Source organism: Pelodiscus sinensis, chromosome 10, assembly GCF_049634645.1.
Source record: "Pelodiscus sinensis isolate JC-2024 chromosome 10, ASM4963464v1, whole genome shotgun sequence".
Taxonomy (NCBI): Eukaryota; Metazoa; Chordata; order Testudines; family Trionychidae; genus Pelodiscus; species Pelodiscus sinensis.
This window is the reverse complement of record NC_134720.1, coordinates 1,861,517-1,933,036: the sequence shown is the minus strand read 5'-3', so window position 1 is coordinate 1,933,036 and position 71,520 is coordinate 1,861,517. Positions and strand designations below refer to the sequence as shown.

Genomic DNA, 71,520 nt, shown 5'->3' with positions numbered 1-71,520 from the left:
ATACGCGAAATTGACCGCTGATCACGTCCCCATCGATTCTGGTACTCCACCGGGTCATGAGGTGTAAGGGAAGTCAACAGGAGAATTTCTCCCACCGATGCTGTGGGAAGATACGTCAACTCCAGCTATGCTATTCACATGGTTGCAGTTCCGTATCTTTGTTCGACTTTCTCTCGTAGATTTGGCCTTGGTGATGAATTGAATTCTCCGGTCCTCTCTTTCTTCCCTCTCTCAGTCAGGTGATTCTAATAACCCCAGAAAGAGCTGGCTGCATTAAAAAAAACACCAAAAACAGTTTGCCTTTTGCCGAAGTCAAAACGTTTGTCAGGAATGTGTTGATTTCAATGAAATTTCCCTTGGGAAAAAAATCCCTTTATATAACTAAAGTCACAATGAAATCTATTGCCATCCCAACAAGACCTTTTTACTTTATGGAAATGAGACATTTCAACCCTTTCGAAATGCAATGTTTTGACGGTAGGGAAGCTAAAGGTTTCGATGGTCCCAAATCGATATGTTTGCAATTCTTATCTCCTGAGATATCTCCAGATTGCAGCGTTTTGTTCCGATCTGACTTGCGGACCCGCCAAATTTCAGAATTTTCGGCAGCCTCAGTCCTAGAAGGAGGGTGAGAAATACGCTCCGTGGGAGAGGGTATGCGCCAGGTACCGGGTTAGTAAGCTGTATTCCGGTGTCATTCCATGCCACGGCCAAGATCTCAACCACTCTGCTGTCTCAGAACATAGAGGTTTCAAAGCGGCTCTGCTCCAGCTGCATCGTGCTGCTGTGGGTCGTGGCTTTGTTTAGATGCCACCTCGCCATGAGGATGCTCACCGCCGACCAGACTTGCCTGTGAATGACTCGTGTGCTGTGCACCGGGCGGCTCCGTGGCCCAGGGCTTGGGGGGTTGTGCGCCAACGGTGCCATGCTGCGCCGGGGCGCAAGAAGAGGTAAAATGGGGCGGCTGTGGGTGGAAGGAGGGAAGAGACAAGGGGGAGGGGAGCGTGGGCAGCAGGTGTCAGAGGCAAGAGAGGGCAATGCCTTCCCAAGCTGCCCTGCCCACAGCCCGGCCCCTACTCTCTTCCCCCTTCAACGTGGCTCCCGAGTCCCTGCCCGGCCAGTCTCCCAGGGCTGCCCAGGCTAACGCCACTCCCGGATGGAGGCACTGGGCCCTCCCTTTGCTCTGGGGTCAGGGAGGCGGGGCTTGCATACTGCCTGCTCAGGAGTGGGTGGGAGGGCCTGGGGTCCTGCCCCTACCTTTGGGCCATAGTTGGAAAGAGCGGGGCTTTGTGTGGAACATAAGAACGGCCAGTCTGGGTCAGACCAATGACCCCTCCAACCAGTGTCCTGTCTTCTGACGGTGGCCAATGCCAGACGCCCCAGAGGGAGTGAACGGCACAGGGAATCATCCAGTGATCCCTCTTCATATTTTGGCCTTGGAAAGGGTTCAGAAAAGGGCAACTAAAATGATGAGGGGTTTGGAACAGGTCCCATATGAGGAGAGGCTAAAGAGACTGGGACTTTTCAGTTTAGAAAAGAGGAGATTGAGGGGGGATATGATAGAGGTCTATAAAATCATGAGTGGTGTGAGAGGGCCGATAAAGAAAAGTTCTTCCTTAGTTCCCATCATATAAGGACTAGAGGACACCAAATGAAATGAATGGGGAGCAGGTTTAAAACTAATAAAAGAAAGTTCTTCTTCACACAGCGTGTTGTCAACCTGTGGAACTCCTTGCCAGAGGAGGCGGTGAAGGCTAGGACTATAATAGAGTTTAAAGAGAAGCTAGATAAATTCATGGAGGTTAGGTCCATAAAAGGCTATTAGCCAGGGGATAAAATGGTGTCCCTGGCCTCTGTTTGTCAGAGGCTGGAGAGGGATGGCAGGAGACAAATCGCTTGATCATTGTCTTCGGTCCACCCCCTCTGGGGCACCAGGTGCTGGCCACTGTCGGCAGACAGGACTCTGGGCTAGATGGACCTTTGGTCTGACCCAGTACGGCCGTTCTTATGTTCTGTCATCCATTTCCAGCCCCTGAGAAACAGAGGCCAGGACACCATTCCTACCCATTCTAGTTAATAAGCATCCATGGATTGAATGTATCTAGCTCTTTTCTGAACCCTGTTAAAATCCTGGCCTTCACCACATCCTCCGGCAAGGAGTTCCACAGGTTGACTGTGCACTGCGTGAAGAAAAACTTCCTTTGGTTTGTTTGAAACCCGCTCCCTATTCATCTCATTTGGCGGCTCCTAATTCTTATGTTCTGGGAACAAGTAAATCACTTTTCCTTATTCACTTTCTCCACACCTGTCATGATTTTATAGACCTCTGTCCTATCCCCCCTTAGTCTCCTCTTTTCTAAGCTGAAATGTCCCCGTCTTTTCAATCTCTTCATGTGGCACCGGTTCCAAACCCCTCAGCATTTTTGTTGCCCTTTTCTGAACCTTTTCCAATGGAAGGGGTGGGATTGGGGGCTTGCCAATCAACACCCATGGGGAGGAGGTCTGGTACCTTCACAGCCCTTTGCTCCCACATTGCCTGGATATCTGCCGGTATTATACAGGTTAACCCGGACACCAGAGGACATGCAAGTTACCTGCCGCGCAAGACAAGATACCCTGTTCAGTGGAGATGAGGTCTAATCAGGAGGCCAGTTCCTTAGATGGTGGAAAAGGTGCAACACCATTGGATGGAGCCATGGTGACTTACACCCATTCGGAACCGGGCGCACTCGGAGTGCCGGTGGGTTTCTCCTCGATCTCTGTCTCTCTGCTGTAAATCTCACGCAATTCTGTTTTGACACACGAAGCGCGTGAGGGGGGCTGAACAAGACAGAGCAGGGATCGCAAATCTCCCTTTTCAGCAGTGTATCCGGCATTTCCAAAGGCTTCAGAGAACAGAAGGCAGCTCGTTCCGTTAGTCACTTGGACTCGGAGCTGTTAGACATGGATCTTAATGGGGAGTATTGATTGAAAGAAACAAAGCGGTTTTTACCAAGGGATTTCTAGGCATAAATTAAAATATAAGGGACATTGGCTGGCTCACTCTCTGGACAGAAAAATACTGCACTACAAGATGCCCAGAGAGGCCTGGGGGTATCACACCAGAGAACGGGAGCGGTACTGAGTAGTAATAGCATGACAAGTGAACGGAGAATGGAATTAAGAGGAATTACCCCTCCTGGCACTATCTTGGAAAGGGAACTTAGACATACTGGCATCTGTTTGTCAGTGCTAACAGGGTCATCTGCAAATCACTTCGGCTACGTCTACACTGGCATGAATTTCCAAAAATGCTTTTAATGGAAAAGTTTTCCGTTAAAAGCATTTTCGGAAAAGCACGTCTAGATTGGCAGGACGCTTTTCCGAAAAAGCACTTTTTGCGGAAAAGCGTCCGTGGCCAATCTAGACGCGGTTTTCCGCAAAAAAGCCCCGATCGCCATTTTCGGGATCGGGGCTTTTTTGCGGAAAACAGTATTATGCTGTCAACACTGGCCCGTTTGGGCAAAAGTCTTTCGGAAAACGACTTTTGCCCGAACGGGAGCAGCATAGTTTTTCCGGAAAAGCACTGATGATTTTACAGGAGATCGTCAGTGCTTTTCCGGAAATTCAAGTGGCCAGTGTAGACAGCTGGCAAGTTTTTCCGGAAAAGCAGATGATTTTCCGGAAAAACGTGCCCGTCTAGACACAGCCTTCCAGTGAGAAACGGGGGCGGTCGGCCAGCTGCATGAATTCGGTTGTGAAGTGGCCAGAGGGAAGGCTGCTCATGGGATCGAAAAAGCTGAAGACACTAGGGCCAGTAGGCACCGTGCGTATGCTGTAGAGGCTTGCGATTTCATCCTGGCACGTTCCAATGAGGGAAGACTGAAAGAACTGGGCTTGTTCCGTTTGGAAAGGAGAAGACTGAGAGGGGATATGATGGCAGCTTTCAAGTTCCTAAAAAGTCATGACAAGGAGGAGGGAGAAAAATTATTTTCGTGAACCTCTGAGGCTAGGACAAGGAGCAATGGGCTTAAATTGCAGAGAGGGAGGTTCCCGTTGAACTTTAGGAAAAACTTCCTGTCAGGGTGGTTAAACACTGGAATAAGTTGCCTAGGGGGGTTGTGGAATCTCCATCTCTGGAGATATTTAAGAGTAGGTTAGACAGACACCTGTCAGGGATGGTCTGGATGGTGCTTGGTCCTGCCGTGAGGGACTCGATGACCTCTGGAGGTCCCTTTCAGTTTTCGGATTCTATGGTTCTGTGTTATCCCGGTAAGTGGAGACAATTCCTGAGTTTCAACTGCTTGTTCTGGGATTTGTCTCCAAGCTGCCCTGTTTTCCTGTATTAAATCAGTATAAAGATTCAAAAAACGCGACGTCTCTTCCCAGCCCCTCTGTACTGGTCCACAGCCCCCTCCAGAGCGTCGAACCACGGACGGCTGAGGCTGACTTTGTTGGTCTGCTTCCTTCTCCCTGCTTGGGGGGAAGGAAGCAACCTCCCGGGAGCCCCTGCTCTTCTGTGAAAGCCCACGCAGCCTTTGTTACAGGAGACAGAGTGTCACAAAGCCGCAGTCGGTCAGAGCTGGGAAACCGGGGTACCCGTATCCCGGCCTGAGCCCCAATGCGCTAGGCGCTGTACAAACACAGAACAACAGGTCCCTGCCCCAAGGAGCCTAGCACAGAACACAGGAGACGTCTTTCGCAACGGTGCTGAGACAAGAAATGAAGCCAGTCCAGACGATGTCCAAATTAGCAGCAAACAAGATTTTGTTTCCCATTCGGTAGCTGTGCTATATTCCGCAACTCGGGGGTGGGTCCAACGCTAACCTCATTCCGGAATTATTACTGGCTGCCATTATTGCTTATTAATTATTGACATCTCTTGGCCAGGAGCAACGTGCTTAGCTCTGTCGCACGGGGGGGAAGGACGCAGAACAACGAACAGGCACATATTACAGCGCGGTATCAGCGCGGCTGTGGATAAGGCCGCATCGCGCCGTCTGTTTAAAGCGTGATCTTCCTCGGTTCCCTAAAATTGACACGCTTGGGTGGATTCCTTTGAAATGTGGAGCCCCTCAGGAGAGCGTAGGGCGGAATGAACCACCCAAATTTGGAGTCTTGTGAGCTAGGGGTGCCAGAGATATAAGTACCCTCAAAATAGCCATAAAAAAAACCCCTTTTGTTGTTGTTTTGCTCAGACTTTGAGATCTAATGAGCCCAACGGTCTCAGCTGGTCATGTTTTCCCAAAGGGAGTACACGACACCCATCAGATCTTTGGGGGAATCCATTCTAAACATGGTAGTTAAGAAAATGTCTATTTTTTATACTGCGTATGCAGCAGCACATAACAAAGCAACGGTCAGGGTATCCTTTCTCGCCGTTTGATACGCTTTAAGACTCGATAGGGTAAAATCCAAGTGGTTGATTGCATGGCTCTGAGGTTGGGTGGGTCTTGTGGGGACATGGGTGTGACGGCGTGTTGGGGGTTCCCCGTCTCCTGCACCCCGAGATGGCACAAACAGACTGCACCAGCCAGTGGAATAGAGGAAGTTTATTGCCTCTCCAGGATACAGCATAGCACAGATGTAGTCTGGTCACAGAACTGGGCTAGGATGCCTCAGGCCCCCTTGAGTTGGGGGGAGACTGGGCCCCTAAACTCCAGCTCCTCTCCCTAGGCTGTCTCCTCCATGCTCTCCCACAGTAACAACTAAATTCCCTTGCAGCCCTGCCCCCCAGTCCAGGGCAGCATTCACCTTCCTTTGTTCCTCTCCATGGGGGGTGTCTGGCCACTGGTTCGACAAGTTTGGCCTTATCTCTGCCTAGCGAGATTTTCCCTGCTGGGTCTTGCTCCAGACAGCAGGGGTCACCACAGCCCAGCAAGTACCCCCACTACGTCACAATGGGGCTGCACCCCTGTTCCAAATTTGGGGCCATTTGATGAAGGGGTCTCTGAGTTATGGCTCCCCCCCCCCCCAAGGAATCAGTTTCTTGCCACTGCCCGGCCCTGTGAAATGAAGAGTTCCTAATGACTGGATGAATCGCAGAGCTCTTGCTTGCTGTGTGCTCACCCTTCAGTGAGCGGCCTCGGGATAAATGAATCACAACCCCCCAAGTGAGCAACGCAGAAGGAGTTGGGAACAGAGTGGCTGGAAGGTTACATCGATGTGTATGACTCACGGGTGTAATCACAGCTTAGGGGGTGGGGAATTAACCACTGAAAGCTGCCTGGGAGCGGAGGGGTTATGGGGTTTTTAGGGGAGCAGAGAGAAGTTGCAGGATCACGCGAGGAAGGCACTGCGTCCCAACCCCCACGCTCTACTGGAGCACCCCGGTTTTCCTGCAGCCCTCAGCTCCGATACTGCATCCCCATCCTCCACCATACAGGGAGATCTGAGCCCTGGTAGGGGGACACCTTGCCTGTCATGTGTATGCCAGGATCTGGGGGTAGGAGGGCTGCTGCCCATCTCCAGGGATTGGACCCCCACTTCCTATTGCTCTTGCGTGAGCTGGGTTCGGGGGAAGGGGCTGTTGTCCTTTTCGGAGATCCATTCCCCTCTGTGAGCTGGTGTGACCTGCCCTTGTGGGTGGAGAGGAAAGGCCTGAGAGAAAAGACGTGAGGACCACGGGCCCCTCCGAGCGCCAGGCCCCGGGCCAGGGGCGTGGAGACTGCTTTGGACCCTTGGCTGCCCCAGGAGGGGTGGGGCACGAGGCGGACCGCGCCGGGGGGCTGTCACATGCAGCCAGGAGGGAGCGCGCCAGCGGGGAGTCCACCCTCCCGCAGCACCTCGGGGAGCAGCAGGCCACTGTCTGGAGCATCTCTCTAGAGACACAGCTGTCCTGTGGGACCGCAGGGTGATGCCAGCATGTCGCTCCGCGTCCACGGGAGCAAGCCCCACCCGCCCCCAGCCTGACCCGCCCCATGTGGAGGGCTGGGGCTGCCTATGGCCGGGCCCTTCCTGCCCCCCAGCCGCCAGGAGGGGGGAGCCGAGCCCGGCACGCTTGGGGCTGGCCCCTCCCGGCGGCTGGGGGGAAAGCTGGACCCGGTGCAGTTTGGGCCCCTCCCCTCCCCTCCCGGCAGCCTTGGGTGAGGAGCAGCCAGGCCCGGCGTGGCGTGGGCCCGGACCCTCCCGGCGGCTAGGGGTGTGGGAATGCCTGGCCCAGTGTGGTGTGGACCCGGACCCTCCCGGCGGCTGGGGGTGTGGGAATGCCTGGCCCGGCGTGGTGTGGACCCGGACCCTCCCGGCGGCTGGGGGTGTGGGAATGCCTGGCCCGGCGTGGTGTGGACCCGGACCCTCCCGGCGGCCGGGGGTGTGGGAATGCCTGGCCCGGTGCATCTTGGGCCCATCCCCACCCCCTACCGCTGGGGGGAGAGTGGGGCAGCACCTCACCCCGACCCCCTCTCCAGCGGCCAGCCGGGGGGAATGCAAAAAGCCAGCGTCGGGAGGGGCAAGAGGCCAGGGCAGCCTCGGGACTGGGCCCACCCCGGTGGCCAGAGGCAGCGGGGGAGAGCTACGGCCGGGACGGGAGGGAGGGCCGGGGCTGTGTGGCCTTGGCCCCGGGCTCCCCAGCTGAGGGGGGGGCTGGCAAGTGTAGCAAGTAGGGGGGCAGCCCCCTTTGGACTCTTCCAAGGTATAAAGCCGTGGCGAGGGTTTGCTTAACGGCACTCCGCTGTTTCCCTCTACCCCGTAGCTGGGCGCCAGACATGGAAAACAGAACCGTCGAGTAAGCTCGTGGATGGATCCGTTTTCCCTTTGATGCACCGTTCGCCGCTTTCTCTAACACGGAAAGTGGCCTCACCTCCTGACAGGGCTCGGCTGTATATTCTCAGCACTTAAGGCTCGGCCTTCCCATTTGCCATCCTGGAGAACTTTCGACGGCTGTAACGAGACCTGCCTGTTCTCCCTGAACGCGAGCTGCGTTTGGTATTGATTCCAAGCCGCGCCGCAAAGCGCCAGCCTGGTCAATACTGTATTAGTCCAGCCATCGATCTCTCCTGGGCGAAGCGCGCCCACGTGGTCGAGATTAAAAACTTTACCGGGACTTCATGCTGTATTGATAGGAGTCAAATCAGAAGGCATCAGCGGGGGTGGGGGTGGATCCTGAACTGTTATCCATCACTACTAGCAATGAAACGAGCTGTCCTGTCTATATACAACCCTTGTGTGTGTGTGTATGTGTGTATAATATCTATCTATCTATCTATCTATCTATCTATCTATCTATCTATCTATCTATCCCCACCTACCCCCTCTATCTATCTATCTATCTATCTATCTATCTATCTATCTATCTATCTATCTATCTATCTATCTATCTATCTATCTATCTATCTATCACACACACACACACACACAGGCTGTGTCTAGACTGGCAAATTTTTCCACAAAATCATCTGCTTTTGCGGAAAAAGTTGCCAGCTGTCTACACTGGCCGCTTGAATTTCCACAAGAACACTGACAATCTCATGTAAGATCATCAGTGCTTCTTGCAGAAATACTATGCTGCTCCCATTCGGGCAAATGCCCTCTTGCGCAAATCATTTGCGCAAAAGGGCCAGTGTAGACAGCTCAGATTTGTTTTGCACAAAAAAGCCCTGATGGCGAAAATGGCAATTGGGGCTTTTTTGTGCAAAAGCGCGTCTAGATTGGCACGGATGCTTTTCCGCAAAAAATGAATTTTTCGGAAAAGCATCCTGCCAATCTAGATGCTTTTTTTCCAAAAATGCTTTTAACGGAAAACTTTTCCGTTAAAAGTATTTCCGTAAAATCATGCCAGTGTAGACATAGCCAGAGGTTGAACCTCTCTAGTCCAGAACTCTCTGGTCCATAAATGTCCATCGTCCAGCATGGACCACTAGAACTGGAAGGGACTTCGAGAAGTCATCAGGTCCTGTCCCCTGCCCTCACGGCAGCACCAAGCACCCTCTAGATCATCCCTGATAGATGTCTACCTGACCTGCTCTTGAAGCCGGATTTCCACTTTTCATGGCCCTGGCCAAGTTTCCCCTGGTCCCATAAGTTTGTTTACAGCCCCCAGCCCTGGCTCTCAAGATTCTGGGCTGTTCTTTAGCTCTAATTTACCCCTAAAAGTCCTCTAACAGCCCAGCAAGCAGTGGCTAATGCTGCTAGACAATATTGACCTCCGACGGTCTGGAAAATTCTCTCGTTCGGAACCAGTCACGTCCCCAGGGTGCCAGACTAGAGAGGTTCAACCTGTAATATCATGAGTTTTTGTGGGCAAAACCATTTCCTCCGATGAGCAGAGAGAAGGGGGGGGGGGCTCTGACTTTATAGTAGAAAAAGAAGGGAGAGGGGGAGAAAAAATGGACGGTGCTACTGGCGTGCAGGTGAACTAAAATGCTGCTTGGATCCACCTCAGCTTTTTTCTTGTGCGGCTCTCTCTGCGGTCCCTGTTTGTTTGATTAACTAACCAAATGTAGATGTGGCACTTGGAGGCATTGAAAACTCTCAGTCTATTCAAAACCTACGTAGGCATGAGCCCGAAGTTCTGACCTGTGGGCATTCGACCTCAGGAACCGGGACGAGTGTCTGGATTTGCAGCCTCCGGGTTCAGTTGCGTGCTGTGCTTGTGCTGGGTCCTATGGCCTGGAACCTCACTTCCTTGTGGAGTGAGGTGATCTCCCCTACAGTAGTAGGTTCTTATCTTTGAGGCAAACAAGCCACAAAGGTGCATGGAGGAGGGGGATGGGAATGGGCCCGCGGATGACACATCCCGCACGCCTGAGGGCTACATGCATCAAATCTCTCTCAGGCTGCTGTTTTGAAGGACACTTTTCCCCTTTCCCATCAAGCTTTGCTGTCAGCCTAGTCCCATGAAAAGTCACCCGTTGGAAACTACAGTTCCCAGAGTCCTGGCCTTAAAGGGGCCCGAAGTGCGCTGGGCAAGACCTGCCTTTAAATGCCGACTGTCTCTGACTCAAATTATTTGCCACTTGCCCAAAAGTACATTACGAGTTCAGTTTTGTGGGGGATGCTCCTCTATGAGAACACAAGAACGGCCATTCCTACCCATCCTGGCTAATAAGCAGGGCTCGACAAACCGCTGAATCTACTCGCCCGGGGTGAGTAGATTTCAGCTGGTCGCTCCGAGCGCCACATTCACCGGCGCTTTGCGCATGCGCAGTGCCGGTCTGGCGCATGCACGGTGCGGGGCTGGCGAGTGGCTTTTGCCGGGGTTTGTCAAGCCCTGTCAATAAGTATGGATGGCCCTATCCTCCATGAATGTATCTAGTTCTTTTTCGAAGCCTGTTAAAGCCCTGGTCTTCACAACATCCTCTGGCAAGGAGTTCCACAGGTTGACTGTGTGTAGCATGAAGCAAAAATTCCTTTTGTTTGTTTTAAACCCACCACCTATTCATTTCATTTGGTGACCCCTTAGTCCTTATGTAATGAAAACAATAAATAACTTTTCCTTCTTCACTTTCTCCACACCGGTCATGATTTTCTAGACCTCTATTACATCCCCACTTAGTTTCCTCTTTTCTAAGCTGAAAAGTCCCCATCTTTTTAACCTCTCTTCCTATGGCAGCTGTTCCAAACCCCTCATCTATGAAAATTCCCTTCTGGCTCTCTCTCTCAAGGCTGCCCAGGTAAGAGTTAAAAAGACCCCGGTACTTGGGAAAGGGAATTTACTAGGTTTGTGCAATGTTCCAACCTACAGGCAACCAACAGCACCAGCAAATGAAACTTTTGCGAGTGTCTTTTCTCCCGGTGCTTACCCCTTTCCCAGCTGTAATCAGAACACCGTACGGTTTGTGTCCTTACTGAACAAAAAAGTGACCATTTGACTTTTTTTATTAAAGGGTTCTTCTCTCCCTTCAAAGCACTAAAAGCCTATCCAATTATGGTCTGACAAGGCAGCTTTTTGAGAGCGAAGCCCCAGTGTGCATCTTGGACGTCTGTGCGGTCGCGCTCGAAGAGGCTTCCGTTGGACATAAAGTCACAGCGGTGCAGGGTCGAAATGGAAAGCTCATTGAGGCCTAAATTGTTAGAGAACTCTGCCTGCGCCAGTTTCAATACTAATGAGCAGTAAGCCCCAGAGTCGCGTGATAAGTCATCCCCCGCCATGCGTACGGTGGGCCACTGGTCCCCAGCGCACTGCCAGCTCCTAAATGTCATTACCCTTCCATAGGAGAGATGAACATGGATGACACGGAGAATCTGTCCCAAGGTTAGATGCCTTTTCAGAAGAGACTAGAGTCAGGCAGCTGTTGAATAACAGGATCACCATCACCCTGCCGTTCGTTTCTTGCCATCGCTCCTCCTGCCATAGCTGTCTGCTCTCCCACTTCCCTTCCTCCTCCTTCCTCCTAAGAAACAGCAGATACAGGACCACTCAACCCTGCCTTCCTCCCGTCCAACACCGCCCCCCACTGGAGCCCACGGTCTCATCAGGAGTGATGCTCCAGTCCCAGTTCAGCCGGCCTTGTGGTCCAAATCAGATCCAGGCTGATCCTGAAGTGACTTCGAGGGATCACCTCACTGTTCCTCTGCCACGGCTTGCAACTAGCCAAGGCATAGAGGTCGTGAGCGCCTCAGCTGTTCTAGGCCACGTGAATGTAATGTATAGTCCTATTGTTTAGGGGTCTTTACTGTCTACTCATCGTCAGGGATAAGGAGGATTATAGAGTTATTATTACATGCTGTTCTATATCTTAAATTTATAATATATGGTTTGGCCCTACACTGAGACTCGGAGTTTTATTTGGTAAACCACGCGCCGGTGATAGATACGGCCTCAGGCGATCCCTTCTTCTGGGACTTGGGATATTTACCATCTTCACTACAAGTCAAGGCACGTCCAATCAGGGTTTTAAATTAATCGTTACTGCGTCCCAGGGTAACACTCCTAAAACCACATTTATGACATGTAAAAATATATATACTTTTCCATCACCGCACAAACTGTACTCTGATCCATGGACTGCCGGGTTTTTAAATGCATTTTCATCTTGATTTTTCGTTTTTTCATATTTTCTTTTAAGTGACAATTTGAAATAAGAATGATCAAGCACTATCCCGATCAAATGACAGTAGAGATTTTTGGATCAGTTTGCATAGAACTGGCATTTCTTGCACACGTAGTTTACTGAGAAAAGTATAAAGCATTGTTGATTTATGGTAAGACTACACCTATAATGAAAAACGAGTCTTTAATTCATACAGGCATCATTTGTATGTTTCTCTTTTAACAGGATATGCATATGAAGTGACTGTTGACAGAATACCGTGTATTTTGAGGCAGGGCTAAGGTTGCTGTGTTTTGATTAAATATGCATTAATATGCAAATTAATTGGAGGTGTGTTCGGGTGCTATTAAACTGTTACATGACCTGCGCATGTTTCACAGGACTCGGGTGTTGTAGCTGACGTGACAGGTAAAGCTGCTAGGTCGCAAATTACCTTGTCTTGCATTGATTTTTGTTGTGGTCTAACACTGGAAAGAGTGGATCAAATTTGTTCTGCAAATGAATTCTAATGATGGGCTACGGGCCAGGATTTCCAATGTAAAATTCCTCCACAGAATTCCCCTTGATCTTGACATGAGAGGCTTTGTCTTTACCAGGCACCTGCAGGAGCAGGTAGTTGTAGCTTGTATGTGTCTGCTTCCCTTTTGTCTCAGTATCTCCCCGTAGGAAAACCTGCTCCCTTCCCGAACATCACTCCCCCTGCCCTTTGCTTCTGTTCTGTTCCAGCAAAACACTTCCCAGCTGGAAAGGTAAGCGGGAAAGTCAGTCCAACTCTGTCCTGCCTGCAGCGGACTCACGGCTAATTCTTAACATTGGCATTCCAAGCCAAGTCATGTTTTCCCTGGGTGGGTTTTCCTGTCACGTCTTCAGAATGTTACCTGGGTGCGTAGGGTCCTGCTTTGAATGTTATAACTCCCTCTGGCCATGAATGGCACTCACAATCAGTAGGCTCAGTTTCTCATCCCCAGTCTGAGCAAAGAGGAAGAGAGACACCTGAAAAGCCGCTTGATTTTGTTTGGAATTTGAAGGGTGATGATGAGCAGTCTAGCTGCTCCATCGCTGATTAGATCCCTGCTCCGTCTGCTCTACAATGTGCCAACCATCTCCCGGTGACCGTAAGTGCTGCCAGCTTTTGGATGTCAAACGCGAGGACCCTGGAAGGCTGATTGCAGGGACACTTCAGACTTAACATCTCCCCGAACGAGCGAGGGAGGCATCGTGAAAGAAGTTCTCAGTATGCATCTGAAGCCAAGACAAAGAGAAAATGCGGCACTATATACACCCGGCTCTACACTAGCGAGAGTCCGGTCTCCCTAGGGCAGGATGTTTTGTATGGTCTGTCTAAAGGACAACTTTCCTAAATGCACGCCGTGACTCAACTCCTGTCCGATGAATAATTCATACGATTTCAGATGGATAAGACAAGGACAGTGATCTAACATGAAGGTTGGGAAACGCAGGCGAGACGCCGGGAAGCAATTGTTGGTAGATGGAACAATGGAATATAGGAAACGCGACTGTCAAAGAGCCGGCCTTGAAGTTAGTCAGGAGTGGGTGTGTTTGGGGAGAGGGATGTATTTTTCCTCTACATCGGGGCAGGCAATAATTTTCACACAATGAATTTTGGTACATGGTCACCAGCCAGGCTCCGCCCCCCAGGAGGGGCGGGACCGGAAGTGGAAGGGGCGGGGTTGGGGACTAGCCTCTTCCCCCCAGAGTTGTCTGGAGCTGGAGGCTTTGAATTAAAAACACTGCGAAGAGCTCGTGGCGCTGCCGCTATCCGGTGACCTGACAGCCTCTCAGGGTTGCTGCGGCTATTTAAAGGACTCACACCTCTGGCCCCTGATGGGTAATGCCGTGACTAGGAGCCGAGAGCCATTTAAATTGGATCCGGCTCCCTGAGCCACCGCCTGGAAATTCGGTGGCCCAGGGAGCAGGATATAAATAGGAAGGGGCCAGATGTCGTGCATGGGCTGGATCCGTTCCCCAGGCTGCATCTTGCCCAGCCCCGCTCTACGTTCTACCAGGAATGGGGAGCTCTTAAAGGACTCCCTTTCCCACTATGCTGCCGGCATGTTCTCTGGGGTCAAATGCTGGTGCAGCTTCATGGAAGTCAATAAAGCTAGTTGACAACAGGAACGAATTCGGCCCTGCTGTGCTTTGAAGAGGTAGGTAGAATGAAGGAGAGGCTGAGGGAGTTGGGTCTGTTTAGTCTGCGGAAGAGAAGAGTGAGGGGGGATTTGAGAGCAGCCTTCAACTTCCTGAAGGGAGGTTCCAAAGAGGATGGAGAGAGGCTGTTCACAGGAGTGGCGGATGGCAGAACAAGGAGCAATGGGCTCAAGTTACAGTGGAGGAGGTCTAGGTTGGATATTAGGAAAAACTATTTCCCTAGGAGGGTGCAGAAGCGCGGGGATGGGTTCCCTAGGGAGGGGGTGGAATTTCCATCCCAAGAGGTTTTTAAGTCTCGGCTTGACAAAGCCCTGGCTGGGTTGATTTAGTTGGGACTGGTCCTGCCTTGGAAAGGGGTCTGGACTTGATGACTCCTGAGGTCTCTTCCAGCTCTATGATTCTAAGGTGTGGGGGGCGACAGCTGGAAAGGTGAAAAACGACTTTCCTGTATTTCCACGGCTACTTCAGTTTAAAAAAAGCCCAACACCTGACTTTCTAAGCAAGCCATGTGCACCAGACCCTAAAATACACCCTTGCTGTCTGTCTGAAGAGGTCGTTGGAAGTGAATGGAGCACTGATCACAATTAGCACAGAGCAATTTAAAATTATGTGAAGAGCTCTCGGGAGGTGAAGTGTTCCAGCAATTTGTAATTACTCCGTGTTTCACCTGCTCCGCATCCCATTTCCTTCCCAAATCAGGCCCTCGAAGGGAGCTGAAGTGGCACATTTCAAAGAGATCAGGACTATCGGGGGGGTAGTTGCTAATTCTAGAAGCACTTCTGGAGCGTCTGCATAGCAAACGGCTTCTCTGACTGCCGGGCCCCCAGGGTCTCTTGAGGATGATCTTCCAGCAGCAGACCGGGAAGGCAGAGACGACGGAGGGTGGCTAAAAATGTGAGAAGTATCAATAGCCCATTACGCAGCCTCCGTGGACTCAAGAGCCCGGTTAGGGCCACCCGGGGAAACCCAAGGAGGTTGTAGGATATCCATCACTGGAGATATGTAAGAGCAGGCTGGACAGACACCTGTCAGGGATGGTCTAGACGGTGCTTGGTCCTGCCGAGGAGCAGACTTGATGACCTGTCGAAGTCCCTTCCTTTCGTAGGGTTCTAAGCTGCTATTACAGCCCCCGGGAGAGTCGACTATTATGTGTCACAGGCAGAGAACAGGAGGGACTGAAAACCTAGAGCTTGGGAATCTACACTCATCGGTTGCCCCAGTTTAGGAGCTGTCACGCCCTAGGTCCCAACCTTGGGATCTCACATCTAGGCTGTTTTAATTGGGCCTGAACCCAATCACCTTCCTCCCAGACTTCCTAGCGCCCTGCCAAAATGCACAGGTGCTAGCCCTTTGGTTTGGGTGCAGAGTGGAGGAACTTGACTGCCTAAAGAAAGTTGGCCCGAGGGATTACGGCATGTTTTGGAGGGACTCCCAGAGCACAAAGCCAGGGGGCAGGCCTATCCTGCAAAGCAAAAGGCATGAAAGCCTAGGTCCCGTCTTGGCTCAGACCTTCCACTCCTGTGGTATCGTGGTTCTAAGCTGTGGGTTAGCACAAGTCCTGTGTTGCGGGGTTAGGCTCAGGCCTGCGTTCAGTGCCGGGGCTTGCCGTGCAAACCAAACCTCAGAGGCTCAGAATAGAATCGCACTCTGGCACATCTTGCTGGTTTTCCCCCTAAGGGTTGGCCCTTTCAGGCGACATTTTCCCCTGCATAGAGGACAAGCGCAAAAGATGAATTCCTCAGGCACCTAGGATGCGTGCTGGCCTAGGTCCCAGACACAAGTGAATAAGACTAGTCTAAGGAAGAAGGGAACACGGATGGTTTCAGGCCTAGTTCACTGAACTGAGGTATTGGAACGTTTCCAGTTGTAGAGAGGGAACAATTACCTCAAGGGACCCCAGAGGCCTTCACTAAATTTGGTTTAGAAATGGGAAGACCTAGCCATTTGCGCTGGCCCCAAAACCCCCGCTCCTGGATGCGGGTGTGACGAAATGGAAATACGAGATTGTCGTCGACTGAAGCACAGCAGAAACCCTGCTAGGAAGCCGGTCTCCGAACCGCCCGGCTCTCAGCAGCTCGGATCCACCAGGCAGCAGGCTGGCTTCCCAAACCCAACATTCCCCCCTTGCAGAGGCAGATTTGATCTGGCGCAAATAAATATAAATCGCCGCCCGCATGTGCGAATTACCTCATTTCATTTCCAAATCAAACAGGAAAGATTTAATGAATGTGACAAGAGAGGGCAAATATTTACACTGACGAGCTCAAGTGGGCAAATAAACCCGACATTTAACAAATTAGCCAAACATTCTGCACAATCTCTAATTGAAATGGAAGACTTTACCCAGAGTCCAGGACTCCAGCATATTCCAAGCAAACTCCCTCACACTATGTTCTTGGCCAAAGAGCCTCAGATTGAAGGGCATTTAATGAAGTCTGTATAAATCCTGCGATATAAGCAACCCCAGAGCGGGATGGAAGAGGAGATGGGTTCTCATTGGGCATCCAGTCCCATTAGATTCATTCTTGCCTCTTTCGCAAGTTAAAACGGTCTGTTTCTGTCTCGTGTCTCAAAAGTTGTGCATTTCACCAGTAGCCTTACACCCCGTAGTCCCTGTAAGCTGGGTGCTTGTGTGGACACTCAGGAATGAGTCTGATGCCACCCAGCTGTTTAGCAGAATCACAGCTAGATTTTTTTGTTTCTACTGGTGGTGCATGTTCACACATGCCTCAGTGTATATAAAATTATTCCACCCATGGATGTAAAAGATTAGAGGGAGCTTTGCTTATGCCCCCTAGCAAATAAAATCTAGTTCATTAACCAGCCCTTTATCACAGTGACTTCTTGAAAACACTTTCCCGTAATAACTCCAGCAAAGCTTAAAGTCCTGAAAGGTCTGCTTTTTCGGTAGAATTCCCAGGACCAGACGTTCAGACTGAGGACACAGGGAGAAGCAGTCTCTGAACTTCTCAACTAGCTCAAAAAGCTCACTTCGGAGCCGATGACCACTGCCAAGAGACACAATCTGTTTGTGCTGTCAGCCAACAGATCCAGGAACTGTTATCGAGCTGTCGGTGTTCCCAGGAAAAGCTCTGGTGATTAAAGAAAGCCTTCAAAAGGTGGTTCCAGCTCTCAGTGGAATAAAACACCTTCCCCCTTTCCACCAAAATGAACAACGCTCTGCAGGAATTGGAGAAACAAACACCATTAGAAGATTCTCCTCCACCTTATAACCCGGGATACACTCTCATGCCAAGCTATGGGTAGAACAATGAAACCGTGGTCTGTGAGCACTTCAACCTTTGCTGATCCTCTAGTAGTTAGGAACAAAGGACTTGATCCTGCAAACCCTTAGATAAGTACAGCTCACAGCTAGGAGTCACCCACGGCATTACACTTAGGCTGTGTCCAGACTCAGGGTTTTTTTCAAAAAAATTTCCCCTGCGTCCAGACTCAAGCCGCGTTCTTTCGAAATTAATTCGAAAGAACGCGGCTTTTCTTTCGATGGCGGTAAACCTCAATTTACGAGGAAGAACGCCTTCTTTCGAAAGTTCCTCTTTCGAAAGAAGGCGTTCTTCAATGTAAATAGGTCTTCTTCGAAAGAGAGCATCCAGACTCACTGGATGCTTTCTTTCGAAAAAGCAAGCCGCTTTTTCGAAATTTCTCCGTGCAGTCTAGACGCTCTCTTTCGAAAGAGGCTCTTTCGAAAGATGCTTTCGAAAGAGCATCTTTCGAAAGAGGCTTGCAGTCTAGACATAGCCCTAGTCTGCTATCTATTTTAGAAACTTTTTCCATCTGTCTGTGAGTCCGTTTGTTCCAGAATTCCTCCTACACGGTAAGAGCTAGGACCGCTAAGTTTGACGTGCAGCTTCCTCTTATCATAACTTAAAGCAAAGTCAGGATTGGACGCTGCCAGGACAATGGAATGTGCTTGGAATTCAATTGTTTCTCATGAAATGGAAAAGGAGAGGTCTGCTAGCAAGGACAGTTATACTGTCGAATGACCACAGGGGGGCAGCAAAGGGCCAAGGATGGGGACTGAGACCGCTATAACTGCACTGGGCCAGGGTGGGGAAAAGGATAGCTATCTGCTATATATTTCAGAGAGTTTGTCCGTCCGTGTGTCTGTCAGGGCAGCCTGCAGATTGAATCCCTGCTCCCCATCCCAGAGCAACGATTTAAATGAAGAAAACTACAACTTATTTGAGTTAAGGACGCGAGCAATGCCAAGTGCATTTTCTAGTGATAAATAGTTGTAACCCTGCAATCCTTCTCCCTGTACAGCTGCTCTCATGTGGCAGGCATTTTCCCTCTTCCCAAAACCCAATGTTCATCACCTTCACTGCCCCCCACCCTGCCCCGACTATTGGACTTTCACCTCTTCCCACGTGCTCTTCAGCTACCCCAGTGTCTCCTCTCATCTCCCCCATACTCCTGTACCCCTCTTCCCCTCCAGTCATGATATCTGCCCCACAGCCGCAGCTCTCCCTGCTCCCTGCAGCATTGCACTCCGCAGCCTAGCGATGAAAACTATTGATCAGAGAGCATTGCAAGCGCATTAAACAGATGGGCTCTTAGGAGGGAATTATAGGAAGCATAGAAGGAGAAAAGCATGAAAAATGAATATGATTCCCCCAGCTAATCACAGCAATAATGCATGTGGACTGACAAGGCTTTCTTCAAGCAAAGAACAACCCCCCATTTATCCAATTTATCCATTTATCTGGAAAGCAGATATCACAGTAAACAAGGACTTGCCGGCAAGTCGAGGGCAATAAATCAGCATTTGTCTGCACGGTAAACAGAACGACAGGCCTCAATGTAACAGCTTTGTCCCTAAAATAGAAATTGCTCCATGATGAAGTGTAAGAGAGCTCTGCCAGAACTTATTCCGGGCTGGCATTGAATTACAGCGAGGGAGCTTTTCCTCCACCTCAGGCCCGGCCCCCACTCGGAGGTAAAATAATATGTTTTGCTTTGTATTAATTTCAGGGCTTAATTGAATTGAGAATCCTGTTGCATCAGCTCCCTCCTCATTCTTTTCTCCCGGCTAAACAATCAGTTTCGCTTGCAGGGCGGGATGGTCGACGAATACTTTTTTTAAAAGGCTAAAGGTGGCAGAAATGTCTTGCACATGTGATAGTATATGAAAAAATACGCACACTTTTTCAGGAAGGGATTTCAGTATTTTTGAGTAGCTCTAAGCCCTAATAGAGGAAAACACTTCAGACCATAATTTGAGTGCTCTCCTGAATCAGGCCCCTGGTAACAACACAGCCTCTGCCTTGAAGATTTCCGTAATATACACCTGTTGCATGTGGCTCTTTATCTCCCTCTAGTGGCTGGTTTGCATAGCGGGCTAAAAGTCTACTGCTGCGCCTGATAATGGAGTTACTCCTTTAGCTCAAAAGGATCTGATGTGGGGAATATACATTCCAAGGTCAAAATCTGCTCTTGGCCCATATTTTAGAACATGAGATGCGAAGTTGAGTGGCAGCCGATGGGGAAGGAGGAGAACTAAGACGGGTTACTCTGATCAAGTCATATTTACTCAGTAAGGGCATGTCTACACTACAGCACTAATTCGAACTAACTTAATTCGAATTAGTTAATTCGAACTAAGCTAATTCGAACTAGTGCATCTAGACCTAAAAACTAGTTCGAATTAGCATTTTGCTAATTCGAACTAGCATGTCCACATTGAGTGGACCCTGAACCGAAGTTAAGGCTGGCTGGAAGCAGTGCCGGCAGGGCATCAGATTAGGACTTAGAGCGTGGAGCTGCTGTCTCAGGCTAGCCAAGGGCTGTGCTTAAAGGGACCCGACCCCCACCCCGGACAGACAGTTCTCAGGGGGTTCCTGCTTGCAAAGCAGTCCTGGCTTGGAGTGCCCGGACTACCCACACTGGGCACATCACAGCACTCGGCCATCAGACCGGCTGCTCTTGCCGCAGGCTGCCATCCGGGGGGGGGGTGTCAATCGGGAGGCTGCAGGAGAGCTTTTACCCCGAGGAGCCCGCAGAGCCAGCCCAGTCCTCCCCATCGGGGGCTCGTACCCCATTCCTCCCTCGCCTCCTTCCACTTACCCCTCCCTAGCCCCTCTTCCTGATATACAAAATAAAGGACACGTATGGTCAAAAATAGAAACTCTCTTCATTGAACAAAACTCGGGGAGACTGGGAAAAGGAGGTGGGAGAGGGGAAGAGAGATGGTGGGATAGGGGAGGGCAACTAAAATGATCAGGGGTTTGGAACAGGTCCCATATGAAGAGAGGCTAAAGAGACTGGACTTTTCAGCTTAGAAAAGAGGAGACTGAGGGGGGATATGATAGAGGTCTATAAAAGCACGAGTGGTGTGGAGAAGGTGCATAAAGAAAAGTTCTTCATTAGTTCCCATAATAGAAGGACTAGAGGACACCAAATGAAATGAATGGGTAGCAGGCTTCAAACTAATAACGGAAAGTTCTTCTTCACAAAGCAAATAGTCAAGCTGTGGAACTCCTTGCTGCAGGAGGCTGTGAAGGCTAGAACTAGAACAGAGTTTAAAGAGAAGTTAGATAAATTCATGGAGGTTGGGTCCATGGAGCGGTATTAGCCAGGGGATAGAAATGGTGTCCCTGGCCTCTGTTTGTGGAAGGCTGGAGAGGGATGGCACGAGACAAATGGCTTGGTCACTGTCTTCGGTCCATCATCTCCAGGGTACCTAGTGTTAGCCACTGTCAGCAGACAGGCTACTAGGCTAGATGGACCTTTGGTCTGACCCAGTATGGCCGTTCTAAGCTCAGGGCTCACAGTCGGAGGTCTCAGTGGACCCCCTTGATTTTCATGCACACCTGCTCCTGGGTGGCCAGGCTGGCAGCTCTCCTGCCCTAGACGGCCACTTTCCTGTGCCTAGTGCAGAGATCGTGGATGAGGTCCACGATGTCCGCACTAGACCAGGCGGGCGCCCGCCTCTTACGGTCCTAGGCTGGCTCCTGGGAGCCGCCAGCCTGGTCCCGGGAAGAGGCGGAGGGCTGAGTGGCAGCGGGTGGCTGGCTCATCTTGTGCCAGGTGCAGGGTCTGCTGGCTGGGTGCTGGCAGGCTTGCACCTGGCATGGGCACCGTAGCCAGACCGTGCCCCTTTAAGGGCTCCGGGGCCGGGAGGGGGGCAGAAGAGTTTCCCTGGTGGTGGCCAGAGTGGCCACCAGGGAAAGCTGGGGAGGGTTAGCCTCCCACTAGTTCAAATTAAGTGGCTACACAGCCCTTAATTCAAACTATTTAATTCGAACTAGGCGTTAGTCCTCGTGGAATGCGGTTTCCCTAGTTCGAATTAAGCGCTCCGCTAGTTCGAATTAAGTTCGAACTAGCAGTTTGCATGTGTAGCGCCTATCAAAGTTAATTCGAACTAACATCTGTTAGTTCGACTTAACTTTGTAGTGTAGACATACCCTAACACAATAACCATCTGGATGCTTCCATTCCCAATTAAAACAAATATAGCTTTCCTAAGCACTGTAATTTTTAGGCAACATTTGAACACGGGTGAATCCATTCAGATGCTGTTGGCTGGTAAATGTGGTTAACGATTAACTTCCCTTTCCCGGTCTGATTTGCCAGTATCCAGGTGTGAAAACTGATATGTTGATGCTCTGGGCTCCAGTCAGTTTATTCAAGACGTTTATTAAATGCAAGCACCTTGCTCTTGCTTGATTGCCTTGTTCCAGTCTCTTGCAGGTAAGCTCTTTAGGCCTCAGCTGGAGTTGTGTGTCAGTTCCAGGCACCACATTTCAGGAAAGATGTGGAGAAACTGGAGAAGGTCCAGAGAAGAGCAACAAGGTCTAGAGAACATGAGCTAGGAGGGAAGGCTGAAGGAACTGGGCTTGTTTAGTTTGGAAAAGAGAAGACCAAAGCTATGGCTACACGGCCGTTTTTTTTGTGGAAGAGGGTATGCAAATCGCACTGGCATTTGCATATCTTCTTCTGATTCTTTTTGCAGAAGAGGTTTTTCCGATAAAAAGCCCGGCGTGGACGGGGACATTTGTCAGAAAAAAAAAAAAACCCTTTCGCAAGACTCCTTATTCCTCATAAATCGAGATTTACAGGGTCTTGCGAAAGGGTTTTTTTCCGACAAATGGCCCCATCTACACCGGGTTTTTTATCGGAAAAATCTCGTCCGCAAAAAGAATCGGAAGAAGATATGCAAATGCGAGTGCGATTTGCATATCCTTTTCCGCAAAAAAAGGCAGTGTAGCCGTAGCCTGAGAGGGGACAGGATAGTAATTTCCAGGAACCTAAAAGGGTGTCACAGAGAGGAGGGGGGGAATTTGTTCTCCTTGGCCACTGAGGATAGGACAAGAAGCAATGGGCTTAAATTACAGCAAGGGAGGTTTAGGTTGGACATTAGGAAAAACTTCCTGCCTGTCAGGGTGGTTAAACACCGGAATAAATTGCCTAAGGGGGTTGTGGATTCTCCATCACTGGAGATATTGAAGAGCAGGTTGGACAGACACGTGTCAGGGATGGTCTAGATGGTGCTTGGTCTTGCCACGAGGGCAGGGGACTGAACTCGATGAGCTCTCGAGGTCCCTGCCAATTCTACGATTCTGTGATGATTTACTTTTCCCCCTTGCCCTTAAAACGTCTGACCTCAGTCTCTTTAGCCAGTCGAGTGCGACCGGGCTTTCTCATGGAGGCGTGCGTGCTGAGATCCACAGCAAGAGCCGGTCTTCCTCGTCTTCCCCAGGAACTGCCTCGTCCACTCAATCCAGCTGTGTCACTTTCTGTCGGGTCCTCGGTCTGATGGACATTTCCCCTCGGTCCCTAAGCTCCGTGTGGGACCAAGTTCTGGAGGTGCTTCGGAGTGCCGCTCCCTGGCTCCGGCACTGACAGGAAGGCGGCTCCAGGCACCTTTCACGTTCCAGGGCTTGCTCTCTAACCAAGCAGTTTCCAGAGGGTGGGAGGAGAACTCTTGGCAGGCTCTGGTGAGGACAGGAGATGGGCTGGACTCAGCAGTGGCTTGCAGGAGGGGACGTTAATAGAACAGTTGTAGACAGCCTGGCCAGTAGGCCGAGGAGTGGAGGGGGACACTCTTTTTCACATGCTTTGCCTAGTTCCATCGGCTATAGTATGTGTTACATGTGTGAAGCCAACTCAGGTCGGCAGGAGGAGGGATTGAACCTGCGACCTTAGGGGCTAACCCCACACGCCTCTGCGGCGTGAGCTGACAATGGTCAGACGTGTCCGCTGGTGAAAAGTGCCGAATTTGAAACACCCCAGGCCTGACCGTTCGGAGTCCCTTGTATTTTTATGGCGCTCGTGATGGTCAAAGCACAGCTCCGGTTGACCCGAGTTACCACAGCGTGTACTCTGCACAGCAGGCCCGGGGGCTGTCTTCGTGGGCGCCCGTAAAATGAGGGACACGCAATGGGTGAGCACCCGTGAAGAGTTTGGTTGACATGACCCGCCTGGTGTCACACGGGAACGCTGTGTCAGAGCCCTGGGTACTATCCAGTTCCCTAGGGAGGATTCAACTACAGGATCCGCGGAACCTCCCTCCTCGTTACACTACTGACCATCCAACTTTCAGGCAGCAGAGGGCATCTCCGGATGCCCCTGGCATGTGCTACTAGCCACAGACCTCCTGGGCTGCAGTGTGGCTACATCTACACTATGAGTTTTCTTGGCAAAAAATATGCAAATGAGGGACTCATTTGGGATCTCATTTGCATATTTTGTGCCGATCTGTTTTTGCGCTGAGGTTTTTTGCGCCAAAACAATCAGTGTGGATGGTTTCTCTTTGCGCAAAAAACCCTTTTCCCCGCAAGAGTGGGGTACATCCCTTTTGGGAGCATAAGGAGCTTGCAGAAAAAGGGGGTTTTGCGCAGCAAGAAAACGTCTACGCTGCTTGGTTTTTGTGCAAAATCCCCAGCACGAGAAAGGATCGGCAGAAAATATGCAAATGAGATCGTGACTCATGCAAATGAGGCCCTCATTTGCATATTTTTTTGCTGAGAAAACTTGTCATGTAGACGTAGCTTCAGAGGGGTTGGGTGGATGCTGAAGACCCTCTGGTGTGTTCTCCAGGACAACCTTGCCTCCTGGATCTCCTGCTTTCCTCGAGCAGGTGGTGCAGGGAGGTGCCCACCCCATGCTTTCTGGAATTCCTCATCAGGCCCCCACCCTGAGAGCTTCCGCATCCGTCCTGGAGACACCACCTGAGCCAGCCTCATGGCATCCAGCTGGTCCACCTCTCTGCCACACCCAGAGAACATCTGCACTTCTTGGGCCTGCTGTCCTGCTCCGACAGCAAATGGCAGGACCTGTTGCTACCTACGGAGGACAAGGAAATCCGGTGGGCCAGTCTACATTCCATGAGATGGTCCAGATTGAGTCAGGACGTTTCTCACCTGGCCCCAAGCTGCTGCGGTGAGAGAGGACTGGGGTTGTCCTCTCTCCCCAAGGCAGCCTGCACCCTGAGCCCCACCTCCCCAGCCCCGCCCCCGAGCAACGATTCAAATGAAGCCTGGACGCTTTCAGTTTAATTTCCAAAAAAACAGGACCCGAGCAACACTGGGTAAATCTTCCAGTAATTAATAACGTGTCTCAGGTTTAGTTCGGTATATGAGCGATGAGAGCCTTCCTCGGTGGAAATACCCATTTTTTATCATTTGTTATGGAGATAAATCCAGAAACAAAGCGCTCTGCATGTACTGTTTTACGGTGAGGAAGACACAGAGCCCCCGGCCTGACTAGACTTCTGAATCAATGAGAGTCGGCGTGTTTGTGATGTCTAAGTGGTACTAAAGAAACTGTTTGTGTGTGGGGGGGAGGGAAGGTTGGAATTGAATTATACGTCAGTTTATTCAGCACAGCAAAGAGGAGCAAGTCTGCATGCTCCCGATAACATTTTAATAATTTAGAAACTCAAATTCCAACCAGGGAAGGACTGTCGTGCACAGGGAGAGAAATTTGAAGCCACAAACACAGACGTAAGCAAGGAGAAAACACACAGTCATTTTCAGAACTCCGGCAATTCGGCCGTATTTGTGAGGGCCAGACGCCACTTCGGGTCAACTGATTTTCTCTCCACCCTCGGGACTTCTTTGACCTCCGTCTGAACACCTCACAACCCGTAAGGTTGCTTGACCTCCGAATAGCCCTGCGCTCTTCCCACTGTGTAGCTGGAGAACTGAGGACATGGATTAAATGACATGCCCAAGGTCACATGGGAAGTCTGTAGGACAGCAGGGAATCCAAACCTGGTCTTTCCACTGCCAGGCTAATGCCCGACTTAAAGCTCCCCCATGGTTCAGAAAGTCTAACAGTCATGCTTTGGGTGAGTTTGGCAGTGTGTTGTGTTCACCTCCGCTGATGCAATGTCTTATGGGAGTTGTAGTCCAGATCCCTCGCTTCCCCCACCATTCTCTTTTAAAGGCCAGGCAGTCCAGAGGGACCTCATCTCCCATGATGCACCTGGGACTCATGGTGCTTCAAAGGGAGACATGCTGCATCATGGGAGTGGAAGGCTGAGCAGCCGCAGGAGGTTTCCATTTGAGTCTCTGAGAGTCCCGGTGGGGCACGAGGTGCCTGGCCCTCAGACCCACTGTGAGCCCGCTCCTGCCGGCTCAGCTCAGTCTCTCTGGGGAATCCAGGGGCAAGATGCCACCGAAAGAGCCGAGTCCCCGTTCTCCACTCTAAGGGGACAACCCACGTGCAAAGGGTCTCCCTCCCCCACACTGCGTGGAGGAGTTGTCACGGTGGTGTAGGAACGGTGGGGGCAGCAGCAGAGACCAGACCGGCATCCTGCCATTGCCACGAGGGGTACAAATAACATGGCTGGGAAATACACTCTCCAATAGGAACAACGCGCCCGCCATGGGCATATTTAACGATGCTAGTGGACAACAGCTGCATCACTTCTGCTCCTCCCGCCCCAAAATCGCACGGTGTTGGTTTTCCTGTGGTTTGTAACTCTCCCCTCCGCCACTCACGGCCGCGTTCACCGCCACGGACAGGAAGCCTTCGTGTTCGGTGGCTATCGGTAATTCCTCCCACGACACACGGGAAGAAACGAGGTGGCTGGCCAGACTTACGACCCTAGAAACAGGGCAATCCCTGCAAGTCATTGTCGAAAACTGGTGGGGGAAGAAGAGGATTCACACTGTCTTTGGATGGCTTCTGCTTCCACCATGTAGGTGCCGGTGGGCGTTCCCAGACGACGGGACGTGCATGGCACGTAGACTTAACCCTCCATCTTCACAAGTTTTGTCTCAAAAAGGTGGAAGGTTCCTTGTAAACTGAGCGCTGGGGCAGCCACCCAACTGATTAACCGCGCGCCCACAGCCGGCACTGTGTGTTCCTAGTGGTGGTGCACGTGCGCCGGTGCACACAACAAATTTTATTCCACATATGGATGGACAATATTGGGGAATACTGGTGGGAACAGGTATGAAATATAAAGGAAGAAGGCACCAGCTAGGGGTGTGTCTAGACAGTAGCGCTATTTTGGGACACTTCCGGGATAATCCCCTTTCAACTATCTCCCCCCCACACACACTGAAAAGATTGTGACATTAACACCCAGCTTGCGGCTGTCCATTAGGGTTGCCAGGTGTCCAGTTTTGAACCTTCTGTCCAGGAAACAAATGGAGAAAATACCGGACGTAGAAATGTTGGTATTTTCTAGTGAGGTTTTTATTGTTATCATGAGTATCAGTACGCAGCTATGCAGGAGAGAGGAGGGGGGCGGGACAGGACGGGACGGGACGGAATCCCCGGGGCCGGACTCGCCCGTGTGCCCCGCCGGGACTGGGTGCGGGACGAGCAGCACCCTGGTATCTGAGTGCACCTGGGCCAGCCCCACTCCCCGCCGGCCGGTTCCCCCCCCCGCCCCACTCCCCGTCTGGCCAGCCCCGTTTCCCCCGATCCCCTCCCAGCCAGCCCTGCTTCCTGCTGGCCGATTCTCCCCCCAACCCTCACTCCGCCCCAATCTCCTCCAGCCAGCCCCACTCCCCCTGCTCCCCCCCCCCAATTTTAGATTAAGTGTGTCCAGTATTTTTTTTAACCCATCTGGTAACCCTACTGTCCATTGACTCTGCTTTTACCGCTTCCCCCGCCCGCTATATCTGTGCTGGCCTGCAGCATGCACAGTACGGGCACTGCATATGGAGGGTTATGGGCAGTCAAAGGCTCCGGCCTGGGGCAGGCAGTGGGGAAAGGTTCTGGCTTCAGGACACTCCCACAAGCCACTGGGCTTTTGGCACCACTGGTGCAAATGGGGGGAGGGGCTGTTACCCCTCTTGGCCACTAGGTGGCAGTGTTGCTCTAGTCAAATTTCCATTAGGGACGGAAAGTAGGGAGAGGGCCCAGGCATGTCTTGCTAAGCGCCCAACTGGAGGAGGAAGAAGAGGGGGAGACGCAAGGAAAGGGGGACGATGGGCTTGTGGCTCCTCGAAAGGAACATTTCCCAGCATGCCATTAGTGAATGGCCTTTGGATTGGTACAGGAGACGTTTCGGGTGACACCGGCACACGGTACAGACGGCCCCGAAAGGTCCAAAGTCATGGGTCCCCCCCCATGGGCGATACAGACTGTATTCCTTATATTGGCCTGTTTGGTTTCTGAATTTTAGGGGGCTCCTGCATTGTATTTTCGAGCTCTTTCCCACGTCCAGAACAACTCGAAACTTGTCATCGATTGGACGTAAATATTCGTATGTCATTGCATGAGCCCAGGCACTGGGAATAAAGGAAAATCTAGAGGATTTGAGACAGTATCGTGCGAGTTGTTACTCCTGGTTAAGATGCCATCGGAACCAGTAATGGGTGGCGTTCACTGCTATAATCCAGCTGCCCGAGGGCTGAGTGATCGAAACCTGGGAACCTGGGTCGAAGCCTGCTTTGCATTGCTGGCTTGGCACAAAACAGTCAGAGCATATTGGTTTACCAAGGTGACAAGTTACATCAGCTCTAAGTGGAGAGAGGCATCGGTGATGTCAGCCTACAGAGTTTATTATTGCAAAGACAGACAGCTGCGGCCAGGTTTCCACAAGAGCGCAGCCTGCTGAGTTGATCTGATCCAAAGATGCCAGTCATTTTGTGGGGGGGGACAGTTATTTTCTTCAATATCCCTAATCCCTTCTAAATCAGCTTAGAACCAATTCCCCATGTTGATTTGTTTTTTGAAAAGCATGTTTAGTTTTTTAAAAAACACACTTTTTTGGTAAATCGCAAATCTGGAAAATTTACTGGAAACCAAAATATTTTTCATTGAAAATATGGACAATTTTGATTAAATGTAATATGTTCTGAAAAAAAAAACAACAACCCACCAAAACAAAGCAACATTGGTTTGTTTTTTGAAAAGCATGTTTAGTTTTTTTACAAATACTCAGTTTTTGGTAAATCCCAAATCTGGAAAATTTACTGGAAACCAAAATATTTTTCATTGAAAATATGGAAGATTTTGATTAAATGTAATATGTTCTGAAAAAAACCCAACCCACCAAAACAAAGCAACATTCGTTTCTCTTTTGAAAAGCATGTTTAGTTTTTTTACAAATACACAGGTTTTGGTAAATCCCAAATCTGGAAAATTTACTGGAAACCAAAATATTTTTCATTGAAAATATGGAACATTTTGATTACATGTAATATTTTCCAGAAAAAACCTCCACAAGAAAACAAAGCAACATGTCTCCCCTCCCCCAGGAAAAAACAACATTTGTTGCAGTTGAAAAATAGTTTCAAGGCTAAAATTTCAACCACCGCTACCACCAGGTGCATGGTCAGGAGAAGAGGGGTCTACAGATGCAGGTCTACACGCCAGCATGTCTGCTTCTGAGTGGCAGTTCTAACATGACATTTTAAGTTGTTATAAAGGCAGAGCAATGAGTGTGCGCCAATGGCTCCGTTAGAGATGGGTAAATGATGACTGTCTAGGAGGGAGCATGGCGGAAAGGGATTTAGGGGTCATAGTGGACCACAAGTTGAATATGAGTCAACAGTGTGATGCTGTTGCAAAAAAAGCAAATATGGTTCTAGGTCATATCAACAGGTGTGTTGTAAGCAAAACTCGTGAAGTCATTCAGCCGCTCTACTCTGCACTAGTTAGGCCTCAGCTGGAATACTGTGTCCAGTTCTGGGCGCCACATTTCAAGAAAGATGTGGAGAAATTGGAAAGGGTACAGAGAAGAGCGACAAGAATGATGCAAGGTCTAGAGAACATGGCCTATGAAGCCAGGCTTCATGAACTGGGCTTGTTTAGTTTGGAAAAAAGAAGATTAAGAGGGGACATGATAGCGGTTTTCAAATATCTAAAAGGGTGTCACAAGGAGGAAGGAGAAAATTTGTTCCTCTTGGTTTCTGAGGACAGGACAAGGAGTAATGGGCTTAAAGTGCAGCAAGGGAGGTTTACATTGGACATTAGGAAAAAATTCCTAACTGTCAGGGTGGTCAAATATTGGAATAAATTGCCAAGGGAGGTGGTGGAATCTCCCTCTCTGGAGATATTTAAGAACAGGTTAGATAGACATCTGTCAGGGATGGTGTAGATGGAGCTTAATCCTGCCTTGAGGGCGGGGGGCTGGACTCGATGACCTCTCGAGGTCCCTTCCAGTCCTATGATTCTATGATTCTATGAAATGAAGGCGATGTAGCCTGTTATGTGCTTCTTTTCTGAGGAAAATGTGATCTGTAGGGCTCTGTATGAGCCCTGAGGTCCATTTGCCCTAGTACCTCCTTTCAGGCAGGCTCCAGAGGAAGGAATACTGTGCCATCGGGGCTGCTGACGGGATGAGGGAGGAAGTAAAGGGGCACCTGCCCCAGGGCCTGTTGATTTAAAATGGCGTAGAGCTCCGGGCAACAGCTGCTGTTACCCTGGGCTCGTTAAATCACCGCCAGAGCATTCAGGTGGCTGAGGGAAGCTAGCTCTAACCCCGCCCCCTTCTGCCAGAGGCCCCGCCTCTTCCTGAGGGCATGGAGCCAGCTGCCCCCAGCGCCCGGCAAAGTCTCCCACCAGCCCTGCGTACACTAGGCCGTGATGGGCCAATCTGTCCCCCCACATTACGTCTCATCTCGGTCTCGAATAGTCAGAGGTTGGCTTCGACCTTGAAGCCGGAGCTTTAATATCCCTTCCAAATTTATTTTAAAGTATTAGCTATTATAACTCTGTAGATTCTGATTAAATGCCCAACGCCTTTGTGAATCTCACTTTGTTCTTTGCCTGAATTACTTCCCATGGCAATGAGTTACGCAGGCTAATTGCACATTGCATGAAAAATGTATTTCCTTGTATTGGTTCTGAATGTTTCAGGTGTATAGAAAGCCTAGAGGGGTGGGGTGGGGGGGGTGAGGGGAAACCCTGTAGCTCTGAGGTCTTCTCCATCTATCATGTTTTATTACTCGAGGAATCAACAATTAAAGTCAGTATTGAGTTACATCAGTACTTAGCATATCTATCATGACTATTTCATAGTTTTCATTATAGAAGATGCCCCTCAGCATATGAATGGACTATGTAATATAAAGGAACACTGATGAAAGCGTGCTATTAGCTTCATTAGCGTTGAGCACAGGGAACGTACATAAGGTTACCGCTTGAAAATATTCAGTATAAAATCTGTTTCATTAGCTGGATGGCTTGCAGTGAACGAGGCAAGGGCTTGCTGAACAGGGAGGTACAAATATATATTGAACAGCTACCTCATTCATTGTTCCTTGTGAAAAAGATCAAGTGAACAAAGGAAAATCTCATGCTGCCGTAGAATTATAGACCTTGTTATGTGTTACCGTAGTACCTAGCAGAGAACAAGGCCCTATTGTAATAGACGTGATATAACACGGAGATTCCTTGCCCCAAAGAGCTCCCAATCTAGTTGTGATACATGCATGCAAAGGGGCAAAGTTAAGGTTGCAAGGGCATTTCCTGTCTTTGGAATGCCTCGCTTTTCGTGTTGATGGAATGATTTTTTTAAATGGCATTTTATATAAAGGAAGGGCTATTCCCGGCGGTGTGAGTTGAACAGGACTGTTGATAATAAAAAAGGGGTTTTCAGAGGCAGCTCTCTGTATAATCCACTCTTCTTGCGGGAGAGACAGGAATGAAAATGGGATACTGGACATCTCTTTGTGCATTCAGGTGAATTTCCCCATTCGTGCAGGGTTTTTTTTACCAATGTCAGTTGCCACAACATTCCTATGAGTTATGACTGTCCCCATTTTAGAGATTGGGAAATTGAGGCAAGAAGGCTAAGTCTAAAATGCATCTGCAGTGAGACTCAGTCTCCGATCCAGCACCAGAATACAGGTGTCACTAGCTCTCAGTCACACACTTAGCCCACCCCAGACTTCCTGTCTCAGAGAAGCAGTCCAGCCTCCCAATTGTTTGCAGTGTTGCTGTAATTGTTCTGGTCCCAGGATATTAGAAACTCTGGGTGTGTAAGTGAGTGAGGTAATAGCTTTTACCAGACCAGTGTTTGGTGGTGCAAAAGATACACTTTCATGCTCAGAAATATTTCTTCTTCCAGTCTTGCAGCTTGAAAGCATGTCTCTTTCACCTGCAGAAGTTGGTCCTATAAAAGAACTTCAAACCCCAATTCCAAATTCAACATGATCAGTTTAGGATCGAAAGAGGATCTCAACTAGTTAACGCACTACAAAGGCAATTTCCCCCTCTCTTGATATTCACATCTCCACACCGAACACTGCGGATAACCCACTTGATTAGCTTCATTAACACAAGTAACTTCCTTCCTTGTATATACCCCTGCTTCTGTCACTTCCACTCCAATACTTCTGATAAAGTGGGTTTTCCCCACGAACACTTAGACCTGATAAATCTGTGAGTCCCTAACGTGCCACAGGACTCCTCAATATTTTTGCAGATACAGACTCACTTGGTGACCCCTCTGAGATTTCTCAGCCACCTTGTCTTTCCAGTACCCTGAGTATTGTCCACAGCCTACGTACACTCCTTCAGAGGGTCCAGCATACGAGCAGGTTACCAGCTGAGAGGTAGCCCAGTAGTAGAATTTGTAAAAGACCTTCATCTCCCAGTAGCAGAGTGATCTAGGAACCTCTCTGCTGACCGAGGGAATTGCGGGCATTGGTTTTGTGGAAATTTGGGCATCTCTGTAGCTAGTTCCATGAAGCCCTCTGCTCGGCGTGCAGATGGAGTCAAAAAGCCAGAACAATGTTAGGATGCGTAAGGAACAGCACGGAGAGTAATATGGAAGCTACATTTGGTGGGCTGTGCTCAGTTCCATTCATCTCATTTTTAAAATCTATTGCAAAATTGGAAGGACCTAGAGAAGGATGGGGAAAGGGATTCTGGAGCCTGGAAAATCTCTCCCATGGAAACGTGTTGTTAGGAGACAAATAAGAGAGGCCAGGACGAATTCTATAGAGTTAGCAATTTAAAAAAAAGTGTGAAAAGAACATGATTAAGGTTGCATAGTCCAGTACTCAAAACTAGACAAAGCCAGAATTAAGGTTGTCTATGCAAAAAATTGCATGTGACCATGTAATTAAGGCTGTCTCATCATTAGCGCTGTGCAAATAACTGATTTTTGTTTTTAGTTTGCTGTCTGAATTGAGAAACAAATTGTTTTCAATTGACCCCAAATGTTTCTTTTTTCTATTTTTTTCTGGCATAACAAAAAAGAAATCCTGATTCTCCAAGAAAAAAAAAACCCAAGCCCAAAAAGCAAAGTAAAACAAAAGTCATTTTGGGTAGAATTTGTAGCAGTTTGAAGGGGGTTTACCTTTTCAAAAATACTGGTTGAACCTCTCTAGTCTGGTGCCCTTGGGCCACACTCATGCTAGACTAGTGCCGGGCTAGGGAGTTTCAACCTGTAGAAGTAAAATTTGAAATGAGAAATCATTTTGGAAAAAAATATCCAACCTTTTTATGTCAAAACGTTAGCCTGGAACTTTTTTTGTCTAAAAAAAAAATTGATGATTCCCACATGAATTTATGCACTGTGTTGTTGAACCCAAATTTTTCAGCAAAGAATAAAAAGTTTGGTCAAAAAGTTTACTCTGCTCTAAAGCATAAAACATACATGAAAGGGATGAATTAAGGTTGTTCAGGCATCCTTTAATCTGCCAATTCCAAACTTCTGAGTGGTTGAAATGTTCTTTTAAGATATTCCCATGATGATTAATCTGGCGGCATTAATTTTGTTTGTGAATTTCCCTTTGTTTCCTACCCTGGCCAAACACACTTTGCTCTTATGTGTGAATGGGGAAGTTGGCGACAAAGGATGATGTGGCAGGACACTCGTATTTAAGGATTGTAGAGTGAACAAAAGTGAGCGTGGCCTTCAAGGGAGGGGGAAAGAGCAGTGACGAGGCCCGGCAACTTGATCAGGACAGGGGAGTTGAGATGTCATGCCCCAGGACTGCCATGGGTTAGCATTGGCAGGCCGACAGTCGGGTGACAACAATGCTAAGCCCCACACATCAGTCCCACCAGCCAGCGGGGAATTCTCTTGCATTGTAGAAACCAAACAACGAGCTGTGGTGTTTCCACTCCCTGGGAATGCCAGCCACGGGCCTTCTCTCCTGTCCAATGGCAGCATTTTGCTGACCACCCATCGTGTCTCACATGAAAACAGGGGTCCTGCAGCCAATTCTTTCTCCTGTTGAGTTGGGGCCCAATGTCTCCACCCAACGATTCCCAGTCAGGACTGAATAACACGCTCTACCGCAGGACGGCTGACGTGTGTGTCTTTCAGGGCACCTCTCATGAGATTTACATGGGTCTGGGAGCAGAAGGGTTTACACCAGGAGGGCCAATCAGCGCCACTTGTGTACTCTATGGCTACGTCCAGACTAGATGCCTTTTTCGAAAGAGGCTTTTTCGAAAGATATTTTCGAAAAAGCCTCTTTCGAAAAAGAGCGTCTAGTCTACAATCAGTACTTTTGAAAAAGCAAGCCGCTGTTTTGAAAGAGAGCACCCAGGCAGTCTGGATGCTCTCTTTCGAAAAAGCATAGTTTGCATTCCATAGCGCCATTTTTCGAAAGAGCTCTTTCGAAAAAAGGCATTCTTCCTTGTAAAATGAGGTTTTCCATGGTGAAAAAACGGCCACGTTCTTTCAATTTACTTTCAAAAGAACGCGGCAGCAGTCTAGATTCAGGTAAAGATTTTTCGAAAAAAGGCCACTTGTTTTGAAAAATCCCTGTAGTCTTGACACACCCTATGAGACAGAAGGCAATTGGTGGTGATAGCTACTGATGTGTGTCTTGCAGTGCTGAGTGGCTGTCCTTAAGGGGCTGGGCCACTAGCCTGCAAATCAGCATTCGATCTTACCTGCGTGGACTTGGTAAATTACTTCATTTCTCAGGCCAGGTCTACACGCTAGGCCTAAGATACCCAGCTCCTCACTGCGGCAGGTCGACGGGAGAAATTCTCCTGTCAATTTCCCTTACTCCTTACGACCGTGTGCAGTAGTGGGGTCGATGGGGGGTTCCATCAGTGGTTGATTTAGTGGGTCCTTACTAGACCCACTAAATCAAACCCTGGGAGATTGATCATCTCAGCGCTGATCTCCCAGTAAGAGAAGACAAGCCCTCAGTGAAACAGGTATACAAGCACTTTTGCCTTCTCTGCTTTGGCTGTACAGTCTTTGGGAGGCAAACACAGTGTCTTACTGTGTGTCTATAACACTTAGTACCTTGGCAGAGGCCACTGGGTCTGTGCCTAATATTAATAATAAGAGGGGCAGATGTTGGCACAGACGAGGCTGTAGAATTCAACCAGACTGCGGCATGGGTGATGATCCATGGACAACTACCCGCTGGGGATGGGATCAGACCATCAAGCTCAAGCCACATGTGCCCTAACATTGAATGCCGGGGTGACCCATTAGGACCCCCAGCTGCTGTGCTAATGACTGCAGTGGTCCCTCTGTTACCGGTTTTCGAAAAGTCATTGGGGAGAAAAAACAGTCCCCTTCTTGCATGCGACACGTTCCCGGCGACGTAATTCCCCTCTGTCCAGCCGCCAGCCCCCTCGGTGGTTTTCAAGACCCATTTTGATTGTTTTGTTTATTGCTCATTGTGTGTGTTATCACATTAATAGAAGCTTTCTTTGATCCATTTTGTATGAAGGTCACTGCTCACATACTCTCAATGGAGGCTTTATTTTGGCTGCGTCGGTTCCTAATGAACTCATGCCAGCCGCTTGCAGAGGGCCCCCTCTGTTTCCAGATAGGGGTCCCCTTGTCATCTGACATTAGCAATGTGCTGAATAAATCACATTGCCCGCTGGAGTAGTTAGCAGTTGCTGTCGACAGAATAGAGGCCACTGGGAGAGTGCTGGGGGCCTGTCATTTCACCCGGAGGTTAATATACTGTCAACAGACAGGGACACAAATGAAGCTGGAGCGTTTTAGCCTGAAGAAAAGGGGACCTGTGATAAGCGGCAGACTTTGCCTTTTCCCCAGAGGTGTCAAGGTTCCTGCACACCTTAGGACAAGCGTCCGGGGACCTTTTTGGGTTGCGGGCCGCTGACCCACAGATGTTTTAACAAAAAATACCGAATACCCCCCCCCCCCAAGAAAAAAACACAAGGAAAAAATTCTGTTGAGGATAAAAAGAGGGGAGACCAAAGTTGTTAAGCAAAAAAAAAAAAAAAAAAAAGGGCACTGTGCCTTTAAATGGCGCTGTGCTCCTCGCTCCCCCACCCCGCTAGGAAAATTGTCCCCCGCCGGGTTTCCGTCCGAGGGAAACAGGAAATACTGGACATTTCACATGTCTGGTATTTTCTGTTATATTTACCGGACGGGGGACCCAAATAACAGACAGTCCGGGTGAAAGTCAGACACCAGGCATGCCTACCCACAGAAATATCAGTTGGAGGCTGCACACAAGTGAAAGCAAAATAATAAAAATAAAATAAAACACCCCCCCCATCGACCCCAGACCCCTTACCGCCGTGGCCCCTGACTGAGGAGGAGAAAGACACGCTTCACATTCTCCTCACACACCATAGAATCATAGAATCATAGGACTGGAAGGGACCTCGAGAGGTCATCGAGTCCAGCCCCCCGCCCTCAAGGCAGGATCAAGCTCCGTCTACACCATCCCTGACAGATGTCTATCTAACCTGTTCTTAAATATCTCCAGAGAGGGAGATTCCACCACCTCCCTTGGCAATTTATTCCAATATTTGACCACCCTGACAGTTAGGAATTTTTTCCTAATGTCCAATCTAAACCTCCCCTGCTGCACTTTAAGCCCATTACTCCTTGTCCTGTCCTCAGAAACCAAGAGGAACAAATTTTCGCCTTCCTCCTTGTGACACCCTTTTAGATATTTGAAAACCGCTATCATGTCCCCCCTTAATCTTCTTTTTTCCAAACTAAACAAGCCCAGTTCATGAAGCCTGGCTTCATAGGTCATGTTCTCTAGACCTTTAATCATTCTTGTCGCTCTTCTCTGTACCCTTTCCAATTTCTCCACATCTTTCTTGAAATGTGGTGCCCAGAACTGGACACAGTACTCCAGCTGAGGCCTAACTAGTGCAGAGTAGAGCGGCAGAATGACTTCACGAGTTTTGCTTACAACACACCTGTTGATACCAGAGCCTAGGGAAGCCCAGGCTGGTAGATTTTGTGTGACCCAGCCTCATGGCGAGGCAGAAGGGGGCTGGAGCACCAGCGTGGACTCCTCAACGTTAGCAGGGGGAGCCTTGAGAGTTGGGGGCCAGATCCAGGCTAGCCAGGGGCCACATCCGGCCCCCGGGCCTGACGTTCCCCACCCTGCCTTGGGAGGTCCTCTCCTATCCGCACTGAGTTCCAAACAGGCTCTAAGACTGGCCTCTCGCAGGTAGCTGACATTCTCAAGGGCTTATTTCTCTTGCCGCCCTCATGTTCCGCCTCGTGAGACTGAGAACAGGGCTGGGGAACCATCCTGAAAAGCTCTCACCCATCTTGCCAGGCCAGCTGGCACGGTGGCTGGAGGCGCGAAGCCAGCAGCAAACTTCTGGGGATGGGGCGGGGAAGGAGGGTGGAAAGATGGCTTTGTATCACTCAGAGTTGCTCCTCACGGTTTGCCCAAGCTCCTGATGGTTTAGCACCACCGTCGCCTAATCAGGCCAGATTTATTCGAATTCCCTGGGCCGTGGCATTGGAACGACCTCAGTCGTGTTACACGTGGTGCAGGCGAGACCCTCCCCTGTGGCAGCTGGCAAAGGCGCCAATGTTCTGTGTGCAAACGAGCTGTAAGAAAGATGACTCCATGCACCAAAAAAAAAAAAAAAAGTAAAGGGACATCCCCTTGCTTTCTCCTGGGGAAGAAGGATGTTGTCCAAGGGGCATGGTTGGCCAGCAAAGATCCGTCCTTCCTTTTTAGAAGTTGTACCCTATTATGTAAAGGCCAGACCCAAGGGGCTGTGTCTAGACTGGCAAGTTTTTCTGCTTTTGCGGAAAAACTTACCAGCTGTCTACACTGGCCGCTTGAATTTCCACAAGAACACTGACGATCTCATGTAAGATTGTCAGTGTTCTTGCGAAAATGCTATGCTGCTCCCGTTCGGGCAAAAGCCCTCTTGCGCAAATGCTTTTGCGCAAGAGGGCCAGTGTAGACAACGCAGTATTGTTTTGCGCAAAAAAGCCCCAATGGCGAAAATGGTGATCGGGCCTTTCTTGCGCAAAACCACGTCTACATCAGCACGGACGCTTGTCCGCAAAAAGTGCTTTTGCAGAAAAGTGTCCGTGCCAATCTAGACGCTCTTTTCCGCAAATGCTTTTACCGGAAAAACTTTGCCGTTAAAAGCATTTGCGGAAAATCACGCCAGCCTAGACGGAGCCAAGGAGAAGGAGAGAAGCCAGCCCCACCTGACAGAAGCTTCTCGCTGGTTCTTGGCTGGTCTGCAGTGTGTGGACCAGGGGACGCTCCTCTGTTGGGGCAGAAGATCCGGCTTAAGAAACCGCCTTCAAAAACTAAGTGGAAATGGAGGTTGCAGAATTTGAACATGAGACCATCAAAGCGGCCAGCTTGACTCAGACTGTAGGCCTGTCCAGCCCTGTGCCTTGTCTGCCAACGGTGGCCAATACCAGGTGTCCCAGAGGGAATGAACAGAAATGGGTAAGCATCAAGTGATGCCAGGTCGCCTCTTCTGTCAGGGCCGGACCCAAAACTCACTGAAAATCCTTGGAAGACTTTTTTCCATTGACTTCCGGGGGTGTTGCCTCAGGCCCAAAGGGGGATTTCTGAACAGCCCCCTGTCTGCACCCGGTCTCTCAGAACATGTGGAAACAGGTGCCTGTCTCCCCCTCATGTGTGGGTGGTCCCAAAGGGGGCTGAGGTGTGGGGATATGTCTCAGGCTCACGACTCAATGGACCCTCTGGTGGCTCTCTTGGCTCACCCCATGGAAGAGACCTCACACGGACGGGCTCGGGGCATCTTTCCCGTCTCCAGCTTGGGAGGAGACGCTGTGTTGCGAAACACTGGCAAGAGAGGTCCTCCTTGCTGCCCCAGCGACCATGGCCTGGTTTGGAAGAGCCTGGCATGCATGGATCATGGATGAAACCACAGCTAATCATGCAACAAACACATACAAAAATCCAGCTCTTAACCATATTTATGCAGCCAAGTTCACTTGTAAAGCCCTGTTCTTCCAAAAATTCCAGGACAAGAGAGAAATATCAGCGCTTCACTTTATTACTCAGTATGCCTACCCTTTCCCTGATAGAGCAGTAGCGTCCGCACTGTTCTCCTCATACATCACCTTTTCTTCTTTCCCTCTGCCTCCCCCTGCATCTAGATCCATATGTAACGACTGCGCCGTTTAGTCGTTTGTTCTAGCTTTCCCCATGTCCACTCCTTCCCTCCCCCGCCTGCCCTCCCCCACACACGGTATTTTGCTTTGTAATTGGTTCTTTCCTAAAAGAATGACATTCTTATGCAAATCACCCAGTTCTGCTGCCTTTGGAGTTTGTATGGTCAAATTACAATCAAAGCAAACAAGAGCTCGGAAAATAAATCTCCTCGGCCATTAATCCCTCACACACAGCTTTCCCTTTCTTCGTATTTGTCAGATAATCAATGGGAGGGTGCTAGGGAGGTTGGGTGCGTGTGCGAATGAATTTCCCTGACAGCAGCAAAGAGGGGCGCACAGAGCAGCTGAAAAGGAAAAAGCCAGCCTGGACGCTGGTTGCGAAAACGAGCACATTGTAATTTTGTAAGGGAACTACAGGAGTGTTCGGAATAAAATTGTATCTGCCTTCTGGCCATAGTCTGGCTTGCTTGGCAGGGGAGGGGTGGAGTGGCCGTCCGACATAATGCCCGTGTTGTATCGAAGACGCTCGACTGGGCTTTCGGATCAGGGCTTTATTCCTTGCTCTGTTCAGATGAGGGGTGCAACATCAAGTGTGTCAACTAGTTTCTCTTGGCCACAGTTTCTCTCCCATAAAAACAAAGAGAATCCCATTTTTCTCCCACCCTGTATTCAGGGTGTTGCAAGGACAAGGGAGAATAATTGGTCTTCATGGCCTCTGAGGATAGAAGAAGAAGCAATGGGTTAAATTACAGCAAGGGAGGTTTAGGTTGGACATTAGGAAAAAATTCCTGCCTGTCAGGGGGGTTAAACACCGGAATAAATTGCCTGGGGAGGTTGTGGAGTCTCCATCACTGGAGATATGTAAGAGCAGGTTGGACAGACACCTGTCAGAGATGGTCTAGATGGTGCTTGGTCCTGTCGTGAGGGCAGGGGACTGGACTTGGTGACCTCTCGAGGTCCCGTCTAGTTCTAGTTTTCTATGATTCTGTGTCGGTCTTGTCTCTTTAGATTGTAGGGCTTTTGCGTCGGGGAGCGTATTTTACTTTGTGTTTCTATAATGCTTATCATTATAGGACCTAATCGCAGCTCTGGCTTCCGGATGCAACTCTAATGCATGTCATAAAAAACCAGTTGAACTTTTAATAGTAGATGGAACATTATTGCCAGGGCTTGACAATTAAGGCAATCTACTTGCCCGTGGAGTGTAGATTTCAGCCCGGTGCGGCTGCGCAGTGTGGTCAGCGCATACGCAGTGTGCCAAACCGCGCAGCTGGCGAGCAAGCTCGCCACCACTTGTCAAGCCCTGATTATTACATGAAAAGCCAGGTTTGCTGCCCAACACTTCCCATTCTACGACCCTATTTTCAGTGTCTTTTAATTTAGCCAAAGTTTACCAGTCCGGAGTGAAATTTTCCATATCAGATGTTTGCCTCTGGCGAAAAATGTGGGGATTGTTTCAGCTAAACTGGTCCTGCCATTTAGAAGAATGAGATTAGGGAAATACGTTGTTTGGTTCATGTTAAATAAATTATTTCAGCTGTGGCATTGAGAGGCCCGGCTCAGAGGAGGGCCTCCCATGTTCCATTGTTAACAAATCCACCAAGCAGATAAACAATCCCACAAACGGTGAAATATGACATCAGGCATCGCTCGCATCTCTGGAGTATGAGTCATTATCTTCCTCATCATCACGTTCTTTGTCGCCGGTGATGGTCATCCAGGGATTTCCCCATGTTTTCCCCTCCAGCACACGGTCCAAGCAACGTTTCTTGATCTGAATCACACTTATGACCACCCAGGTGCATACATGAGCATTAGGGGTCTGAATTTTCAAAGCCCATTAATGTCGGGGTGCCCCATTGTTCATAGACTATCTCACTAGTTCCGTACCACAAATGGTTACCATAGCAACTTGTAGTCAGTTTTGAAGGCCCCAAGATACTACCGCTGGTCGTCATGTGGGATTAACTGATGCATGGTGACATATTTTCGGTCACATCAGCAATTCCCACAACGTTTACCGTTATCTTGCAAATCTACAGGTACAGGGTCATTGCTCGGTGAACGAGTCATGCCCAGCTATTTCGGGGCTCCGGCCTTGCGTGGCTGAGTGTCTCACAGACCCGTGTTGCCACGTTAATTAAATACTATGGCTATTCCACACCTGCATCCTAAATACCGCACCTCCCAGGAAAGGCCGACAATCCTGTGGAGGAGTGGAGATTTGAGGAGCGGAATCGGGGTGGGTCTCCGTTTTAGGTCTAGCATCCGGGTCCAAAGGTGGGTAAATGTACAGACGGTGCAGAAGGAAACCTGGGAATCTGGTTGAAGTACTAGCAGAAAGTGAGCAGGGCTCTGTCTCCTGGTCCAGTGGCCTTGCTTTGCTCTGCATTCCCCAGGTGGAATGATTCTGGGGACTAGCCCAGCCGTGGTAGAGTGCAGAGTTGAACATCACAGTCCAGCTTGGTCAGATCAGCCCCTTTAATCCCTCATCGCCAGCGCCACACCAGAGCCTGCACCCCACCTTCATCCCCCCACACCCCAACCCTCACCCCATCCTGGTGAAAATAAGTGTGTGAGCAAGAGCAGGGGAGATGAGCGATGGAGGCAGGATGCAGTGAGAGGGGGTGGTTCCCCAGAGAAGGGGCAGGGCCTTGAGAAAGGGGCGGGGCAAGGCAAAGGTATTCGGTGTTTTGCACAGAGAAAATTGGCAACTCCAGAGTTTGCAGAGAGGACGGATGATGTGACCAGCATGGGCGTTCAACCATAAGTACTTAAATATGGGAGAACCTGTGGCACTTCAGTATGAAACCGTTATTCGATGAGCTATCTCGATCGGTGATCAACGGTGTTCAATCTTCCGCAACACCGGCTCCCGTGTCTGGCCCCCATCACCTCAGAAGGTGAGCCCCTCGTGGTCTAAATGTATTGCTCTGTGCCCCGCCCCTGTGAAGTACCTCAGTGCTCTTGTCCCCATTTTACCAGTGGGAAACTGAGGGACGGCGTGACTAAGGTTATTTCTATCCTGCAGTGGAATGGTGTGGCTCCCAGCGGGAGTAGACCTCCTCAGCCTAGCTCTGTGGAGTCAGCTCACACAACGCTCTGGCGGTAGAATCCCTCACAGATCCGAGCTATGCACTTGGGTGGCTGGCGTGCTCTAGTCACACTGCTAGGTCAGTGAGCTCGTTCGAACAGAGTGACCCTTCCCCCGGCGGCAGTGAAGATGTGCCCAACGTGACTGGCCTGTGGTCCGTCCGCAGGGAGGAGCTCTGCATGGATGAGTGTCTCCCGATTCCTGTCCTCGTGACCATCATTCTCTAGCTAGACCATAAACAATTATAATCCATCACATGCGTGTCTTCTGTCTGGCAGTGTCCAGTTATGCAAATCCCTTCCTTAGATTCCTACCGAAGGAGTCAAAGAAAATGGGGGACGGTCTTCGCTTTGTGGTACTTTGTCCAAACTCCATAAACATGTGAGTGCCTTCTTGGGGTGCGTCTAGACTAGAGGGTTTTGTCAACAAAAGTCCACTTTTGTCTACAAAAACTATACCTGCATCTACACTACCGCCGAGTTATGTTGAAATAATGTCGACAGAACTCGGCAGTTTTATCGACGGCAGTAAACCTCATTCTATGAGGAATAACGCCTTTTGTCGACAGAGTTCTGTCAATAGAAGGCGTTATTGCATCTACACTGTCCTTTGCGACCACACTGTTATGTCGACAAAGCGGCTTGCTTTGTCGACAGAACTGGATGTAGTCTAGACGCTCTTTGTCGACAGAAGCTTTGTCGACAGTATCTGTCGACAAACCCTCTGTCAACAAAAGCCTGTAGTCTAGACGTACTCTTGGTGACCAGAGAACATGGCTCCTGCTGTCCCAAGGTTGAGCTTAAGTGTGGGTCACTTCAGACCAACCTGTTACCACTTGCTTGCAGAAGCTGTCTTTGTGAGGGCTTATTTGAAGGTTTTTCCTCAACTGTTTGGTCTTGAATAACGGCTGTGACGGGCCGGGCCGTGTCTGGGCACAACTGAGGGCGTCCGCTCAGGGCGAATTGCTCAACTTCAGGGCTCCTTACAGCCCCCAGACTGGAGACCTTCCCAAACAGGCCACACACCAGTCCCACAGAGCGCTTCAGCAGCCTGCCTGAAGTCTCATGAGCAAAACCCCTCCGACACCTCAGCAATATCCGTGCCCCTGATGGCCCCGGGCCTCATACACCGGTGGGGGGTCTTAGAACCCAATCCCACCTACCCCGAACAAGTTCTGTCCGGTTCCAAGAAACCAGCCACAGATCCCTGGTCAATTTACCCTTTGGATCTTACCCACAAATCACACTGAGCCAATCCTTTAGCATCTAACATCTAAAGGTTTATTACAATAAAGAAAAGCATAAAAGTGAGGTTGTTAACGGATAGTACGTTACATGCACCGAATCTCCCAGTTCTCGATGCAGGCTCTCAACAGAGATGTTACAACTGCTGGCTTAAAAGTCCTTGTTGCACATCCTAGGATCAGGATGGGTCCACAGTTCTTTCTGGCTCTTCGATCCCTGCACTGCTGCCTCTGGGATGAAGTGCTGAGCTGAAGACCAAGATGGAGTCCACCACATGGCCTATTTATCCCTCCTTCCTGGTCTCTTCTTGGCTACAGCAGGTCACCTGGCCCACGGCCTATTCCTGTGTTCCCGGCTGGTAGCCCTTAGGTATGAGTCACCACTCATTCTTTAGGTGTGTCCTTGGCCCATTGAGTGCCATTGTCCCACAGGGCCTTGCTGATTAGCATGTCCAGAGGCCGGGCTCTGCCCAATGCTCAACCACATGCAGGGAAATATTCAGTATCCACACAGATTACAGATTCCTAACTACACACACAGACATTATACAATCACATGACTAGCGTACATAGGATTAGCAGACAGTGAGCTTCTATTCAACACTCCACATGGCCCCCTTTTATACCATTTTTGGGGCCAACACCCCCCCATGGGTGCAGCAGTGATCTGGCTGCTCCCCTCAAAATCCAGTAAGGTGACAACGGCTGAATAAAAAATTCTTCTCTTCCAAGCTCTTTGGGAGCTGGAAGGTCCAGACAGATGTTAAATGGAGATCAGTCTGCAGATGTTAGAAAGTCTTATTGTCTTGCATCTGTCTTTTACGTCTTTGCTTGAAGACTATAACAGACCACCTCTGGTTTGGGTTACCTGAGGAATGCACTGGTTGATTGGAATACCTCAGACGCACGTTCGGATGGTGTTGCTTTGGCAGGGAGATTATACTTTTGTCGGCATGTGGCATCTGGATCGTAAATGATGCTGGCGCGGATTCAGAAACCTTTTCTTCCAGGACTTGGTACTTGGACATAATGATGTCCTTTGTCTATTTAATGTTGATTTGCAAATGTTTATACATTTCTGGCTCAAGACCCGTCCATATTTCTTTTATATTGGGGTGCCTAGCACACAAAAAATGTAACTCGCTATTTAAAATCTCATGTCAATTTGTGTTCCTGTATCCTTCTGGTTCATTTTGTATAATAATGCACTTCATATTTTATGTGACTGTGTATATTCATATACATACATTCCATTCCCCATTGTGGTACTTTAGGTTATGATACTCACAAAAACCTCTCAGAGAAGAATTAACAGAGGGTCCGTAAAAGAGGTTCTTTGTAAACACCATCTGTAAAAAAAGGGAAAGTGCAGAAACTCAAGGTCCATACTCTTCCTCCCTTTAAAAATGAGACGGGGAACATATTTCACTGCCAGGTTTTGCTGTTCAGAAATACACAGATTATATTTCTTAACAAGTCAGGCTGGCTCCAGCTTCTATTATCGTCCTCTAAGGGTACTTTTCATTCTGTAGGTGATGGGTTTTTTTCCCAGAAAGCATCATTCCGCTCCTTGAATTCTTCTTTGATACGTACACAGAGCCTTGCATTATATTATGGAAAACATGCCTGGCGTTTCCCTAAAAGAAAGGTGTTACTGTTGAAAAGGCAGGCACAGAAGAGGTAAGAAACGCCTGGGTTGACATAGCCGGGGCAACCATAATTCAGCCCCCTACTGGGCGTATTATGAGCTAATGACGTGACTGTACCAATTTTTCCATACTCCGGTGGACCGGATTGGCTTCATTGAAACTGGAGAGTGCTGGCTCGTGCGGCATGATCCTATGCATTCCCACATATTACTCTGAGGAGTGACAGGCCCTTATCTCAAGATCAGGCCTCGCAAAATTATTATTTTAATTATGGTATGGTTGGGAACCCCACTGAGCACAGGTGTGACACTCATACTCCCGGGACTCTTGTATATTTTCAAGTAAATAATGTATTTACTAACGCAGCAAAGTGGCTAGAAATAGTACAGAGATAACACAGAAAATGCCTGGGAACATCCACCAGGCGTTGCAGACCAACCTGGATGTTAGCCTTCATCTTCCTCATTACCCTCACCTTTCTCCTCTTCACCAGTGGCCATCCTGCTCCCCGACCCCCCAAGGTCTACAGCTCTCCCTTTCCTGCCCTGGGATGCCGCTTTTATAAGATGTGATGCTGACACTACCACGTCGAATGCATATTTACTGTGGGGCGACCCTTACTTCTTCATTGTATTTCATCCCCTTACCAGTGCGAAGGTTTCCTTTTCCTATTGGCTCGTGTAGCTATGATTTCACCCCTTTATCGTAAACGTCCATTCATTGTCATGGCACCTGTGTGGCTGAATGTTCCGTCCAGAACCTTCCAGAAGCTGGTGTCCGTGCCCGTTCTGTGGTTGGTTAATGCCAGGACTTGATTTTCCTGAGGCGCCGAGCATTCACCGTTCTCGCTGATTTCTGTGTTGTTGGACGCGCGCAGCGTATCTCCAAACGGGAATGGGTCTGGTCTGACGGGGTTTTTCTAGTGTGTGAAAAAAAAAGAAAATTGAATTTTACAACCCAGACCGTTCTCTGCTTGGGTCATTATTGGGATTTGAAGCCTGAACCTTCAGATTCCATGGCATAGACATCGATCCACTGTGCTAAAGGAATAGCTGTCAGTCCTGCGCTGGCTGTGGTAGCAAGCTCTAATCCAACGTTTCTTGGGAGTGACCCACACAACCCACCGAAATAGAATCTTCCCTTTCCTAGGGCGAGTCGTTCCAACCATCTGATGGCCACCAGAGAGGAAGACCATCCTTGGACTCTACTTGCATATCACCACCATCATCAGATCTGCCTGTAGTAGAGGCACACATATCCTGGTGGGTCTGTTATAAAATGATGGGGACTAATTTAGCTGTAACCACTGTGGCAGGGTCAGTCTCCCTCTTGAGACCCTGACCACTATTCTGTCCACTGTCCCACCCTTTGAGGGCTGCAGCAGGGCCCTCGCGTGCAGAGTTTTTGTCCCTGGGCCTTCCTGGCCCTTAGCATAAAGGAGGGTGTATTGGGCTGAAGCCCTGGGCCAGTCGCGGCTGACCAGGAAGCCCTCTTCTTGCCCTGGGGGATGGGGATAAGAGAGCCCTCCTACACTCCCTGCGATTTAAATAATCGCAGCTTCATTTACATTTAAATGGCTGCCGTGCTGAGCCGACAATCAATTGATCAGCTCTTTGTCGTGTCCGCACGCTAGTCTGGACGCTCCCACGCCGACCTGAAAGCCCTTTATCGACCTCCCCGTTATGCCTCGTAGGATGAGGTTTACCGGGGAGGTCGATAAAGGGCTTTCATGTCGGCAGGGGAGCGTCCAGACTAGCGCGCTGAGCCGACAACCAGCTGATCAGCTGTTTGTCGGCTCAGCACAGCAGCCATTTAAATGTAAATGAAGCCATGATTATTTAAATTGCGGCTTCATTTCCCTTTGCCGAACAAACAAATCTCCGTCGACGGAGCCATGTAGTTTAGACGTACCCTATGAGTCTCCTTAACACTGGGTAGTTTGCTCCTCTCCACGCTTCTTCTCTCTTTCTCACCTCATAGGGAAGGTTTTTAAAGAGGCCCCGTGGCGGCCCCAATCAGCTTCACCTGGCCCTTAATTGATTTTCAGCCACCCTGTGTCAGCTGCCCCTAATTAGCCAGGATTGCTGCTGTTCCCTCTACCAGAGCGGCCTCTCTCCCCTTCCACCAAGTCCTTTAACCTGCTCTGTCACACCGCTCAAGATCTTGGAGTCTCTGTGGATAGTTCTCTGGAAACAGCCACCCAGTGTGCAACACGGCAAACTGAAAGTTGGGAATCACTAAAAAAGGGATAGAGAGTAAGGCAGAGAACATCCTACTCCCCCTGTATAAATCCATGGTACGCCCACACCTTGCGACATTGGCATTGGAAATGTTTCGGAAAAGGGCAGCAGAAATGATGAGGCATTGGAACGGCTGCCGTCTGAGCTGAGATTAACAAGATGGGGACTTTTTGGCTTCAAAAAGAGGAGACTGGGCAGGGGGCGGTCTGACAGAAGTCTATAAAATCATGACTGGTGTGGAGAAAGTGAATGCGGAAAAGTGATTTATTTGTTTTCCTAACACAAGAACTAGGGGTCACCTAATGAGATAAATAGGGAGCAGGTTTAAAACAGACAAAGGGAAGTTTTTCATCACACTGTGTGCAGTCAACCTGTGGAACTCCTTGCCAGAGGATGTTGTGAAGACCAGAACTTGAAAAGGGTTCAAGAAAGAGCTAGATAACTTCATGGAGGTTAGGTCCACCAATGGCTATTATCTAGGTGGGGTAAGGATGGTGTCCCTAGCTTCTGTTTGTCAGAGGGTGGAGATGGATGGCAGGAGAGAGATCGCTTGATCATTACTTGTTCGATTCACTCCCTCTGGGACACCTGGCATTGGTCACTGTTGGCCAACAGGATACTGGGCTAGATGAACCTTTGGTCTGACCCATTGTTTCTGCTCTTATGTTCTTATGCCTGTTGAGAGAATGTTCTTTCCTTTTCCTTCACTCTCCCTGTCTTTTCAGAATTGAGGACCAGGCACGTCTCCTTGAAGGGGGCCCCTGACTGATGGAGGATACGATGCCACTGGGGTTGGTTGCTAGCTTGCTCCTCCCACCTTGCAATGTGCATATCGGTTTCCTTGAGAGATGCTCTTAGTGTCTCTCTGTAGCGTCTCCCCTGGGACTTTCATATCGGCACCTCCATTGTTTATCATCCGGATTTGAGACTGGATTCCAACCTCGTACCCCTTTTGCACCTGTTTCCCACAGGTGAAAATGGTGCAGTCTGTAAGGTGCAACGTTACACTTCCTGTCCTGGAAGGTCTCTTCTGCCTACCCAAGACTTGCTTTTGCTTTGGAGCGTTTCCTACGAATTTTCCTTCCTGGGGATGTACGATCATCGATGTTTTCATCCGCCTATTTAGATAGATTCTCGCCGCATGCTTTGCAAAGTTATTGTAATACCGACACAGACGCTGGAATGGATGGGGTCGTGAAAAGCAAAGCGGTGAGTGTCGAAGAATTCTCGGTGCCAGAGGCAATTAGCAAGCAGCATGAATTTTTCTCACTCGCCGCTGGACTGTGTGCAAATGGCCCTGCTTCTCCTCTGGGTTAAGGAATGGCAGTTTAGTCTGTCAAGTTGTACTAGAGTTTGGTGATTGAAGGAGCTTGGGGGCCGCACTATTACCAAAAAGTAAATTAAAACAACTGCCCTTAATCCTGCTTTTCTGGAAGCCCCAAAAAAGGCAGGCTGTTTCGTCGTGGGCAGGCAGCAATAGGAGTGACATTCTAACCTTCCAGGTGTGAACAAAGTCAGATTGGAAACCACAAATAAGGGTGCTTATCCACTTGCCAGGGCCCCAAGAACAACCGTAGGCTTTTAGCAGAACTGAAATAAAAACACGATGAGCTATTGATTTTTTTTTTACTGTTTCTTTTTTTCTCTTAGCCCGTGGTGTGTGATTTCACTTATTGATCTGGACAAGGTATTTTGCTTTTAATACCGAAGAGATCAGACCCAGACGCATGAACACAATCCTACAAGAGTTTGCCCTCGAAAAGCAGCCGGTGGGACGCGGCGCTTACACGGGGATTAATAAGAGCTCCCTCGGTTGTTTAACAGGCTCCAACTGTTGTCATGCTCTGAATACATTCATAAAACACACTATGGGTTGAACCTCTCTAATCCGGCACCCTCAAGACCTGACCGGTACCAAACCAGAGAATTTTCCAGACCACAGCAGGTCAGTATTATCTGCCACTGCTGATTGGGCTGTTAGAAGATATTTAGGGGTTAAATTAGAGCTAAATAACAGCCCAGAACACAAAGCCAGGATTGGCGGCTGTCAACAAACTTTATAGGACTGCAGGAAACTTGGCCACACCCATGAAAAGTAGACATCCAGCTACCTCAAATCATTCCGGACTACGGATGTTTCTGGACCAGAGAGTTCTGGACAAGAGAGGTTCAATGTGTGCTTATGACCCAAATGATATTCCCTGCGTGGGGATGGGGCACTGAAGTGGACCCATTCAATTATCAATGAGCAAATCTCAGAGGTCGAGGCTCGCTGCATATCTGCGAAGGAGACAAAATGTTCCTGTGTATGATAAAGAATATTATCCATAAAGAATGAGGCTCCGTCCTTGTGTAGGTCCCCCAACTCCTCCATCCCCTCTTCAAATATTGGATTCTATTTTTCCACTCTCTGATTGTCCCTGCTGCCCAACGAAACCTACTTCCCCCTTCTCCAGAACCTGTAGAAAGACAGCCGATGTCTTCCGACCCTACCATCCTTTCATTGTAGGCCTAAGTGTCACTACACTAGGAAGTTGTGGGTCTTTGTTTCCCTCTACTGGCTGGTCTATACAAGAGTTCTGATTCCATGAAGAGCTCAAGCCGGGGAGGTTAATTCCTATAAGACTGCAGGCCCTTTGGGGCGGGGAGCCATCTTTTTGTTCTCTGTTTGAACAGGAATAGGAATTGGAACAACTCTTTCCCTAGGAGGGTGGAGAAGCACTGGGATGGGTTTCCTAGGGAGGTGGCGGAGTCTCCATCCTTAGAGGTGTTTAAGGCCCGGTTGGACAAAGCCCTGGCTGGGATGATTGAGTTGGGTTGGTCCTGCTTTGGGTAGAGGGTTGGTCTCGATGACTCCCGAGGTCTCTTCCAACGCCACGATTCTGTGATTCTATGAGCACCTAGCATGACAAGTCCATGACTAACACGAGCTACAGTATTACCAATGAATTCATTTGTATTAGGTGCTACGGTAATACAAATGAATAATCATAATAGCGAATTATAAGTAGGTTACATAGACACTTCTAAGACTTCCCCATCAAGCCACGTTGGGAGTGAAGCGGTTTGGTGCTTTTAAAAAGCGATGACTCTACACGTTGGCACATAAATCCCAAATTCCGAAGAGTTCCCCGGCAAAAGAACAAACAAACGATCAAGCAGAACATTTCCTCTGAGCACACACGAAATTAGCTCTGCCTAATGCTCATAACTTTGAAACTATTGAGCCGATTTCCTTGACAATGTGCTAATGTGCACTGTGGTGAAACTAATAACTAGATTGTATTACAGATCAGCTGAGGAAGAGGAGTCATTCTATTTTCATTCATTTATATATTCTCTTAAGGTTAATTGCTGTGGTACGGCTATAGCTCTTGTTTTAATCACTTTCCTTAGAGGATAGGTTTGTCTTTTCTCCCAGCACGCTAGCTGTTTTTTCTCCCTTTGAGAAACAAATGCCAGTTAATGAGAGGAAGGCGGGGGAACTTTTGAAGTTAAAAGTAAAGCTACGTTTTGAACCAGGTCTTATATCTTTCAGATGTTCTCCAACTGTGGCTGGAGTTCTACATTATTTATTACTGATGGTTATTGCAGTACTTCCAGGTGGGGTATTGACCGCCTCTGTGGGCCCTCGTCAAGGTGTGGGCAGGCTCTGGTGGAAGGGGCGGAGCCTCAGGCGGAAGGGGCGGAGCCTCAGGCAGAAGGGGCAGGGACTCAGGTGGAAGGGGCGGGGCCTCAGGTGGAAGGGGCGGGGCCTCAGGCAGAAGGGGCAGGGACTCAGGTGGAAAGGGCGGGGCCTCAGGCAGAAGGGGCAGGGCCTCAGGTGGAAGGGGCAGGGCAGAGCATCTGGCCCAGAGTGCTACCTGAACCATGGTGTGCCTACTCCCCACACTTTAGCACTTCCCAGATCACAGCATGCCCCCCTCCCCCAGCCCTGAGCTCAGGCCTGGGCAAAACACGGCCACAAGCCAGCTCCGGCCCATGGAGGCAGCGGGAAGCCCCAGGCAGGCTCCCCTGTTTGCCCCGCAGCCCCATGCGTCAGGCAGAAAGTTGGCTGCAGGGCCCCATTTCTGTGAAACAGGAGGGGGGGGAAGTTTTAGGAGCCGCCCCGCCCCCAGCACATTTCCATTGGCCGGTTTCTGGCAGAAACCGGCCAATGGCAGCTGCTTGTTAGAATAACAGGCAGCTGAGAAGAACCACGCCCCCTCTCCCAGGCTCAGTTATTCATGAAGCACATGGCCAGGCAGGCTGGCTGGGAACATCTTAAGCTCTGAAGGTAGGCAGGTGAGTTTGGCAGCTGACAAGTAAGTCTCTATTGGCCACAGCCTGCTTCTGGCACCCCAGCCCTGTCCTGCCCCAATCACTGCCCCCCCAACATACCCAAACCCTCTGCCCCCTCTTGCACCCATACCCCCTCCCAGATCTGGCCCCCCAATCTCCTGCCCCAGATCACAATCCCTTCCGGGAGCTGGTTCCTTTAAATCACTGGGCCCCCGGGCACGGCCTCCTTTGCCCCCCCCATTGGCAGTCTAGTGAACCCCAAAAGTAGCTAGGCCTTGACAGAACATCTGGAAGATGATCCAGAACCCATTGTCGCCAATGGAACCAGACAGCTGGGAGCAGAGACGGCTGGGAAGGGGAGAGCAGACCGGGGGGTAAGCAGAGTTCCCGGTAAGCTGAGCGTGTCAAGAGAGATCCATATGCCGCCCAGCTGATTAGCAAACCACGCACAGCGCCCACGAGCCCCCCCAGCTGGCAGCATGTGTCTCTACTGGTGGTGCACCTCTGCACATGCCTCAGTGCACGGAACAAAACTTATTCTGCACGTGGATGGAAACAATTCGAGGGAACACTGGAGGGCAGTGAGGCAGGGTGGGCTGAGGATAGATGTGGGGCAGAGGGAAGGATCTGGAGTGCGGTTCAGCTCCGCCAGGCCCCTCGTTGCAGCACTTGCACCCTGGCCAGCTGCGTGTGGAAGGCAGCCATGGTGCCCTGAACTCGCTGCGGGAAGGACAGCGTGAGATGCAGAGCGATGGGGAGTTAGGGGCCGGGAAGGCGAGGGAGGCGCTAGGGAGAGGTGCTGGGTCTAACGCAGGCCGGTGACTTGAAGCAGGTGGCGGAAGAGAGTCGTCTGAGGCTGGGGAAACTCAAAAGCCAAAGCATCAGGGGCTGGTGGCAGTGCCCTGTGTGAGCACGGGGTGTCCAAGCAGACGGTGTTCCTAGAGCATCTTCCCTCCGGGCTGCAGGTGGAAGGAGAACAGACAGGCCAGGGAAATCTGAAGCTGGGGAGAAAGAAAAAGGGCAACATGGCTCCTTGGACACAGGACTGGGCCTTAAAAGTCTTCAGTTCTGGGCCTGCCTCTCTCACAGCCTGCTGGTGTGGCTCGGTGCCTCAGTTTCTCCTCACGCTCTTTCTATTACACTCTAAAAGCCTCAGGGCAGGCACTGGCCGATGTGCCTGTACAGCCCCTTGCGTAACAGGGCCATGGTCTCAGCTGCAGTTCAGCAGAAAAGGACCTGGGGTTACAGTGGGTGAGAAGCTGGAGATGAGTCAACAGGGGGCCCTTGTAGCCAAGAAGGCGAATGGCATATTAGGTGCATTAGGAGGAGCATGGCCAGCAGATCCAGAGAAGTGATCATTCCCCTTTATTCAGCGCTGGAATATTGTGTCCACTGCAGAAGGGATGTGGACGCATTGGAGAGGGTCCAACGGAGGGTGACCAAAATGATTCGGGGGCTGGAGCACATGACCTGTGAGGAGAGGCTGAGGGATTTGGGTTTGTTTAGTCTGCAGAAGCGAAGAGTGAGGGGGGATTTGAGAGCAGCCTTCAACTTCCTGAAGGGAGGTTCTAAAGAGGCTGGAGAGAGGCTGTTCTCAGTGGTGGCAGGAGGCATAACAAGGAGCAATGGGCTCAAGTTGCAGTGGGGGAGGTCTAGGTTGGAGATTAGGAAAAACTCTTTCTCTAGGCAGGTGGGAGGCACTGGAATGGGTTCCCTAGGGAGGGGGTGGAATCTCCATCCCTAGAGGTGTTTAATTCCCGGCGATTTAAAGGGCTGGGACTCCGGGCTCCACGGCTGTCACTACCCGGGACCTTTAGATTCACCCGTTTGCCTCCAGCCTCCCTCTCGAAACTCCTCAGCTTTTCGAGTCCTTTTGTCAGAAAGTTTTGCATGAAACTGAAATGTCCCCATGTGCCGTCTCCTTCCCTGTCCCCAGCAATCACACAACTCCCAGTGCCCCTCACGGAGCCGGCATGGCACCAGCCTTCTCCAGCCACCCCTCTCTGCCCGGGGCAGGTAGCGGCTGTTTCAGAGGAGGCTGCTGCCGACTGTCGCACGTAAATCCCTAGATTAGAGCCAGGCCTCTCCTTTCCCTTCTCCCGGTTCTTTGCCAGCCTATCAAGTTAGCCACAAAGAATCCGCCCTGGTTTTCTAAGGGTACGTCTACACTAGCCCCCCAGATCGATCTAGGGATGCTAATGAGGGCCACCGAAATTGCAAATCAAGCCCGGGATTTAAATATCCCGCGCTTGATTTGCATGTTCCCGGCTGGTCGCCATTTTAGAAATTGACTAGCCCGAAGTAACTGCCCGTGTCTACACACGGCAGTGAAACGGGATTCCGATTTAAAGCCCCTAACTCAAATTAGCTGGTAAACCTCAATCAAAAAGCTTCTGCTAAGGTCATAACCCACAGGCGGAGCGCAGGGTGTGTGCCCTGCCCCAACCGCGGCACACACAGACGGGCTGAGTTTAAAACGTGATCATCCAGCCCCCCCGGCTGTTATACCCGATAGTCTGAGCATAAGCGCACAGGCCTTTTAGATTTTTTACTCCCTTTCTGAGCAGGCCAGGTGATGGGCACTAGCACCTTTGCAGGCATAAGAACATGAGACCGGCCAGACTGGGTCAGGCCAGAGGTCCATCTAGCCCAGTGTCCTGTCTGCCCACAGTGGCCAATACCAGATGCCCCAGAGGGAGTGAACAGAACAGGGAATTATCAAGTGATTCCTCCCCTGTCACCCATTCCCAGCCTGCGACAAACAGAGGCTAGGGACACCATTCCTGCCCTTCCTGGCTAACGTATTGACAGACTTATCCTCCACGAATGTATCTAGTTGGTTTTTGAACCCTGTTCAAGTCCTGGTCTTCACAACATCCTCTGGCAAGGAGTTCCACAGGTTGTGCGCTGCACGAAGAAAAACTTCCCTTTTTTTGTTTTAAACCTGCTTCCTATGAATTTCATGTGATGACCCCTCATTCTTATGTTATGGGAACAAGTAAACAATTTTTTCTTTTGCCCTTTCGCCACACCTACCATGATTTTATAGACCTCTCTCACATCCTCCCTTAGGCTCCTTTTTTCCAAGGTCCTGGTCTTTTTAATCTCCCTTCATAGCGCAGCCGCTCCAAACCCCTAACCATTTCGTTGCCTTTTCTGAACCTTTTCCAATGCCAATACCCTATCCCCAGGTACACTGTTGTAGTGGTTAATTACTGTCACTGCTAACATTTTCCACCTTATTTCTAGCCTGCATTTGTCCTCCAACCTGTGAACTTTCTTGTCGCTTTACCTACTAGATTAAAGAGCATCAGCAATCTCCTCCCTGTATAAGTCATCGAAAATTGCGATCTAGGCACTTCTTAACCTTCTCTTTGATAAACTGGATTGCCTGAGTTCCTTGATAGGTGGCTGTTCTTGTACTTATCAGGCCAAGACACGTTTCCTAGTGCCCCCTCCAGATCCATGTTAGGAGAGGGGGTCTGTTGATTTTATTAACAGAGGCTGGGGGAGTAGGATTCAACGGTATGATACAGACCAGACTCGAACCTGCTCCAAGCTTCAGTGGAGTTCTTCTTGCGGGCTCCAGGGTTACATCTAACCCATCTTTTCCCTGAAGCAACACTGTCTCCCTATTGTAACATAATTTCATCGCTGGTGTAGTACAGCAAAGTCATTTATACACAACTGTTTTTTTTAAAAGACCAATTTTGTTTCCTCCAGGCAATATTGAAGACAAACTGGCATCCTTCCCAAATTTCCGTGATCTCCTTGAAAGACCGCAACCCAAATATGTTTTGATGTTCAAAAAGACTTTTTTCCCCCACAAAAAATTACTTTTCACCCGCAAATTTCCAGGTTCTGTTTCTTCACTGAAAAACTAGAAACTTACAAGGAAAACGAAAACTGTCAGGGTTTTTGTGCGTGTGTGGAAAAACTTTTTATTTTTTTTAAAGGGAAAAAAATAGACAAAAATCCTCTGACCTACAGTAGTCTCAAGAATGCTGGAAAGTGATTCTGGGTTACTAGGGCAGTGTAAGGATAGGCTGCAATTTGAACTTTCAGGTAAATAATTCTGTTACTTTGATATACCCTGACGGGTGTATTTATTTTCCTGGAAAATTACAATTGCTTTTTAACCATTTACATCTCCGTTGCTTGATGCACCACAAGGTTATTGTATAACTTAATTGCATACTTCATATTTACATAATAGATTGCAGATATAAATAGATGCATTCATAAACAATATTGCACGGCATGCTAAATGTTGTTTTAATTTGATAGTTCAATGTTAAGCGAGTTTCTGTCACGCACAGAACAATATAGATCAATTATATTACTATTAATTATTACAATTATTTGAAATCTGCTTTTCAGGCAGATTTAACAATTATGTCAATCTAGCTCGTTCACCTTTGTGAAACAGAATGTGGGAGAGCAGCCAGAAAGGTAGATTCTCCATGAGCAACAAAGTTAATTGCAAGTGTTTTGTAATTATCTAACTCTAGTTGATTTCAGTTTGTCATGACTAGGCCTGAATCTTAATCAGACCTCACAGATCTGACCGTCTTTTCTCAGAACATCCTGTTCTATATTTCCATCCATAACGAGCAAAACATTGCACTGTGCCGCAGAAAATTACTTTTTGTATTATTTCTGGTGAAGGTAAACAGCAAAGAAAGACCAAAAATATCAATGCTGATTCAAAAATAACATATTCCTTTGGATGTGAGCTGAAACTGCGTGTAGGAAATGTTCAGCAGAAAGATTTTGAATGAGAGTTTGTCGCTGAAATTGGTCACGGCAAATATTTTGGTTTTCTGACCACTTTAACGCACAGACATTTTATATATGTCCAAAGCAAAAAAAACAAAACAAAACACAGAAAGAGTTGTTTATGCCACATACGGTGGAGCACTCCCTGTTTATGCTGATTGTCAACCCCGGGATCCCTTCATATTCGAATACGGTGATTCCAATTCAATCTGCTTTTGAAAAGCTTCATCTCCGATGTTTTAATTTCAGTTCTTCACTAGTCATTGCATTTCATGACTTATCCCCTTTGCCACAACAATCTGTCCAAAGGTTGGTACATCCTCATGCAGCACACAGTCACCCGGTTAATTTCATTGCCAGGAGATGCTGTGAAAGCCAGAAGCATAAACTGGGTTCCAAAAAGAATTAGATCCGTTCAGGGAGGATGGATCTGTGCTTAGCCATTGCTACCATGGTCAGAGACACAACGATAGTTGAGGTGGGACTGCCCAACATGGGATAGATCACTCGATAATTGCCCTTTTCGGTTCCTCCGACAGTGGCCCCTGCCAACCAAAGAACGTCAAAGGAGCCTGTGTTAGAGGGCAGGATTCCTGGGTGGGGTCAAGTTGATGTCACAGGTTTTGGGTGACTGTATCTGTATCTACCCTCCCCCGTGAGTGTTCAGTCAAGACTCCAACGCATTGATCTCTGGGTACGGGAACGTGTCCTGTACCCTTCTGACTGGCGGTTTTAAGGCTTCCCAGCTTCCTGCCTTACTTTGCTACATCCCAGCAAGCCAGCATGCTAGGGGATGGTGCCCATGTGTTGTTTTCTCTCTGAGGGCTCTGAACAGTGTTTGACCAGCTGTTACAAGTGACTGCACGGCTCTAAGCAAGCACGTTTATTTGTAGGGTAACAGCATTACAAGGAAAACAGGGCAAACCAAAAAACCAACTGAAACCCACCCTGAACTTACCAGAAATCAGCAGTCTCCCATATGGGAACACTGATAGGCCAATGCCCCTGCCAATGCCCCTGATAGGCCAATGCCCCTGCCAATCCTCCAGTAAGGCTTGGCTCTTCTCCTTGGGCAAAGAGTCATATACTCCATAAGAACATAAGAACGGCCATACTAGGTCAGACCAACGGTCCATCTAGCCCAGTGTCCTGTCTGCAGACAGTGGCCAATATCAGATGCCCCAGAGGGAGGGATCACTACAGGGAATCCTCACGTGATCCCTTCCCTGTCACCCACCTCCGGACAGAGGCCAGGGACACCATTTCTACCCATCCTGGCTAATAGCCATTGATGGACCTAACCTCCATGAATCTATCTAGCCCTTTTTTGAACCCTGTTAAAGTTCTAGCCTTCATCACATCCTCTGGCAAGGAGTTCCACAAGTTGACTGTGTGCTGAGTGAAGAAAAAAATCGTGTGTCAGTTGAGGCTCATCCTTTTATACCAAAAGCCCTTTCTTTCTTTCTTTCTTTCTTTCTTTCTTTCTTTCTTTCTTTCTTTCTTTCTTTCTTTCTTTCTTTCTTTCTTTCTTCTCTCTCTCTCTCTCTCTCTCTCTCTCTCTCTCTCTCTCTCTCTCTCCCTGGAAAACCCAGCCAGGATCAATCCATTCAAATCACATTGGGAGAACTTTTCTGAAGTTATTTACAGTTTCCAGGGTAATCACCCCCTATTGTTTAGGTTCCTGGAAAAGGGGGTCACTCTCCCCGAGAAAAAAGACCACAATTATGCATGAACCATTTTTACACGTAGTTACAGGTTGAACCTCTAAAATCCAGGACTCTATGGTCTTGCAATATCCGTGGTCAGAAAAGTTTTCCTGGGGTGGTTTGCATGCACTGGTCCTGGCTGGATTTTCCAGGAAGGAAAGGAAGAAAGGGTTGTCACGTTGCTGAATTGGAGGGAAGCAGCCAGATTGCTGCTGCACCCCTAGGTGGGGGTGTTGGCCCCAGAAATTGGTATGGGGGGAGCCATGTGGGGTATTGAATGGGAGATTATTGTTTGTTAATCTTATATACGCTATTTATGTGAGTGTATAATGTCTATGTGTGTGTGTAGGAATCTGTAATCTGTGTGGAAGCTGAATATTTCTGTGAATGTGGTTAAGCATGGCTATGGACAGGCTGAGTAGCAAAGCCCTGTGGAACAATGACTCTCAATAGGCTATGGACACACCCAAAGAATGGGATGTGTCACCTGAGGGCAGCCAGCAGGAAATATAGAGATTGGCCTCTGACCAGGTGACTTGCTGCAGACTAGAAGAGAGGCCAGGAAGGAGTATAAAGAGGCCATGTGGTCGATGCCATTTTGTTCTCAGCTCAGCACTTCATCCCAGAGGCAGCACTGCAGGGATTGAAGAGCCCGGAAGACCTGTGAACCCATCCTGATCTTAGGATGTGCAATAAGAACTTTTAAACCAGCAGCTGTAACATCTCTGCTAGAGCCTGCATCGAGAACTGGGAGATTCGGTGCATGTAACGTACTGTACTTTAATAACCTTACTCTCAGGCTTTTCTTTCCTATAATAATAAACCTTTAGATATAGATTCTAAAGGATTGGCCCAGCGTGATTTGTGGGTAAGATCCAGAGGGTAAATTGACCAGGGATCTGTGGCTGGTTTCTTGGAACCGGACAGAACTTGTTCGGGGTAGGTGGGATTGGGTGCTAGGACCCCCCACCTGTGTATGAGGCCCAGGGCCATCTGGGGCACGGATATTGCTGGGGTGTCGGAGGGGTTTTGCTCGGGAGGCTTCAGGCAGGCTGCTGAAGCGCTCTGTGAGACTGGTTTGTGGCCTGTGTGGAGAGGTTGCCAGTCGGGGGCTGTAAGGAACCCCAGATTTGAGCAATTCGCCCTGAGCGGATGCCCGCAGCTGTGCCCAGACACGGCCCGGTCCGTCACAAGGGTATAAATGGATGAGCTTCAATTGACTCATGGTCTTCCATGTCTCTTTGTTCAAGGAGAAGACCCAAACCTCACAGGAGGATTGGCAGGGGCATTGGCCTATTGGTCTCCAAATGTAGAAGACTGCAGATTTCTAATGTGTGAGCCCTGGTGGCCAGGAGTCGGGTGGCAAGAGGAATCCAGTTGGGGCTGTCAGCTGTGGAGTTAGTGGCCAGGAGCCCAGCTGGGGAGGACAGCACAACGGTCCCCACAGGTCCCGCATAGGGCTGAGATACTGATCACAGAGATGGCATTAGAAACCACATCAAAGCCAGGTTTGGTTCATGGGCATGACACCGTCTACATGCCTGGGGAGGTTTTGCAGCAGATGCGAATGACGCAACACGGGTTCCTGCAAGATACCTCTGTAGAACGTGTGCTTTCCGATTGCTGCCAGCCAGTGTAAAGAGATGCGGGAAATTGCAGACAGGATGAGTGTGTGTTGTCTGCCGCTGTAGCAGATTGCCAATTTTACAGATCTCCATATCTCAAAACCCATGTAATGAAGAGAAAAGGTTTAAAGATACAAAAAATACAGCACAGGTAATAAATGTAAAAAGAGAATTATGTGGAAACTATATTAAAAAGTATGCCTCTTGCTATTGATATTCTGCAGTTTCCTTCATGAATATTTAGAAACAAAAAGGTTGGCTCTGAACGGCTGCATAAAAGTACCCAGCTCTTCCCTTTATAAATATTACATACTCTTCCAAGAGAACGCAACAAGGAAAAGTAACTGATAAGACCTCTAAACCCCTCTCCTCTTACTCTTCGAAATTGGTTCATTTGGACTGTAAATTCTTTATACCCATATCTAAAAGACTGAATAATAAAGGTCTTTGGCTTTCTTTCCCTTACAAGCTTTGCAAATGTGAGCGATATGTAGGCCTCGAAAATAAAAGGAGCAATGTTATAAATATTTCACATCCTCTGTTACTGGAGCCAAGACCAAAATTGCTAGCACCTCAGTGAGACGCGAGAGATGGAAGTATCAAAGGGAGAATTCTTGTGTCGAACGAGTTCATTTTATTGGCGGCATCATATTTGAACATTTTCTCCCTAGAAACATGTTCCTGGAGAACAAAATGAACTAATTTTTTAGACGGCTCATAGAGCTGATGAGAAATTGAAAAGCACAGCATGGGTCTGCTTGTTCTTCACCTTGAGGGCGTAGATGGAGACCGCTGTTCTCTGGCACTCCAATGCAAACACAAGACTTTCAGGGACAGAAATTCCCCTGCTGCTATCTGAATTCAAGGGTGTTATGTACCAGTTGAAAACCGTCCCTCTGATGCGTGTGGGGAAAACCAGATTCCACAGACATAAACTAAACTGTTCCAATATGTTTTCATTAAGGCACAACAGGCAGAGGAGTCAGACAAGATGGAAGCGATGCTAGAAGAAAGGACAGAATCTTTTCTCTTCCCTCTCTCGAGAAGATGTGTCTGACAATTGTTAGAACAATTTACACTCTGCTTGGAAGCTGGTCTGTGTCCGGGTTTTCATGTAGCATAGTAGCAGACAGAGATAAGGACATAACAGCGATTCCTTCATTTCATATATTTTGCCACTTGCCTTCCGGTTGAGTTGCCTGGGGGCAGTGCACAGTTGTCGCATGTTTATTCTTGCCAACAAATTGTTATGACTACATCTTGGTGTGTAGACTTTATCCACAAACAGTTGGGCCGTGTCCAGACTCAGGGGTTTTTTCGGGAAAAGTAGCCTTTTCCCGAAAAAACTTCCCCTGCGTCCAGACTCAAGCCGCGTTCTTTCGAAATTATTTCGAAAGAACGCGGCTTTTCTTTCGATGGCGGTAAACCTCGTTTCACGAGAAAGAACGCCTTCCTTCGAAAGTTCCTCTTTCGAAGGAAGGCGTTCTTCAATGTAAAGAGGCCGTCTTCGAAAGAGAGCATCCAGACTCGCTGGGTGCTCTATTTCAAAAAAGCGGATTTCTCTTTCGAAAGATCCGCCTGCAGTCTAGACGCGATCTTTCGAAAGAGGCTCTTTCGAAAGATGCTTTCGAAAGAGCCTCTTTCGAAAGAAGCCTGCAGTCTAGACATAGCCTTGGTGGTGAGTCTTTTATATTTCCAAATCAAGCTCCATGAGTTGGGTTGGGTTGGCTATAGAGGCCACCAGGCATTGTTTCTGTTTCCTGACTGGAATGCCATCCAACTTTCACAATCTGAACAAAGATAACTGTCTTCATAATTGGTCAAAAATGGAAATTTTCTTCCACCTCCAATCTGGTCGTTTAACCCCCCGATTATTTTTTCATTGAATTTCCAATTTTTGTTGCGAAAGAGTTATTGAAATTTCAAAACGCTCCTCCTCCAGCATTGTTCTAGCTGCCTCAGTCACGGTTAGGACCAAAAGGAACGAACACAGACAAATAAAGAAAGCTATCATGATCTCTGACATTTTAATGCATATTCCTAACAAAGGCCCAAGGTCATGGGCAGCCAATCAGAATGGTTCTCTTATGATCTGGCATTCTACAGCCATGTAGTTGAGATGTCAGTACCTTGTTTTCTTGGTGCCTAGTGTTTAGAGAGACAGGGTGAAATATTGTCCTCTTCAAAGTCCTTAGCAAAACATCACCCTCGTATCTGCTCTTTAGAAGTGCTGAGCAAGGTACCAACCCTCCTTCGTTTACAACCAGCTGCAGTTCCTACTTTCAGTGGCTATCCTCAAGGATAGGGACAATTGGTCTGTTTCAACTCTGACACCTCTAGAAGAACATGAGAAAACAAATGTCACTTTGTAGGAATTGCATACAAGTGTCTTAATGCTTTGTGGTAACCTCTCAGGCCCCATCTCCACTTACGGGAAGATCGACACTTTGGTAATCGATCTTCCAGCGTTTGATTTAGCATGTCTAGCAAAGACCCGCTAAATTAAACGCTGAGGTGCTCCCAGTGGCACCGGTATTCCTATTCCTCGCAAGGAGTAAGGGAAGCGAACGGGAGTGTTTCTCCCATCAATCTCCCACTGTGAGGACTGCACCATAGCTTAGCTTAAGAAACGTCAATTCCTGCTATGTTTTTTATGTAGCTGGAATTGTGTACTTTAAGCCAACCTTCCCCCATAGTGTGGACCTGGCCTCAGTCTCAAAGACTGGAGAAAGAACTTAGTCTTACTATCACCTCAGACATCCATAGACAGTAAATGCCTTTGAAACACAAAATGGAACGTATTCTCCAGACTACTGAGAAAAAGCTATGTTCTTTTCATACAGCAATGCACAGTAATCCAGACAAAGTATTTCAGAACTAATTACTCCATGGCCTCCTAATCCCTGCTGGAGAAAAAAAAATCCCCTGTATTTTGAGGGTTTATTGGTAACATCTGTTTAAGATATTGTTAATTCCCGAAACTGCCAGCTGGATGTTAATGTACCAGTCCTGGCTGCGCTAAATAGGTTAAAACTTAAATGAGGGGGTTAACGCGGATGATGTTGTGCACGGGAACACAACTCAATTTGTCGTGTCTCAGAGCTTCCTTCTTAATTTGGTTTGGTAGAAAGCGGCAGCTCCTGGAACATTCTGGACTTGACTCAAATACAAAATCCATTCAACATGGGTCTTATTGATTTTACATAAGGGTTGAACTTTGGGTCCAGAGCAGCAGACGAAAACATTTGATATTGCTGGGTTCTCCCCATTCTGTTCGAATCATCAATGAGCTCCCATTCCTATCAATTTCCAAACCCTCCGTTATTTCTTCTTGTGCTAATGGTGTGACCTGTGCGTCAGGGTGTTCTGGCATGGAGAACCCACTCAGACCTCACCGTGAGCAAGCATGTTGTTCCCGACATGGGTCATTGGGTGGTTTCCCTGGCTATGCAAAGACTTCTCCATAACTGGTGCAGAAATGGATGCCTTTCCACACGTCATTCAGGGAAGAGCCTGACAAACACTTCTTTGGAACAGGAGGCAAATTAACACAAGAATCAATTTAAAAACAAATGAATAATTACAGTCATGCTTCCAGGGGCACTGTTGGCAGCAAGGTGGCTAGCTAAGGTTCCTCGATGTTTTCCATTACAATGTTCCTTGGTGTTTTCTGTTGCTTATACGTTTGCTAACCATTACCCGTGAATGTTTGCCCTGGAATTGGATATTTCCTACCTTTTGAGCGCTTCACTTTGTAACAAGAAAGGCCTTCCAATGTAGTTTTTTAAATGTAATTTACAAGGACAATAAAAAGACACACATTCGGTTCTGATGACGGTCACCTGGTTGCAGACCTCCTGAGATTTATTCTAGGGCTGTCAAGCGATCACATGATTAATCGCGCTGTTAAACAATGATAAGACTCCAGCTGACCCCGGGCTCCACGTTGTACTGCTCCTTTGAAACGCTGCTGTGGCGTTTCAAAGAGGCAGCGCTGCACGGAGGCCCAGCATTTCAAAGGGGCAGCACCATGTGGAAATGCCTGCAATTAACATGCAGTAAAAAAATCAACACATTAATTCTGCCCTGAGTTAATCACAGGCATTAACACACGTTAATTGAGAGCCCTAATTTATTCTTGTAGAAGGTATGAGTCTTGATCATTGTCACAGCAAGGAAAAGAGATGCCGTATCTTTCACTATGCATTTTAGGATTTTCAGACGGATGCCTATGACATTTATACAGTCTTCTACCAGGCTGAAGAACTGAGAAAAGAGTTTTGATTTTGTAGTGCTTGGTAAACCGTAGTCCAACATTCAGTCTGTTCTTTCAGCCACCGACAAATTTCTGAATAACTAGAAAGCTCTCAAGTGCTACTTTTTGTCACAAGCAATGCTGAAGATCCAGAAAACACATTGAACCAATGTCTCTCTCTCTCCCTGTGTGCATGTTCTTTCACAGATAGGTAAACCTAGTAGCCACATCCATCAAAGCACTTGAAAGTGAGGCCCTCTCTATTATCGGAATTCCTAAGGAGATGCTGAGTAGAACCGAGTGAAAAAATAGAGTCGGGGTTCCCAAAAATATCATAAAAAATGTGCCCCTTTTCCTCTTCTAAAAAATAAATAAATTGAACGTTGAAACCTGCTTGCGGTTCCGAATACGTTTGAAATCCTGATGCTATGACACTTTTTTTGGGGGGGGGGAGGTTATTGGTTGTTCTTTCTTAAAGTTAGCGAGACTATAAAGACACTAAAGGCTTCTGAGCAGAGACCGATCCCCTTGGAAGCAACTGAAGTTTTCGAGACGGATGTCTATAATACAATCCCTGATAGAATGCGTTCTGTTGTACATCTCATCTTGGAAGTTCTTTATGGTCCTTGGACTGAAAGCTTTTGAACAAGCGGTGGCGGCAGCGGGAGAGACAGACAAAGTAGGAAAGATTAGGTGGAATTTGCCTCATCTGGTCCTAATAGCAACTCAAGGGTACTTTGGTTGTGCAGAATCTTTGCAGGGGTTGGACTCGATGACTTCCTGAGGTCTCTTTCAACCCTGGGATTCTATGAGTCTATGGCCCTGTGGACTGATGAAATGAAGAAGGGGGGTGTGTGTGTGTGTGTGTGTGTGTGTGTGTAAGCTTCTGAATTCAGAGGTCTGTGGAACAGAGAATAGTCTCTTGTAACTTCTTCAACTTGGCATATAACCTCAACAAAACCCCTTCTTCCGAGGAGATAAAGGGGTAACAAATATGCTTTCTTAAGAAGAGGACAATTTAAGGCTCTTCCTTGATCATTTACATTTCCTGGCTAATGAAATTCGATACAGCCTGCAGTCCAAGAAAGCTACAAACCGATTTATTTTAGCATTTGAAATGCGTATTATCAATTATTGACCGAGGACTTAATGATTTTCATAGCTGACTTTTGTTCTGAAGCGGGCGTCGTGGAGGATTTATTCATGATCTGCATCTAAAAAAATCGATTCAGAACCTTCTACTGAATTCATCTCACCGTGTACGAAGTTTTCAGGTCTTTGAGCTGGAGTTCAGTTATATAAATGGTTGCAGATAAATATCGTCTTTTTTCTCACTCACAAACTTCCAAAACAAACGGCATTTAATCCCTGCTCTTGCATGCTTCAGACCTGCTCCCCCTGCCTTTGCGAGAGAGCTGGTGGTCCTTGCTGGCTTTGATGCAGGGATGGCAGAGAGAGAAGCACTACCGTATTTTCCGGCGTATAAGGCTACTGGGCGTATAAAACGACCCCCTAATTTTTTAGTTAAAAGATAGGGTTTCATCTTATACCCCAGCGCCCCTCCGCCTCCCCGGCTTTGCTCCCGGTGTCCCTGGTCTGCTGGAGACGGTCCCCAGCAGACCAGGGACACCGGGAGCAAAGCCTCTGAGGACGCCCCGGCAGCGGGACAGCCCCGGCGCGCCTGGGCTGCCCCGCCACCGGAGCCCCTCCCTGGCTTTGCAAAGCCTCGGGGGAAGGCGGCGGGGCAGGCGCCGCCGGCTTCCCCCAAGGCTTTGCAAAGCCGTGGAGGGGCTCCGGTGGCGGGGCAGTCCAGGCGCGCCAGGGATGCCCCGCCGCCGGATTCCCCCGAGGCTTTGCAAAGCCGCAAAGCTGTATACCCGGCGTATAAGACGACCCCCGATTTTTGGGGGATGTTTTTTAACATCAAAAGTCGTCTTATACGCCGGAAAAAACGGTACTTTGCAGGGAGCCCAAGCAGATGTGCGCGGTGGTCCTTCCTGATTTGAAAAACTTGAGCATTAAGAAGAGGCAGATGAACCAGATCACTGTGGTTTGCCTTCTCTCCAAATTTTTTGGAAGCATAAAGCTTAAGTAATGGAGGGATGGAAAATTCGTGATCCCCCACCACACACACAAAAAGAAAAGAAAAAACACCCACCAACTCTCACTGAGTTGGCCCCCAAGTGAGAAGGAGAAAAAAACCCTCACAGATGTGGCCTCCAACTGAGAAGCAAGACAAAAGACACGTCCCTCAAGCTCCAGCCCCATGGGCGGAAGGGAGGAGAAAGAAGGTAAAGGTCCCAGGGCCAGATTAACTCTTTTGGGGTCCAGGGCTAGTAGATTTTGTGCCCCCCTCCCCCTCCCAGGCTCTGGGCTGGGGTCAAAAGTGAGGGATTGATATGTGGGAGGTTGCTGTGGGGGAGCAGGCTGGGTGTAGGGATGCCGGATTTGCATGGGAGGTCGGGTGCAGGAATGAGCAGAGGGTGAGGAGCTGGGGTCTGATAGGGACGGAGGGTGCAGGAGCAGGGCGAGAACTGAAAAACAGGATCCTACAATAGAAAATATCAGGCAACCTTCCTGATATTCCTGATGGTTCCCACAGCCATCCTCGTCTGATGGTTCCCACAGCCGTCATCGTCTGATGGTTCCCACAGCCGTCATCGTCTGATGGTTCCCACAGCCGTCATCGTCTGATGGTTCCCACAGCCTTCCTCGTCTGATGGCTCCCACAGCCACCCTTGTCTGATGGTTATCACAGTCATCCTCATCTGATGACTTCCACACCCATCCTCCTCTGATGGTTACTACAGCCGTCCTTGTCTGATGGTTTCCACAGCCATCCTCAACTGATGGCTCCCACAGCCACCCTCGTCTGTAGTAAATAATACCTGCTGGGTATTACTCTTCTCATCCCACACCACATCATGATTTGTAGAGTTCCTGTCTGTCCCTGTACTTCTCAGGCAGAGCACCTCAGTCCTGACCCACAATGTGCCCCTCAGACATCCTAGCAAATCTCAGGAGTCGTAGCTCTGTTCTTCGCCGAAGGAGCCTCTTTTACAGCTCATGTTATGGGCCCGTCCAGACCTTTCTACCTTGTTAGGCCTTGCTGCAACGTTATGTCGACAGAACTCGGCGGTAGTGTGGACGCAGGTATAGTTCTGTCGACAAAACCCTGTAGCCTAGACAACCCCTCGAGGTGTTTACGTCCTGCCTTGACAAAGCCCTGGCTGGGATGACTGAGTTGGGATTGGTCCTGCCTTGGGCAGTGCGCTGGTCTTGATGACTCCTGAGGTTTCTTCCTATGATTCCCGCTTGATCACAGGCACCGTCCACCTGGATGTTCACTGAGGCCAGGGCTGGATGGGGGCAGAGGATGCTGGGAGCTGCCGCCCGATCTCAGGCCACAGGGTCTCCTCGTGGGAGTTCCCAGGAGCCAGCTCTGCAGGCATCTTGGTGTCGCGATGGCTCTGCAAAAGAACCTAGTGCGCTGCCGGTCCTGTCCCAAAGCGGCGTGGCGGGAAACCGTATTGTACAGAGCCGTTGACTAGCCTGCTGGCCACCATGTCCTCCCCCTCTGAGCTCCCAGTCTAGATGGGGAGTGCATTGGCAAGGGAGGGCTTTGTGCCCTCCGCTGTCACCGCCTGAGCTTTGGTTAACATTTGGAGACGTTTTCAACATGCCGGCCCGTGGAGGTTTGCACATGGGCCTAGCCCCTGAATTGCCCTCAGGGGGGCTGTGCCCATGGGGGTTGATAGAGATGGGCAGAGTTACCTTAGCCACACGGCTTGCTTCCGGTCCTCTACTCTGTTACGTAACCCTCCTCGATGCTTTCAGCGTTAGCCACACCTGGGTCTGTTACGGTGAGTGCTGCTGTGGTCGGCGACGTGCCTCCCCGAGCCATAGCCGGGCCTTTTCAGGCCGCTGATGGCTTTCTTGGCTCAGTGCTGTGCAGAAGGCCTCACCCCCATCGCTCTGAAAGCTGGAGGAGGGAAATGAAAGTAGCAAACCTAAAGATTTTTCATTTCTTTGCTGTTTGGGCTCCCACACGGGCTGGAACCAAGAAACAAAAGCAGAGATCCCCAATGTCTCGCATCACAGAGTGAAGCTCCTTTGTGTGTCTTTGGTTACGTGTCTTAACCTATAAATAATTCTCGTTCCATTTGCCTAGTTTGTAAATCTGCAGTTGGTTTAGCATGGGCATTCTCTTTGGTGTGAGATCTAAAGTACCAGTGGATCTGGGGTGACTTGTCCCTTGGGACAGGACACAACCTGAGTATTTTGTGATTGTTCATAGAATCATAGAACACTGGAACTGGAAGGGACCTTGAGAGGTCATTGAGTCTAGTCCCCTGCACTCACGGCAGGACCCAGCATTGTCTAGATCAGTGGTTCTCAACCGGGGGCCATATGGCACCCCAGCGGCCACGCCCTACCTCTAGGGGGCCACATGGAAAAAACCGGAACATTAGGTAAATGATGTACCTTTTTTTCCAACTAACAGTGGCTATGAGGGGAGGCCACAGAGGTAAATGAGGCTTAGAAGGGGGCCATGAGCAAAAAAAGGTTGAGAAATTTTGGTCTAGATCATCCCTGACAGGTGTCTATCCAACCTGCTTTTAAATATCTCCCGGGGTGGAGTTTCCACAACGTCCCCAGGCAATTTATTCCCGTGTTTAACCACCCTGACAGGCAGGAAGTGTTTCCTAATGTCCAACCTAAACCTCCCTTGCTGCAATTTAAGCCCATTGCTTCTTGTCCTGTCATCCAAGGAGAACAGGTAAGGAACCATTTACCACTATGCTCCACTTGCTTGGGTGGCAAGATAGATTGGTGGTCTGTAACTGTCTCTCCATGGAGTCAGTGACCCAGGAGTTCACACTTATTACTGGGTTGGTGAACTCCCATTATAGAACATACCAGCCGTTTGGGGTGTCTGCCCTGCGTCTGGCAACCTGCCTGGGTGTAAGCCATTCCGGACCGCATGGCTACCTTGCTCAAGTAGCCGAGGGTTTCAGGATCAGGCTAATTTCCCAGTAATTGTCTAGTGCCTGAGATGCTGGAGTGAAACTGTCAAGGAACGGACTAGAAATAAAAGTGAAACTGACTAATCTATACCCATCACCCGTTTTGAGAAATACAGTCATCAGCCAAAGAACACAAGAGTAAAAAGTAAAGGACGAGTGTTGCTATTCTTTCAGTCAGTCGCCTAAGGGGTTATTTTCAGCATAGCTAGGGAAATCTGACTTTTAAAACTATGGCATTCTTAACCTAACATTGCCCCTTTAAATGGAGTTGGGCTTTTAATGGGATTCGACATTAACACAAGTGCTCTGCTGCTACCTCTCTTCTGTCTCTAATATGACAATACTATTGTTAAATCATTAAGGTCCCTTTGCAGAAATATTAATCCTCAGCAATCAAATACTGATTTGTACATTTTTGCTGGTGTCTAGCCACATACATTAACAGTTTTCCGCTGATCAAAACTGCAGCTGACAAGGTTCTGTGGCAACATAAAACACATGCTTATATGTTTCCTGTTCAGACTCCGTTTACACCAGTGAGTTTCAAGGTCAGAGGCCCTCAGACAGCCTGCTGAAATCTTGACCAGAGTTTTATTTTTATCCTCTCTGCCTCTGATCTATTTCTTATTCCCCTATTTTCAGATGATTTAATCTAGTGCTAGCACCCCCGTTTCTCCAGGGCTTTCATGTGCCATAACGGACAGATGTTGCTTCAGCTAGTTAGCATTTTCTCTCTGGAATCCTCTTGCCTAGAGATATCAACAATGCGGCTTCTCAATCACTTTCTTAATCAAGTTATAGGAGATCTCCTCTGTCACACACACATCCCTCCAGCTCATTAGAATGGTGTGGCAGACTTCACTCTTCAACCATAATGTGTCTTCTCTAAAGTGACGGCTTAGAACGGTAAGGCACAGAAGTTTATCGGCAGATGTGGCTCTTGCAAATATGTGAAGATGGCGTTTATTTGGACCTTGTCCCTGTTGTCACTGAGCACTTTTGTGGACATCTTCATAGCTTTGAAGAGCCAGGGAACGCTAAGTTCTCAAGAAAAGAGTGGGTCTTTCATCTCTCATTGGAAATTCTCCATGAGAAGGAATATTTGGGCCTGGAAACAGGGGCAAGAGAATTCTACAAACAAAAGGAAGTATTTCTTCATGCAGCGCACAATTCACCTGTAGAACTCCTTGCCATGAGGGCAGCAGATTGGACTCGATAACTCCAGGTCCCTTCAGATGTGCCTGCACAGCAAAGTTATTTCAGAATAACGGCTGTTATTCCGAAATAAATATGCAAGCGTCCACACAGCAGTTCCGTTATTTTGAAATAATTTCGAAATAACGGACAGCTTATTCCGACTTCTGTAAACCTCATTCTGCACGGAATAATGCCTATTCCAAAACAGGTATTTTGAAAAATCCATGCAGTGTAGATGTAACGTTCCAATTCTAGTATTCTGTGATTCTACGATGAGCCAGAAAAATAGGATGACTCTGGAATAGGATCACTTCTCAATCAACCTTACAGAACGGAGAGAAAACTGACAAATTTAGAGTAGTGCTCTGCTTTGACACAGCTACCTCAGTGCTTAAGGTTTGAAAACTAGAATAAAATGTTATTAGAAACTAAATTGACTATATAGCCTGTTTTATTAAAACACTAGCCAATAACCCGTCATACAACGGGATTTTTCGGGACTCTCCTCTCTCTCTCTCTCTCTCTCTCTCTCTCTCTTTCTCTCTCTCTCCTCCTCTTCCTGCCTCCTCCCCCTCCACTCTCCTCCACTTCCTGCCTCTCTCTCCATTTCTGTTTCTCTTCTCCCTCTCCTGCCTCTCACGCTCCCTTTCTCTTCTCCTCCCCCTTCTGCCTCTCATTTGGCTTGGCCCCGCCCCCTGGCCATGTATGTCCCCGCCCCGCCCCCTTCCCGCAGAACTCAGCCGAGCGCCGCAGCGGGAGGCAAACGCGCCCCCCAGAGGTGAGTCTGTAACGCTACAGCGTTACCGACTCTCAGACATTGGGCTACTATATATATGATAGTGAATGATAAGAGTTGATAGGGACGAAGAAAAAATACACTTAAATGAATTCTCATTTAAATAAAACCACTAACGTTAATGTCGTAAAAATAACATTGTATTTTTAAAAAAATACAATCATTTCCATAGAGCATGGACACTTTCCTTAAAATAAAAAAAAATGACCTGAGTTAAGGACCCGAGCAATGCTGGGTAAATCTGCTAGTAAACGATATCGATGAGGCAGGGAGAGATCAGTTGGTCTCATTTCCCCTCAACTATATTTATTTTTAGACATTTATTTTGCTTTTTTAATACGGAATTTTTTATGTGCAAAATGTGCGCCGCAAGGTGTACAATGGGCCCCGACAGTGCGGAAATGTCATGCATGCAAAATCTATGCAAAGCCCCTGCTATGCTTTAGCCTGAATCAATTTAAAGACGATGCTCCATAAAACAGGATAAAACCAGATTAAGTGCCTACAAATGAAGCGGCCAAGGCAAGATTTTTCAGAATTTGCGGAAGGCAGATGGAATACCAATGGAGAAAGAGACTGTATTGGCTCTGGGGTAAAACATATTTAACAAATGTAGCTAGGGAGGTCAGAGGGAATGGTATAGAACTGCAACAGCCATAGAAAATCTGTATTTTAATGACAAGACCCTCCTCCTACAGAGGAGAATTCTACAGCAAATTGGGCTTCACTT

The 71,520-nt window shown here is 48.8% G+C and overlaps 2 long non-coding RNA genes across 2 annotated transcripts; both read left to right on the top strand.

Moving 5' to 3' along the window:
- Positions 1 to 40,066: 40,066 nt before the first annotated feature.
- On the top strand, positions 40,067 to 42,211 carry LOC142830839 (uncharacterized). Its single transcript, XR_012906359.1, has 3 exons — positions 40,067 to 40,940; positions 41,600 to 41,801; positions 41,930 to 42,211. It is a non-coding gene; the product is annotated as an uncharacterized LOC142830839 (long non-coding RNA).
- A 3,483-nt stretch (positions 42,212 to 45,694) lies between these two features.
- On the top strand, positions 45,695 to 49,416 carry LOC142830838 (uncharacterized). Its single transcript, XR_012906358.1, has 3 exons — positions 45,695 to 46,146; positions 47,850 to 48,333; positions 48,775 to 49,416. It is a non-coding gene; the product is annotated as an uncharacterized LOC142830838 (long non-coding RNA).
- Positions 49,417 to 71,520: the final 22,104 nt, after the last annotated feature.